Source organism: Lethenteron reissneri, chromosome 64 (genome assembly GCF_015708825.2).
Source record: "Lethenteron reissneri isolate LAM-NWPU_2019-01 chromosome 64, ASM1570882v1, whole genome shotgun sequence".
In the NCBI taxonomy this organism is placed as follows: domain Eukaryota; kingdom Metazoa; phylum Chordata; class Hyperoartia; order Petromyzontiformes; family Petromyzontidae; genus Lethenteron; species Lethenteron reissneri.
Window position 1 is genome coordinate 10,700,999 of NC_083842.1, and position 70,473 is coordinate 10,771,471.

The window sequence follows — 70,473 nt, forward strand, 5'->3', positions numbered from 1 at the left end:
AAGTCACGTAGGTAAAACATCAAAATTAAATCGCTTTAAACTATTGTCATTAAAGTGCGTATTTAATGTGGCGCTGCACTCTGATGCTGTAGGAGAAAACATTTATTACAAAGTCTATTTAATTAAGTAGAACGTGTTGTCTGTATTCATTTAAAGTTGCAGCATTTTGATGTGACGTCACATTTCTCACCCCCCCTCCCCTCGTCACACATCGTCACAGATGTCTGACCCCCCCCCTATGTGCGTGACGTCATTTATGCTGCGTTAGAGTTAGACTATGGATACGGCTGTAGAGTCAAGGTCTGTGTCAATCCATTACATGACGGAGTTCATGCAGAAACCTTCAGAAACCTTCAATCTACCCGTGCCACTCACCTTGCTGGGTTAGGGTTAGACTCTGAACACGGCTGTAGAGTGAAGGTCTGTGTCATGGCTTACACTACAGCGCTCATCTAGAAACCTTCAATCAACCCGTGCCACTCACCTGGCCGCGTTAGGGTTAGACTCTGAACACGGCTGTAGAGTGAAGGTCTGTGTCAATCTCTTACATGACGGAGCTTAACTGGAAACCGTCAATCTACCCGTGCCACTCACCCAGCCCCGTTAGGGTTAGACTCTGGACACGGCTGTAGAGTCAAGGTCTGTGTCAATCTCTTACACGATGGAGTTCGTGCAGAAACCGTCAATCAACCCGTGCCACTCACCCAGCCGTTTTAGGGTTAGACTCTGGACACGGCTGTAGAGTGAAGGTCTGCGTCAATCCCTTACACACCAGCGGTCCCCAACCTTTCGTGGAAGACAATTTTCTGACGGACCCGGGGGGGTGGGCGGAGTGGTGGATGCGAACGATGGGGAGCGGACGTCAACACAGATGATGAAGCTTCGCTCGCTCGCCCACCGCTCTCACCTCTCTTTTTTTACGATCAGTGGAAACAAGAAGATGCTCGGTGTAGTCGGCACTTTGCTTCGTTCATCATTTCGTATTTTTTTTTCTAAACTTTGCTTTATGTAAACCCCCACCTCTCGCTCACTCTCTCGGTCACTCTCTCGGTCACCCTCTCGGTCACTCTCTCACTCGCTCACTCACTCGCTCACTCTCTCGCTCACTCTCTCGCTCACTCTCTCGCTCACCCATTCGCTCGCCCTCTCGCTCGCTCACTCGCTCACTCTCTCGCTCACTCTCTCGCTCACTCACTCGCTCACTCTCTCGCTCACTCTCTCGCTCACTCTCTCGCTCACTCTCTCGCTCGCCCTCTCGCTCGCCCTCTCGCTCGCTCACTCGCTCGCTCTCTCGGTCGCTCTCTCGGTCGCTCTCTCGGTCGCTCTCTCGGTCGCTCTCTCGCTCACTCTTTCGCTCACTCTCTCGCTCACTCACTCGCTCACTCTCTCGCTCACCTTCTCAGTCACTCTCTCGCTCACTCTCTCGGTCACTCTCTCGGTCACCCTCTCGGTCACTCTCTCACTCGCTCACTCACTCGCTCACTCTCTCGCTCACTCTCTCGCTCACTCTCTCGCTCACCCATTCGCTCGCCCTCTCGCTCGCTCACTCGCTCACTCTCTCGCTCACTCTCTCGCTCACTCACTCGCTCACTCGCTCACTCTCTCGCTCACTCTCTCGCTCACTCTCTCGCTCACTCTCTCGCTCGCCCTCTCGCTCGCCCTCTCGCTCGCTCACTCGCTCGCTCTCTCGGTCGCTCTCTCGGTCGCTCTCTCGGTCGCTCTCTCGGTCGCTCTCTCGCTCACTCTTTCGCTCACTCTCTCGCTCACTCACTCGCTCACTCTCTCGCTCACCTTCTCAGTCACTCTCTCGCTCACTCTCTCGGTCACTCTCTCGGTCACCCTCTCGGTCACTCTCTCACTCACTCACTCACTCGCTCACCCTCTCGCTCACCTTCTCAGTCACTCTCTCGCTCACTTTCTCGCTCACTCTCTCGGTTACTCTCTCGCTCACTTTCTCGCTCACTCTCTCGGTCACTCTCTCGCTCACTCTCTCGCTCGCTCACTCGTTCACTCTCTCGCTCACTCTCTCGCTCTCTTTCTCGCTCGCTCTTTCGCTCGCTCACTCTCTCGCTCACCCTCTCGCTCACCCTCTCGCTCACTCACTCGCTCGCTCTCTCGCTCACCCTCTCGCTCGCCCTCTCGCTCGCCCACTCGCTCACTCTCTCGGTCACTCTCTCGCTCACTCTCTCGGTCACTCTCTCGCTCACTCTCTCGCTCACTCTCTCGCTCACCCTCTCGCTCACTCTCTCGCTCTCTCTCTCGCTCTCGCTCTCTCTCTCGCTCACTCTCTCGCTCACCCTCTCGGTCACCCTCTCGCTCACTCTCTCGGTCACTCTCTCGCTCACTCTCTCGCTCACCCTCTCGCTCACCCTCTCGCTCACTCACTCGCTCGCTCTCTCGCTCGCTCTCTCGGTCGCTCTCTCGCTCACTCTCTCGGTCACTCTCTCGGTCACTCTCTCGGTCACTCTCTCGCTCGCTCACTCACTCGCTCACTCTCTCGCTCACTCTCTCGCTCGCTCTCTCGCTCGCCCTCTCGCTCGCCCTCTCGCTCGCCCTCTCGCTCGCCCTCTCGCTCGCTCTCTCGGTCACTCTCTCGCTCGCTCTCTCGGTCGCTCTCTCGGTCACTCTCTCGCTCACTCTTTCGCTCACTCTCTCGCTCACTCACTCGCTCACTCTCTCGGTTACTCTCTCGCTCACTTTCTCGCTCACTCTCTCGCTCACTCTCTCGCTCACTCTCTCGCTCTCTCTCTCGCTCACTCTCTCGCTCTCTCTCTCGCTCTCTCTCTCGCTCACTCTCTCGCTCACCCTCTCGGTCACCCTCTCGCTCACTCTCTCGGTCGCTCTCTCGCTCGCTCTCTCGCTCGCCCTCTCGCTCGCCCTCTCGCTCGCCCTCTCGCTCACTCTCTCGCTCGCTCTCTCGCTCACTCTCTCGCTCACTCTCTCGCTCACCCTCTCGCTCGCCCTCTCGCTCGCTCTCTCGGTCGCTCTCTCGGTCGCTCTCTCGGTCGCTCTCTCGCTCGCTCTCTCGGTCACTCTCTCGGTCACTCTTTCGCTCACTCTCTCGCTCGCTCACTCGTTCACTCTCTCGCTCACTCACTCGCTCACTCTCTTGCTCACCTTCTCAGTCACTCTCTCGCTCACTCTCTCGGTCACTCTCTCGGTCACCCTCTCGGTCACTCTCTCACTCACTCACTCACTCGCTCACCCTCTCGCTCACCTTCTCAGTCACTCTCTCGCTCACTTTCTCGCTCACTCTCTCGGTTACTCTCTCGCTCACTTTCTCGCTCACTCTCTCGGTCACTCTCTCGCTCACTCTCTCGCTCGCTCACTCGTTCACTCTCTCGCTCACTCTCTCGCTCTCTTTCTCGCTCGCTCTTTCGCTCGCTCACTCTCTCGCTCACTCACTCGCTCGCTCTCTCGCTCGCTCTTTCGCTCGCTCACTCTCTCGCTCACTCTCTCGCTCACTCTCTCGCTCACTCACTCGCTCACTCTCTCGCTCACCTTCTCAGTCACTCTCTCGCTCACTCTCTCGGTCACTCTCTCGGTCACCCTCTCGGTCACTCTCTCACTCACTCACTCACTCGCTCACCCTCTCGCTCACCTTCTCAGTCACTCTCTCGCTCACTTTCTCGCTCACTCTCTCGGTTACTCTCTCGCTCACTTTCTCGCTCACTCTCTCGGTCACTCTCTCGCTCACTCTCTCGCTCGCTCACTCGTTCACTCTCTCGCTCACTCTCTTGCTCTCTTTCTCGCTCGCTCTTTCGCTCGCTCACTCTCTCGCTCACTCACTCGCTCGCTCTCTCGCTCGCTCTTTCGCTCGCTCACTCTCTCGCTCACTCTCTCGCTCACTCTCTCGCTGTCTCTCTCACTCACTCTCTCGCTGTCTTTCTCGCTCACTCTCTCGTTCTGCACGCAGCCCTTCTCGCAGTCCGACGGCCTCCGACGGGTAGCTCATATCAGCATGCAGAGCTCCTCCTCTTGCTTCTGCTGCTGCCTGGCCCGGTTCCTAACAGGCCACGGACCGGTACCGGTACCCGCTCAGCTGTGACACAGATTCACACGACGGAGCTCAAGCGGAGACCTCCAGCCGAGGCGCGCCTCTCACCTGGCTGGAAGGTGGACGCGACCTGGTGGACTCCATCCCCTGGCTCGTGACCCTTGGGCTGGAGGCGGGAGGCTTCGGGGGTCTCCTCAATCGCTGTCGGCTCCACGGATCTCGAGGCCCGACCCGCGACGCACCGGACAGAGAGGCGAGAGGCCACGGTGGAGAGATGCTCGGACGTGGAGAGACGCTCGGACGTGGGGAGACGCGGGGATGTTTAAACGCAGATGCATGTGCGCGGAGACAGATACAGACGCAGAGAGAGAGAGACACACACAGATGCAGATGCAGAGAGATAGACAGACACAGATGCAGATGCAGAGAGACAGACACAGATACAGATGCAGAGAGATTGACACAGAGACAGAGAGATTGACACAGATTCACAGACACAGATACAGATGCAGAGAGACAGACACAGACACAGAGAGATAGACACAGAGACAGACAGACACAGATACAGAGAGGCAGAGACAGAGACAGATACAGAGAGACAGACACAGATACAGATGCGGAGAGATTGACACAGAGACAGAGAGATTGACACAGATTCACAGACACAGATGCAGAGAGACAGACAGACACAGATACAGATGCAGAGAGATTGACACAGAGACAGATGCACAGAGACAGACACAGATACAGATGCAGATATATTGATACAGATGCAGAGATGTACAGACAGACACAGAGACAGATGCAGAGAGATTGACACAGAGACAGACAGACAGACGCAAACACAGATGCAGAGAGTTAGAGACAGACAGATTCACAGAGACAGACACAGATGCAGAGAGATTGACACAGATGCAGAGAGACAGACAAACAGACACAGATGCAGAGACAGACAGATTCACAGAGACAGACACAGATGCAGAGAGATTGACACAGATGCAGAGAGACAGACAAACAGACACAGATGCAGAGACAGACAGATTCACAGAGACAGACAGATTCACAGAGACAGACAGATGCAGAGAGACAGACAAACAGACACAGATGCAGAGACAGACACAGATGAGTAGTGAGACGAGTGTAGTAGCTGTAAGACGGCTGTATTAGATCCCCTGGTGAGTAGAGAGAGCCACAGAGAGTGAGAGGCTGAGTGGTGAGTAGAGAGAGAGTGAGTGAGAGCCAGAGAGAGAGTGAGAGACAGAGAGAGAGAGAGAGAGACAGACACAGATGAGTAGTGAGACAGATGAGCAGTGAGACGAGTGTAGTAGCTGTAAGACGGCTGTATTAGATCCCCTGGTGAGTAGAGAGAGAGATTGAGAGCCAGATAGAGAGCGAGAGAGTGAGCGAGAGGTGGGGGTTTATATAAAGCAAAGTTTAAAAAAAAAATTACGAAATGATGAACGAAGCAAAGTGCCGACTACACCGAGCATCTTCTTGTTTCCACTGATCGTAAAAAAAAGAGAGAGAGTAGAGAGACAGAGAGTGAGTGAGAGCCAGAGAGTGAGAGGCTGAGTGGTGAGTAGAGAGCGTGAGAGCCAGAGAGTGAGTGAGAGCCAGAGAGTGAGTGAGAGCCAGAGAGAGTGAGAGCCAGAGAGTGAGTGAGAGCCAGAGAGTGAGAGGCTGAGTGGTGAGTAGAGAGCGTGAGAGCCAGAGAGTGAGTGAGAGCCAGAGAGTGAGTGAGAGCCAGAGAGAGTGAGAGCCAGAGAGTGAGTGAGAGCCAGAGAGTGAGAGGCTGAGTGGTGAGTAGAGAGCGTGAGAGCCAGAGAGTGAGTGAGAGCCAGAGAGTGAGTGAGAGCCAGAGAGAGTGAGAGCCAGAGAGTGAGTGAGAGCCAGAGAGTGAGAGGCTGAGTGGTGAGTAGAGAGAGAGAGAGCCAGAGAGAGCGAGTGAGAGCCACAGAGAGAGAGAGAGTGAGAGCCAGAGAGTGAGTGAGAGCCAGAAAGTGAGTGAGAGCCACAGAGAGAGAGGCTGATGGTGGTGGAGTAGGTGGAGTAGGAGGAGGAGGCAATGTGTTTGTTGACGACTTTGTTTCTAGAGGAACCGGGAGCGCGTCGGAACGCAGAGTGTTGACTCTGGGGCCGGCGTAGGAAGGAAGGGGGGGTGGGGTGAGTGGGGGGGGGGGGTGAGTGGGGGGTGTGGTGAGTGGGGGTGTGAGTGTGGTGAGTGGGGGGTGGTTGTGATGAGTGGGGGTGAGTGTGTGGTGAGTGGGGGGTGAGTGTGTGGTGAGTGGGGGATGGTTGTGATGAGTGTGAGTGAGTGGTGAATGAGTGTGTGGTGAGTGTGGGGTGGTGAGTGGGGGGTGTGGTGAGTGGTGAGTGTGTGGTGAGTGGGGGGTGAGTGTGGTGAGTGGGGGGGGGTGAGTTGGATGGTGAGTGGGGGGTGAGTGTAGTGAGTGGGGGGTGGTGAGTGGGGGGGGGAGTTGGGTGGTGAGTGGTGAGTGGGGGGTGTTGTGAGTGGGGGGTGTGGTGAGTGGGGGTGAGTGAGTGGTGAGTGGGGGTGAGTGTGGGGTGAGTGGTGAGTGAGTGGTGGGTGAGTGTGTGGTGAGTGGGGGTGAGTGTGGGGTGAGTGGTGAGTGAGTGGTGAGTGAGTGGTGAGTGGGGGTGAGTGAGTGTTGAGTGGTGAGTGTGTGGTGAGTGGTGAGTGGGGGTGAGTGAGTGGTGAGTGGGGGTGAGTGAGTAGTGAGTGAGTGCTGAGTGAGTGGTGAGTGAGTAGTGAGTGGTGTGTGGTGAGTGTGTGGTGAGTGTAGTGAGTGTGTGGTGAGTGAGTGGTGAGTGAGGGTGAGTGAGTAGTGAGTGAGTGAGTGAGTGGTGAGTGTGGTCAGTGAGTGGTGAGTGTGGTTGTGGTGAGTGTGGTGTGTGGTGAGTGAGTGGTGAGTGTGGTGAGTGAGTAGTGAGTGAGTGGTGTGTGGTGAGTGTGTGGTGAGTGAGTGGTGAGTGAGGGTGAGTGAGTGGTGAGTGTGGTGAGTGAGTGGTGAGTGTGGTGAGTGGTGAGTGGGGGTGGTTGTGGTGAGTGAGGGTGAGTCAGTGGTGAGTGTGGTGAGTGAGTGTGGTGAGTGGTGAGTGAGTGGTGAGTGTGGGTGAGTGAGTGGTGAATGTGGGTGAGTGAGTGGTGAGTGAGTGTGAGTGAGTGGTGAGTGAGTAGTGAGTGAGTAGTGAGTGTGTGGTGAGTGAGTAGTGAGTGAGTGGTGTGGGGGTGAGTGAGTGGTGAGTGAGTGGTGAGTGAGTAGTGAGTGAGTGGTGAGTGTGTGGTGAGTGAGTGAGTGGTGAGTGGGGGTGAGTGTGTGGTGAGTGTGTTGTGAGTGGTGAGTGAGTGTGGTGAGTGTGTGGTGAGTGTGTGGTGAGTGTGAGTGAGTGGTGAGTGTGTGGTGAGTGGTGAGTGGGGGTGGTTGTGGTGAGTGGTGAGTGGTGAGTGGTGAGTGTGAGTGAGTGGTGAGTCAGTGGTGAGTGGTGAGTGGGGGTGGTTGTGGTGAGTGAGTGGTGAGTATGGTGAGTGAGTGGTGAGTGTGTGGTGAGTGAGTGTGTGGTGAGTGAGTGGTGAGTGGGGGTGAGTGAGTGGTGAGTGTGTGTTGAGTGGTGAGGGAGGGTGAGTGAGCGGTGAGTGTGGTGAGTGAGTGGTGAGTGTGGTGAGTGAGTGGTGAGTGGGGGTGAGTGTGTGGTGAGTGTGTTGTGAGTGGTGAGTGAGTGTGGTGAGTGAGTGGTGAGTGTGTTGTGAGTGGTGAGTAGGGGTGGTTGTGGTGAGTGAGTGGTGAGTGGGGGTGAGTGTGTGGTGAGTGAGTGGTGTGTGGTGTGTGGTGAGTGAGTGGTGTGTGGTGTGTGGTGAGTGAGTGGTGAGTGGGGGTGGTTGTGGTGAGTGTGATGTGTGGTGAGTGTGAGTAGTGAGTGAGTGGTGAGTGTGTGGTGAGTGAGTGGTGGTTGTGGTGAGTGAGTGGTGAGTGTGGTGAGTGAGTGGTGAGTGGGAGTACTGTATTGTTCAGTGCTTTCTTAACCCCGTGGGGGGGGGGGGGGGTTCGAGATTCACCTTTCTGGGGGGCCCGCGAGACGTGGCCAGCGAAGGTGAAATCATCGAGAGAAAAAACACAAATTGATCACCGGCATGTAAAGTTCAACTTCGTTTCATCGAACTCCCCCCGATGTGTTTATTAACATTATACATTTTTTTTTTTACGATTGAGAATTCAAGGAGGTTAAGAGCCACTTGTTCTTGTGTATGGGAGTCGGTGGGGGGGGGGGGGGGTACTCGTGTGCGCGTCTGTGTGTAAAAATAAGCACGTGTGTGAGAGTGCATCTGTGTGTGTGTACAGCTGTGTGTGTGTACAAGTGTGTGTGTACAGGTGTGTCTGTGTGTACAAGTGTGTGTGCGTCTGTATGTGTTAGACTACCTGTATGTGTACAGGTGTGTGTGTGTATGTGTGTGTGTTAGACTACCTGTTTGTGTGTGTGTGCGTCTGTGTGTACAGGTGTGTGTGTTAGACTACCTGTGTGTGTGTACAGGTGTGTGTGTGTACAGGTGTGTGTGTGTGTGTGTTAGACTACCTGTGTGTACAGGTGTCTCTGTGTGTAGTCTAACACACATACAGACGCACACACACACCTGTACACACAAATATCTTTATCTTTGTCTGTGTGTACAGGTGTGTGTGCGTCTGTATGTGTTAGACTACCTGTGTGTGTGTACAGGTGTGTGTACAGGTGTGTGTGCGTCTGTGTGTGTGTTAGACTACCTGTTTGTGTGTGTGCGCCTGTGTGTTAGACTACCTCTGTGTGTACAGGTGTGTGTGTATGCGTCTGTATGTGTGTTAGACTCCCTCTGTGTGTGTGGGTACAGGTGTGTGTGTGCGTCTATGTGTTAGACTCCCTCTGTCTGTGTGTACAGGTGTGTGTGTACGTCTGTATGTATGTGTTAGACTATCTCTGTGTATGTACATGTGTGTGTGTGTGCTTCTGTGTGTGTACAGGTGTGTGTGTGTGTGTGTGCGACTGTATGTGTTAGACTACCTGTGCGTGTTTGTACAGGTGTGTGTGTCTGTATGTGTGTTAGACTACCTGTGCGTGTGTGTACAGTTGCGTAGTGTAGTGGTTAGCGCTACGCTGCGCTACGAACCCGGCGACCCGAGTTCGATTACCGCTCACGGCCAACACCGGTGCCAATTATCTGAACCGGTCCAGGGCCTCCTCTAGGTCGACTCAGCCTCGTAGGAGTACCTGGTGCGTTGTGTAGTAAACATCGCCACTGGGGGAGACAAAGGCGGTCGGGCGTGGTGCTGTTCGCTAACAGCACTTGCCGGAACAGTCTGTTATGCCGATGCGGGGGAATTGTCTCCGTGTGCGCACTCGCGGCACGGGCTAGAGAAGAGACGGAGTGATGTGGTACAGGAGGACGTGGAGCTGAGTGGACTTGCCGATGACTGGTACCAGCGGTGTCAAGATCGGCCTCTGTGAAGGAGGCTCGTGAAGGACGCTACTGGGCAGTTGGAGGCAGTCGCCTTCCAGCAACAACAGAGGGCGGAGTAGCGACGCTCACAACAACGAGCGGAGTGCCGGGTGGTTAAAACGCGGCAAGTTGCCACAGTAGGGGGCACAAGTGGTCAGTCGACCCGTGGCACTTGCTGGGTCTGCCCCGTGACCTCCTGTCAGCGAGCCTTCGACACTTGACGCGGCCTCAAAGTGCACCTGGCCTGGCACAGGCTCGGTTGTGACGTCACCGCCACTTAAGTGGCGAATGGCGGCTGTTGTTGTATAGATGTGCATGTTAGGACATGTCGAAATACACACGTGTTATACTGTATGTCATTACACCTGGGTGTCACGTGACCCCTCCGTCACAACACCTGCGTGTCACGTGACCTCTACGCCACGACACCTGGGTGTCACGTGACCTCATCGACGCGCCTTGTCACACGCGAGCATCACAGGGGGTCGATTCAGCCGATCCATCGACAGCTTCCTCCGCAGCATCCGAAGTCTGTCCCAGGTTCTGAAGCGGCAACAAGAGGCTGATGGGCGTGGATGGATGTCACAGTTGCTCTTGGGGTAGGGGCAGGATTGTATCTTTTGGATATGTGCTTAGGCCGCCGTTTAAGTGCCACGATGGCTAGGAGATGTTAACTACCTCGCCTGGTATACAGGCGGTCGTGGGTTCGAACCCGACCCTGACGCCTGCTGTATATTTGGAGTTTGCGTGTCTCGCTCTTATCATCACGGTGGCTATGAGATGTTAACTACCTCGCCTGGTATACAGGAGGTTGTGGGTTCGATCCCGACCCTGACGCCTGCTGCTGTATATTTGGAGTTTGCGTGTATCTTTCTCATCATCACGGTGGCTAGATGTTAACTACCTCGCCTGGTATACAGGAGGTCGTGGGTTCGATCCCGACCCTGACGCCTGCTGCTGTATATTTGGAGTGTGCGTGTCTCTCTCTCATCATCACGGTGGTTAGGAGATGTTAACTACCTCGCCTGGTATACAGGAGGTCGTGGGTTCGATCCCGACCCTGACGCCTGCTGCTGTATATTTGGAGTGTGCGTGTCTCTCTCTCATCATCACGGTGGTTAGGAGATGTTAACTACCTCGTCTGGTATGCAGGAGGTCGTGGGTTCGATCCCGACCCTGACGCCTGCTGCTGCTGTATATGAAGTTTTCCGTGTCTCTCTCCCCGTGGTCGCGTGTATTTTTCTAGGGGTCCTCCGGTTTCCCCCCCTCCACGTTTAGAATCAACGTCACGCGTTCAGAGTATTTGGCTACTGCTATAAATTGTCCGCGTGATGATAAACAACTTCGTTGAGCTCTCGTTTGTGGTAGCAAAGTCGCTTCTGAAAAACAAGCTCATAGCTCAGTGTTGAAAGACAGACGATTGTATTTAGTCATACCCCGATTTACATTTCTCCACCCTTTTAAGTAATTTCGCAAATACGTCGCTGCTTTATCGATACCGCAACCCCGATTTGAGTCTCCTCAACCCGCGCATTTGTATCTTTGCACTCCGACCGTGTATCTGTATCGTTTGTTGTTCTAACGTTCTGACCCCGTGCCCCCCTATCGGACATCTGTGAAAAAGCGCTTCTTAACGGCTCATCGGATTCACCCAGTATAGATTATTCAGCATCGTCAGTCCTTTCTCGCTACCCGTCGCATCTCAGCATTCATCGCCTCCGCCGACCTTAAACCACTTCGATTTGACGCCGTTTCGATACATCCGTCGTCGCGTTCCATTCGGGCAAACGCCGTCCCGCCTACGCAAGCCGGCGTAATGACCGCGCGTGCGTACGAAGCCACCAAAACGAGCACAACTACAAGTACAAACGTTTTATTACTTGTTGCCGACGAAAAGAAACACGCGCGCACCTGCGTCGCTGGGACTGCCGGATTAGCGTGTCCGAGGCAGCCGCCCTTCCACAAGCCTCTACGAATACATACGAAGCACAAATCCAGTTCCGAATGTACCGCACACGCGCGCACACAGACCCCCCCCCCGCCACCACTTGCTACGAGAATGTGATCTAATCATCTGCGGCGGCGGCGGCGACTTTGCACGGGTTTCCGTAGCACTCTGATGGAACGAGGCCCAGCAGTGAAACTTAACCGATGGCCACCTGTGTCAACGACCAGGCGAGTAAATTGGACCAGCGTCAGATGCCCTTTGCATGCGCGTGGAGGGATGGGTTGGCTGGTATGGGACCGCGGAACAGGACCAACACCGAATCCTGGGTAAAGGAAAGTTCGTGGGTTATTCCCAAACCGTGATAACAAACAGAAAAAAATCTCCGCAACACGTAAAAGCGCGACTTCCCGGTCGAGGCGTCGGCACTCCGCAATTCTGAATAAGATTCCCGCCGTTCCAAACGAGCGGGTTTTGTTTGGAACAAAATGTAAATGCGATATAACGTTGTTCTTCCTGACGAAACCGATTCGGCAATCGTCGTGACCACTACGGCACCTGTTCTGACGGAACAGGTCTAAGCTGCAGGGGACCAATCTATGCTGGGGTCACCTGCGCTGCGGTCAGCTCAGCCCATCATCCCCTCCGGAGTGGATAAAACACGTAGGGGACTACATTGAGAAGTCAGTAGGCAATTGTTCTACGGATAACCTGGCCCCAGCCATAACAAATGTGGGATTCCCACAAAGCGAGCGGCCCCCCCCCCCCCCCCAAATCTAAACACGAGGACGCAGCTTTTTGAAATGCACAACATGACATTATATTTTTATCGTGTACATTTATTTGTATTTTTGTTTTTACAAAGCCGTGTCGAGTCTGGTTCGAGTGTAAAAGAGGGGGGGGGGGGAGGAGGGTGGGGTTTAATAACCCCTAGGTGAGCTCCGGTCTCGATTAAACTCTGAACCCGACTTTCAATCTGCAACTGTGACCTCCGTGGAGGGGTAAACCTGCGAAAGAGCAGGAACACAAACTGAAACTTTAAAACAATAAAGTTTTTTATTTTATTTTACCGGGTAACGCCCCACTTAGCTGCTTAGCTTTTTATTTAAATCAGAAGACCCCCGGGCTATCGCAAACGATAAGCTCGACGCGAAGCAGTTCATCGTCACGTGGAAATTTGTACGAGTTGCCAAATACAAAAAAAACCACGCGATTCCGATTCTAAACGTGGTGGGGGGGAAAAAAACGGAGGACCCGGAGAAAAATCCACGCGACCACAGGGTGAACATACAACCTCCAAATATACAGCAGCAGCAGGCGTCAGGGTCGGGATCTAACCCACGACACCTCCTGTATACCAGGCGAGGTAGTCAACATCTCGCCACCGTGGCACCCTTTAGCCGTAACTCTAAACCCGGGCACCGCACGGTAAGAGAGCCAGACTTGGTATTGCCCTTACCACGAGTCTTACCAGGTCACAACCACCATCCCCCTCCCCCCCAGCCATCCTTCAACACCCAAAACGCCACCCCAAATCCTAGTTCGCCCCTTAAATCGCAACAGTGCTATAACTCCCCCCCGAAACTCGAATCGTCAGGTCCGAGTCATCGTGCGAATGCGAGCAGGGTGTGAGAGAAGGCCCCGAAACCTTCCATAACCCTCAGCCAGATCATCCTCTGAGCCAGTGGTTCTTAACCGGGGGGGGGGGGGGGGGGGGTGCAAGATGACCTTTCTGGGGGTGTGCGAGATCTGGCCAGATTTCTGTCTCGTTAGAAGGTAAATCGTCGAAAACACGAAATAAGCACGGGTACGTAAAGTACCACTAACTTTGTTTCATCAAACCTTCGTATTTATTTGCATTATAATTTTTTGCTTCAACGGTTGAGAACCAAAGGGGCTGCAAAGGCTGCAGTGAATGTTAAGGATCACTGCTCTAAAACTTAATTTGGAGCTTTCGTGACTGCAAGAATTACTCTTTGGTTCTTTCGGTAAAGTCGCGTATAAAGAGAAAATAATAAATTAAATACTAGCACACGACGTTTCGATTGCAACACAAGCAATCGTCAGCAGGTATAAATGAAATGTGTCTGTCTATGTGTCTCTGGTTCTGTGTTTTATCTCTCTCTCAAATTTAGCATTCTCAGGAAGAACGTAATCAATCAGGTAGGATGTTGCCTGTTATGTTATCCGACTCTCTGTTGTATTACATTACATTTCTAAGCATACTAGATTTGTGTTTCTATTTCATTTATGCATACCTGATGATGATTGCTTGTGTTGCAATCGAAACGTCGTATGCTAGTATTTTATTGATTTTTTTCCCTTCATACGTCACTTTACCGAAAGAACCAAAGAGTAATCACTGCTGTAAAGACTCGAGGATTAGACCCCCTAGGGTGTTGATCGTGGCCTTGTGCGGCAGGGCTGCAAGCAACCCCTAAACCATTTTCTATGCAGCAACTGAGGCATGTCTCCTTGCTGACTCCCCCTTCCTAACCGCAGTTATACTTTGATTGAAGGTGCCATAGCCCCCCACACTCTTAAACCGAGTTGAGTCTGAACGAAGTGAAAGATGTGATCCAAATTCCGAAGATTTCAGGAGGAGCATCTTTTGGTCACTCCCTCATCTCCCTTCCGTCGCCCATCTTGATATCTTCCCGTCTCTCCCCACCTCTCCCCCTCCCTCCCTCCCTCTCCTCTTCCCTACTCCCTAGCGTCTCTCCCTCCCTCTTCCCTGCTAACCCGTACACTCTCTCTCCTCCCTACTCCAATCCTCTCCGTCTCTCCCTCCCTCCCTCCTTCCCTCCCACTCCTCTTCCCTACTCCCTAGCGTCTCTCCTCCCTCTTCCCTGCTAACCCGTACACTCTCTCTCCTCCTCCCCACTCCAATCCTCTCCGTCTCTCCCTCCCTTCCTCTCCTTTCCCCTACTCCCTAGTGTCTCTCCTCCTTTTTCCCGCTAACCCGTACACTCTCTCTCCTCCTTACTCCAATCCTCTCTCCGTCTCTCCCTCCCTCTCCTCTACTCCCTAGTGTCTCTCCTCCCTCTTCCCTGCTAACCCGTACACTCTCTCTCCTCCCCACTCCAATCCTCTCTGCGTCTCTCCCTCCCTCCTTCCCTCCCACTCCGCTCTCTCTCTCTCTGCACCCCTCCACCCGCCGCCGCCTCGTCTCTCCCCTCAGCTGTCGTAGTTGGGGTTCTTGCGCAGGATGACGAAGCCCTCCACGATGGGCGTGACGGGCAGGTACTCCTCGGTGGCGAGCTCCGCGCGCTCCCCGTGCGCCAGCAGCACGGGCGTCGTGTGCGTCTGGAAGCCCGTGATGGTCTTGGGCTTGCCCGCCTGGCCCACGACGTCCACCGCCTGGCCCACGCGCACCGCCACGGGCAGCGGGCGCAGCTCCTCGTCGAACGTCACCAGCATGCGCGGCTGCATGGCCGACACGAGCGCGTACAGCACGTAGTGCGAGCGGCCCAGGATGACCGTGCGCACGTCCAGGAAGGACACGAGCACCGCCAGCAGGCCCGCCAGCGCCACCTGCGACAGCAGCTGCCGGTCGCTGTGGTAGGGCGACAGTGACAGCGTGCCCTTGCCCAGGTGCGTGAGGCCTTGCGCCAGGCGCACCATGAACAGGTTGTTGGGGTCCTTGGCGTGGTACTGCGCCTGCTGGCGCAGCATGGCGGCGAGACGCGCGTTGTTGGTGCCGCTGCCCACGATGCCCATGGCGAAGATGGCGTTGTGCGCCACCTCGGCGTCCGAGTCGTGCGAGAACTTGCTGAGCGTGTCGAGCAGGCCCAGCCGCGGGTTGGACACCGAGAGGAGCGCCAGCGCCAGCGGGACGGCGCGCCGCACGTGCGCCTCGCCGTAGCGCAGCAGGTGGCCGAAGGTGCGCAGCGCCATCTCGCCGCCGATCTCCTCGCCCATGGAGATGAGGGCGATGCCCAGCACGGCGGCGCCCTGGTGCGCGCCGGCGTCGGCCCCCGAGCCGCCCCCCGCCGCGTCCTTCTTCTTGTCCTTCTTGTCGGCGCCCTCCTCCCCCGACGAGTCCTTCTTGCCCTCGTAGTGCTCGCTGCACACGTGCAGCAGCTGCTGCACCTTGAGCACGTTCCCCGAGCCGGCGTACGCGCACACGTCCACCAGCACGTTGGCGAAGCTGCGGAACGGCTCCGGTACCACCTCGAGCGCCGCCAGGATGGTCTCGACGGCCTCGCCGCGCCCCAGGTAGGTGAGCGCCAGCCCCAGCGCCAGCCACTTGGCGTAGGTCTCGCGCAGCTCCGCCTCCGACTTCTCCATGAGCGCCTGCAGCACGGCCGAGGTGACGTCGCCGTTGCACGAGCCCACGGCGATCATGCCGCAGGCCAGCGCCGCCACGCCCACCGCCTCCATGCTCGCCTTGCCGTCGGCGAGCGCCGGCAGGAGCAGCGCGAGCACGTCCTCGCGGTTCGAGCCGGCGTACGCCAGGCCCAGGCCGAAGACGGCGCCGACGCGCGTCGTGTTGCTCGCGTGCAGCACGTAGTCGGAGAGCAGCGCCAGCGCCGGGTCGCACTCGTTGCGCACGCCCGAGTTGACGATGCCGCACGCCAGCAGCGCGCCCGCCTTGATGTACTCCTCCGTGGAGTACAGGTACTTGTCGATCTGCGTCAGGCCCCCGTCGACGTCCCACAGCAGCACGAGGCCCAGCGAGGCCGTGGCGCTCAGCATGCCGTGCTCCTTGTTCTTGTACAGCCACTTGTTGCCCTCCTCCGTCAGCAGCTTGTCCTGGCCGAAGGCGGCGTTCACGAAGCCGTTGACGAACGACGACGCCAGGTTCATGCGCGCCGAGTCCACCTGCGAGCCGCTGGGGCCGAAGCGGTTGTTCTCCAGGTGGGTCTTGTAGATGTCCTCGGGCACCTTGGGCTCCATGATGTCGAGCTCGCGCGCCAGCGACAGGAAGTTCGAGTTGAGCTGCACGTTAGACATGATCTCGGTGAGGTCCTCGAACTCCTCCAGCTCCTCGCTGAGCTCGAGGAAGACGCCGTGGCGGCCCAGCACGAAGGCCATCTGCTTCTGCACGGTGACGTCGCGGCACGACGAGAAGACGTCGGCGATGAGGTCGGCGTCGTTGAGCTGAAGCGCGAGGCGCAGAGCCTCGGGGTGGCGCCCGAACTGGCGCAGCGTGGATAGGGCGCAGCGGAGCAGGGCGCCGCTCTCGGGCTCGGGCACGTAGCTCACGCACGACGTCAGGTAGAGGCACACCTTGGTGAACGTCGACTCGTCGACGTGCGCCGACAGCAGGTCCAGACGCTCGATCTCCATGAGGAGGTCGCACGCCTCGGGCTCCGCGTTGTGCGCCATGTCGTACGGGACGATCTCCTCCACCAGCTTCAGCAGCGCCGGGCGCCCGCCCCCGGCCGGCGCCACGCCGTCGGATTCGCCGCTGCCGCCGCCGTCCTCCTCGGTCGTGTCCTGCCAGGCCTTGGCCACCTCGCCGGCGAGGTGGCGCACGTACTCGTGCCCCCACGACGCCAGCGGCTCCTGCGAGCCGCGCAGGCGGTAGCGCAGGCAGTCGCGCTCGGCGCTCACCGTCATGGCGAGCACCGAGACGATGTCGGCGCAGAACCGGCGCTCCTCGCCGGGGGGAGTGGCCTCCCAGGCGGCGCAGAGGGCGGCGTAGTGCGGCCGCAGGAACTTGAGCGGCTTGGGCACGGACGTCATGGAGGTGGTGGAGCTGCGGATCTGACGGCGCAGCTCCTCCAAGGCGGCGCGCTGCAGGGCGGGGGTCTCCGTCTCGGAGAGGCGCTCCACCAGCAGCGACAGCTCCTCCTGCAGCTGCTTGTCTTCATCAGAAAGGTCCTGATGATGACGATGTGGGGGTAAGGGACGCAGGGGGTGAGGGCGCGGGGGGGGGGAGAGGTAATTAACAAAGGGAGCAACCGACAAAAAACGAACCGCACAGTATATAAGCAGGAGTCTGTCTCTCTGTGTGTCAAAATAAAGTAATGTTTCTACACTATGAGATCTCTTTTACCAGTGGCAAAATATAGTAGTAGGTTTTTACCCTTTTAAACTGGTACAAAATAAAGGTGTCAGTTTTGTACCAGTTTAAAAGGGTAAAAACCTACTACTACAAAGTAATGTTTCTTATTGAGTATTTATATTTTTTTGATTTAAAGCTTTCGTGACTGCAGGGATTCATATTCTTGGTTCTTTTTTTCAAATGTTCTTGCTGTGGATTTCACACCTGATGATGATTGCTTGTGTTGCAGTCGAAACGTCGTGAGAATTTTTATTGTTTTATATTTTTATTATTATTATTTCCCTTCTACGTGACTTTACCGAAAGAACCAAGAATAAGTATTTATATGTATAATTCTTCGATTATCTGTGAACGATTAATCCAGGCAGCGGTTTAATTATTGGCTGCTCCTTCGGAACTGACAAAATTAACCCGTAAAAACAAAGTTTTTCACTATAAATCCTGTATATGCGTGGCGGCTACAGTCCTCTCGTCCTCTGGCTTGAGATGGCTGCCACCTATGGGTCAGATGATTGCCTGCCACCATTAAGCAATTGGTAATTAAATATAATTTATTTTTTCCTAAAAAATGTAAAATTTTGGAAAAAAAATGTCACGAACATTAATTGTCACGCACAACGAGTCTGTGTGCAAAATGTCAGCTCGATTGGATCACAGGAAGTGGGTTAAAAAACGACCGAAAGATTTGCACGGTCCTAAGCAAGCAAGCGAACTTAATATAAAGGATTTAAAAAGGTATCCCAGACAACTGCTCGGCCCGAGCTATAAACGCCCCGATACTTGCATCGCCTCTGTACTGTTCGTCGTTCTCTGGTCTAACACTGGTGAGACAAGGCCATAAAGAAGACTGTCCCTGGTCTAAGCCAATCGTCTATATTATCAGAGGATGTTTTGTTTGCATGTTGACCGCAAGTAGTGCGCGTGGTTAATGCATCTACTTCATTCCTTGCAAAAGGTTTATATTTGGTGTTTGAACATCTTAACACCTCCTAGGCTTAGTGCGGCCTGGAAGCGTATTATCAAATAAATACAATGACAATTCCTTATAAGGGAAACAAATACCAATGAATAACAATTGAATGATTACCAATCTATATAATTACAATACCCCCCCCCCCCTCCTTGCCTCGAATCACTGCACCAGATTGAATTGAATTAAACGATGACGTCACCCTGATGCTGCTGCTCTATTTAAGACCGGAAGCAACAGGAGAGCTTCACCATTCTTGCCCGATGAAGCTGATTGTAATTATCAGCGAAACGTCGTACTACTCAAATTTAAAATGCTGTTGATCATCTCTTCAGCACACCGGTGGGCTAAAGAAGTGAATTATTTTGTCCTTTGAAAACGTGACACTTTTTTTACTGTTTGGCCGTGTCGGGTGGTGGAGGGTTATGACACATTTATAAATAACGCGATCTGACCCAAAAACCTATATTATGAATTAACACCTCCGGTTTTAATTGCCAGCAAAGGGTAAAACCAATTCATTTTTCCCATCACACGGTATACTGTTATCATGTAAATGTTCTCATTATCACCGTGAGCCACGGTCACTCCACTGCTGGATGAAGACATCCCCCCACCCCCAAGCTACCTCTCACGATCTTGTGATGTAACAACCCACCCCAGCACTTGCACGCGGTACTTTTTTCATCGTTCCATCTCCTCCGTGGAGGTACTCTCTGGGACACGTTCCATTCGTCAGCCCGCTACTCCCCATCTCCCCAGTGGCGAAGCTTTTGACACACCGCACCAGGTACTCGTTTGAGGCCGAGTCAACCTAGGGTGAGGCCCAGGCCCAGTTCAGATGATCGTCAGTGGTGTTGGCCGTGAGCGGGAATGGAACTCGGGTCGCCGGGTTTGCAGGGCGAACCGCTACGCTACCGCTCCCCACTACACACACACGACTTGCCAAATGTATTAAAAACACATTAACTGAAAAACAAGCGCAGTTGGTTATTTCGTGAATGGCGTTCCATGTATGTTAGTTACAGAGAGTGAGAGCGTGAGAGTGAGAGGGCCTAAGAGAGAGCGTGACAGTGAGCATGAGTGAGAGTGAGTGAGAATTCCTGACCACTGCAATTAATTTTTCGATTTAAAGCTTTCGTGACTGCAGGGATTCATCTTCTTGGTTCTTTCGGTAAAGTCACGTAGAAGGGAATAAAATAATAAAAATAAAACATAAAATCATTCTCACGACGTTTCGGCCACAACGCAAGCAGCCGTCCTCAGGTGAAGACCAGGTCTGAGGACGGCTGCTTGCGTTGGGGCCGAAACGTCGTGAGAATGATTTTATGTTTTATTTTTATTATTTTATTACGTCCCTTCTACGTGACTTTACCGAAAGAACCAAGAACACTGCAATTCACTTTGCAATTCACTTTTCCCAGTCCGTGTTAGCCGCCGAGGGTCGTGTTGCTCTCCATGCCCCCCGCGCCATTCCCGTTCTGCTGTAATGTGCACCGATGCCCACTTTAATGAGGGGGGCGATATTGGCGCGTAAAATAAAGATGGAACCGATCCCTTCTCACGCCGTGTCCTGCCGAAGCCCACGAACCTGTAGCAGTTTGAGCGGTGTCATTAACCTGTGTGTGTTCTCTAATCCGCGTGTTCCTCCCTATGTCTGTCAATCTACTGGACATCTGTGAAAAACTACTGGACATCTGTGAACATGTCTTTACAGCTGATCGCATTCCTCCGGCACAAATAAATATTCCGATTCTGTAATTCCAAGAAGGCATCTCTCCACGTATCTTCGCGTAGCTTTTCAGGGTTCGTTTCTAACGTCTTTCGTTAGACAATCATTGGTTTCCTCACCAGACGTTTTGGGTGGTGCATGCTGCCGTTTAACTGCGTTGAATGGCGAAATTTACTGACAACTTCGCAAATTCAACTGAGGCGCGGAAGGCAATAATTCCGCATCGCCTGAAGCTGTCGCGTCACTGAAATATCTTTACGTTATAAATAACCAATGCCAAACAGAAGACGAATATGTAAGTTGGGGCCTGGTCTCCCCGACTTGTACAAATTACGTAATGTATAAAACAATCAACGTTCGCCACCAAGTGGCGGCGATGTAACCACGGTGCTTGTGCCAGGCTAGGTGCACCTTGAGGCCACACGAAGTGCGGGTGGATCGCTGCTTAGTAGATCACGGAACAGACCCATGTTGACTTAGAGATGACTGGCAGATGCACCAGCTGTGCTCCATACTGTGCCAACTTGCTTCGTTTAAGCCACCCGGCGCTCCGCTCTTTTTTGTTGCGAGCGTCGCTCCCGTCTCTTGTATATACTGTTGTGTATATTGTGTACAGCACACACATTAATACAAGCACAGAGCGTGCGAGTCTAGAACATATTAATGTCATAATAAGTCGATTATAGATGTCACGTTAACAAAACGTGGCCAATTCGTTACTAGTTCAGCACTAACCGGTTGAGTGTTGGAGAATGAACCCACAACAATTCGAGTACAGTGACGTTTCGTCGGTAACTACAACGGGCCTCACCAGGCGAAGCGATCTAACCCACAATAAAATCTCTTATTATGGATAATCTTAGTCGCGAAAGCCTACCCATGTGTTTTAATACGAATTGCCACATTTAATATCACGAGACCAATGAGCGAATCGTGGTCAAAGCTGGGTGCGTAAGGGACCGCCACCGGCAAATAGAGGTTGTCAAAGAGTGCATGCAAAGTCACGGGCAAACAGGGTGCAAGTGGTGCATGTAACAAAGACAAAGATCTCCCCCGTATAGCCTTAACAGACTGCTGGGGCAAGTGCTGTTAGCGAGCAGCACCTATGAAGGCCGGAGCGCCTCGCGAGGGAGTGGGTGGCCAGCACCACGCCCGGCCGCCTTTGTCTCCCCAGTGGCGAAGCTTTTGACACACCGCACCAGGTACTCATTTGAGGCCGAGTCAACCTAGGGTGAGGCCCAGGCCCGGTTCAGATGATCGTCAGTGGTGTTGGCCGTGAGCGGGAATCGAACTCGGGTCGCCGGGTTTGCAGGGCGAACCGCTACGCTACCACTCCCCACTACACACACGACTTGCCAAATGTATTAAAAACACATTCACGTAACAAGCGCAGTTTGTTATTTCGTGAATGGCGTTCCATGTTTGTTAGTTATAGAGAGCGTGAGAGAGAGAGAGTGAGAGGGCGTGAGAGGATTGAGGGGGCGTGAGTGAAAGAGTGTGAGTGAGTGTGAGAGCGTGAGTGAGAGTACGTGAGAGTGAGTAAGAGTGCGTGACAGTGAGCATGAGTGAGAGACCGTGACAGTGAGCATGAGTGAGAGTGCGTGTGAGAGCGAGTGTGAGTGAGGGAGCGTGAGTGAGTGTGAGAGCGTGAGTTAGAGTGCGTGAGTGAGTGTGAGTGAGAGTAAGTGAGAGAGTGAGACAGTGAGTGACAGTGCGTGAGAGAGGGTGACAGTGAGTGTGAGTGAGAGTGTGAGAGCGTGAGTGAGTGAGAGTAAGAGTGCGAGAGCGTGACAGTGAGCATGAGTGAGAGTGCGTGAGAGTGCGTGAGTGAGAGTGCGTGACAGTGAGCATGAGTGAGAGTGAGTGAGAGCATGAGTGAGAGAGCGTGAGTGATAGTGCATGAGAGGGCATGAGCGAGAGTGCATGAGAGCGTGAGTGAGTGTGAGTGCGTGAGTGAGTGTGAGAGTAAGAGTGCATTACAGTGAGCATGAGTGAGTGAGAGAGTGAGTGAGTGAGTGAGCGTGAGTGAGAGAGTGAGTGTGAGTAAGTGCGTGAGAGTGTGAGAGTAAGAGTGTGTGACAGTGAGTGTGCATGAGAGAGCGTGAATGAGAGTGAGAGAGCGTGAGAGAGAGAGTGAGTAACAGTGCGTGAGAGAGAGCGTGAGAGTGTGTGTGAGTGAGAGAGTGTGAGAGAGAGTGAGTGAGAGCGTGAGTGAGAGAGTGCGAGTGAGAGCGTGAGTGAGAGTGTGAGAGAGAGTAAGAGTGCGTGACAGTGAACATGAGTGTGAGTGCGCGTGTGAGAGAGAGAGTGAGTGAGAGTGTGAGAGTGAGTGAGAGTGTGAGAGTGAGTGAGAGTGAGAGAGTGAGTGAGAGTGTGAGAGTGAGAGAGAGTGTGAGAGTGAGTGAGAGTGTGAGAGTGAGTGAGAGTGTGAGAGTGTGAGAGTGAGTGAGAGTGTGAGAGTGAGTGAGAGTGTGAGAGTGAGTGAGCGAGTGAGAGCGTGAGAGAGAGTGCGTGTGAGAATAAGAGTGCATGACAGTGAGCATGAGTGAGTGAGCGTGAGTGAGTGAGTGCGTGACAGTGAGAGTGAGTGAGTGTGAGAGTGAGTGCGTGACAGTGAGTGTGAGCGTGAGAGAGAGTGCGTGTGAGAGTAAGAGTGCATGACAGTGAGCATGAGTGAGTGAGCGTGAGTGAGTGAGTGCGTGAGAGAGTGAGTGAGAGAGAGTGTGAGAGTGAGTGAGAGTGTGAGAGTGAGTGAGAGTGAGAGAGAGTGAGAGAGTGAGTGAGAGAGAGTGTGAGAGTGAGTGAGCGAGTGAGAGCGTGAGAGAGAGTGCGTGTGAGAGTAAGAGTGCATGACAGTGAGCATGAGTGAGTGAGCGTGAGTGAGTGAGTGCGTGAGAGAGTGAGTGAGAGAGAGTGTGAGAGTGAGTGAGAGTGTGAGAGTGAGTGAGAGTGAGAGAGAGTGAGAGAGTGAGTGAGAGAGAGTGTGAGAGTGAGTGAGCGAGTGAGAGCGTGAGAGAGAGTGCGTGTGAGAGTAAGAGTGCATGACAGTGAGCATGAGTGAGTGAGCGTGAGTGAGTGAGTGCGTGAGAGAGTGAGTGAGAGAGAGTGTGAGAGTGAGAGAGTGAGTGAGAGTGAGAGAGTGAGTGAGAGTGAGAGAGTGAGTGAGAGAGTGAGTGAGAGTGAGTGAGCGAGTGAGAGCGTGAGAGAGAGTGCGTGTGAGAGTAAGAGTGCATGACAGTGAGCATGAGTGAGTGAGCGTGAGTGAGTGAGTGCGTGAGAGAGTGAGTGAGAGAGAGTGTGAGAGTGAGTGAGAGTGTGAGAGTGAGTGAGAGTGAGAGAGTGAGTGAGAGTGAGAGAGTGAGTGAGAGAGAGTGTGAGAGTGAGTGAGCGAGTGAGAGCGTGAGAGATAGTGCGTGTGAGAGTAAGAGTGCATGACAGTGAGCATGAGTGAGAGAGTGAGAGAGTGTGAGTGAGTGAGAGTGTGAGTGAGCGTTACAGTGAGTGTGAGTGAGTGAGAGAGTGAGTGAGCGTGAGAGAGTGAGTGAGCATGAGTGAGCGTGAGCGAGTGAGAGAGAGTGAGAGACAAAGTGAGCGAACATCCCCTCGGCCATCTCTCCCCATCATTCGCTACAGACTGTAACGTCATGGCACTGTACGCACTGTACGCGCCGATCAACAGCACGAGGCGAAGAAACTCCGCGGCCACGGACCGGACGATGTTGAGCCGATAAACCACTTATCGATTAGCTATCGACGACCGTAGCAGGGTTATCGATACGACCGAGTGAATGATTCGCGGGGCGAGGGGGAGAGAGATAGAGAGAGACAGGAGCGAATGGCGGCGTTGGGGCACGACGGCGTTCGGACCTGATTCTCATCGGACGCCTTTTCCTTGCGATTCTTCTCGTCCGCTGCCGACGACGTCGTCTTCTTTGGCGCCGGCTCCTTCTTCTTCACCTCGGACATGACGGTTACGCGGCTGTGGGTGCTTTGCGACTACGCGAAGGCTTCTGCTGATGATGATGCTTGATGCTTGAAACGTTTCGACTCCCTCGCCGCGATAATGACGAAGCGCTTTCGGCAACCTCCCACCCACCTCGCTCTGTCCGCGTCGCTGATTGGACGGGGAGTTGGCGGGAGCGCGCGCGCTCGCCCAGTAAGACGCGCGCCTATTGGTCCGTGACTTCCCGCCGTCCCGACGTCTGCCTTCAAGCTCCTCCCACTTTATAAGCTCCTCCCCCTCCCTTCACCGCCCCCCCCTGACACCACTCTCCCTCACTAAACCCCCCTCACATCTCCCCCTCATCACCCCCCTCCCTCCCACCTCACCTGCCCCCCCTCACCACCCCCCACACACCCACCAACTCACCCCCCTCCCTCCCTCCCACCTCACCTGCCCCCCCCTCACCACCCCCCACACACCCACCCACTCACCCCCCTCCCTCCCACCTCACCTGCCCCCCCCTCACCACCCCCCACACACCTCTCCATCACCCCCCTCCCTCCCACCTCACCACCCCCCACACACCCACCCACTCACCCCCCTCCTCCCTCCCACCTCACCTGCCCCCCCCTCACCACCCCCCACACACCTCTCCATCACCCCCCTCCCACCTCACTTCCCCCCCTCACACCCCCCTCACCCACCCTTCACACCCCCTCTCACATCTCCCCCTCACCTCACCCCCTCAAACCCCCCTCACCACCCCCTCCTCAACCTCCCCCAGTCATACCCCCCCCCCTCACACCCCCCTCACCCACCCCTCCCACCTTCCCCCCTAAGACCCCCTCTCGCCTCCCCCCTCACCAGCCTCCACACCCCTCTCCATCACCCCCCTCACCCACCCTCACACTCCCCACCTCACCTCTCCCCCTCAAACCCCCCTCACCACCCCCCCTCACCACCCCCTCACACTCCCCCCTCACACCCCCCTCACCCACCCTCACACTCCCCACCTCTCCCCCTCAAACCCCCCTCACCACCCCCTCACCACCCCCCTCACCACCCCCTCAAACCCCCCACACCCACCCTCACACTCCCTTCACGCCCCCCTCACACCCCCTCACCCACCCTCACACTCCCCACCTCACCCCCTCAAACCCCCCTCACCACCCCCTCACCACCCCCCTCACCACCCCCTCAAACCCCCTCACCACCCCCCCTCACTGTCCCCCTCACCACCCCCCTCACACTTTCCCCCTTACACCCCCTCCCTCCCACCTTCCCCCCTCACCCCCCCCCCTCACACCCCTCTCCATCACCCCCCTCCCTCCCACCTCACCCCCCCCTCACCCACCCTCACACTCCCCACCTCAACTCTCCCCCTCAAACCCTCCTCACCACCCCCCTCACCACCCCCTCACCACCCCCCTCATCGTCCCCCTCACCACCCCCCTCACACTCCCCCCCTTACACCCCCTCCCTCCCACCTTCCCCCCCTCACCACCCCCCTCACCGACCCCCCTCACCACCCCCCTCACCACCCCCCTCACACTCCCCCGTTACACCCCCTCCCTCCCACCTTCCCCCACTCACCACCCCCCTCACCGACCCCCCTCACCACCCCCCTCACCACCCCCCTCACACTCCCCCCTTACACCCCCTCCCTCCCACCTTCCCCCACTCACCACCCCCCTCACCGACCCCCCTCACCACCCCCCTCACCGTCCCCCTCACCACCCCCTCACACTCCCCCCCTCATCACCCCCTCCCACCTTCCCCCCTCATCCAGCTCCGCCCCCCGCAACGCCCCTTCCCCAAAGCCTTTGCACGAGGCCAGCGTCAACCCTCGTCTCTGATTGGCTAACGGTCTCTGTGTTAGTCTATTAATCTCTGTGTAAGTCTATGGGTCTCTGTGTGAGTCTATGGGTCTCTGTGTGAGTCTATGGGTCTCTGTGTGAGTCTATGGATCTCTGTGTGAGTCTATGGATCTCTGTGTGAGTCTATGGGTCTCTGTGTGAGTCTATGGGTATCTGTGTGAGTCTATGGATCTCTGTGTAAGTCTATGGATCTCTGTGTAAGTCTATGGATCTCTGTGTAAGTCTATGGATCTCTGTGTGAGTCTATGAATCTCTGTGTGAGTCTATGGGTCTCTGTGTGAGTCTATTAATCTCTGTGTGAGCCTATGGGTTTCTGTGTGAGTCTGTGGGTCTCTGTGTGAGTCTATGGGTCTCTGTGTGAGTCTATGGGTCTCTGTGTGAGTCTATGGGTCTCTGCGTGAGTCTATGGGTCTCTGTGTGAGTCTATGGGTCTCTGCGTGAGTCTATGGGTCTCTGCGTGAGTCTATGGGTCTCTGTGTGAGTCTATGGGTCTCTGTGTGAGTCTATGGATCTCTGTGTGAGTCTATGGATCTCTGTGTAAGTCTATGGATCTCTGTGTAAGTCTATGGATCTCTGTGTGAGTCTATGAATCTCTGTGTGAGTCTATGGGTCTCTGTGTGAGTCTATTAATCTCTGTGTGAGCCTATGGGTCTCTGTGTGAGCCTGTGGGTCTCTGTGTGAGTCTATGGGTCTCTGTGTGAGTCTATGGGTCTCTGTGTGAGTCTATGGGTCTCTGTGTGAGTCTTTTAATCTCTGTGTGAGTCTATGGGTCTCTGTGTGAGTCTATGGGTCTCTGTGTTAGTCTATGGGTCTCTGTGTGAGTCTATGGTTCTCTGTGTAAGTCTATGGATCTCTGTGTGAGTCTATGGGTCTCTGTATGAATCTATGGGCCTCTGTGTGAGTCTATGAATATCTGTGTGAGTCTTAATCTCTGTGTGAGTATATGGGTCTCTGTGAGTCTATGGGTCTCTGTGGGAGCCTATGGATCTCTGTGTGAGTCTATTAATTTTTGTGTGATTCTATGGGTCTCTCTTGACGATGAGGGGGGTCAAAAATCGTCCAAAATTGCGTGACGTCATTTATGGACGGCCCCAAAGACAATGCCACTATCAGGGCGTGCCTTAGTTTTGTTGTTCCAACGTTCTGACTCCCCCCACCCACGTGGCCCCCTACTGGATATCTATTAGGGGGGTTGGAGGGGGATAATGAGCTTGACAGCTCATGGGAAGGGCCTTTGCTATCGATGCCCCCAGCATTCCAGGGTCTGCAATGCTATTGCCAATAAATTGCAGTGCGGTATACAGTTGGTTGGTTAATACATAGTGTAATATTACAATGTATAGTCAATAAGCACATTAGTTGCTGCGGCGCCATATTATTAACATTCCTTCCCTTTATTAATTCTAACCTTACTCCCTCCCTTTGATGCTGCTAATCCTGCATAATGTACGGGCATAATGACTTTAAAACCCTCGCCAAACCTGCTACGCATTTCACAAGTAGTACTAATCGCATATCTGCATTTCCCATAAATATGCTAAACTCCTCTTGATATGCAAATTATTTTGTCAAGACGCTCTTCGCCCCTCCATCGCAGCTTAAATAGTCGCTCCAAGCCTGGGGCTTGTCATTCAAACTCTGTCTTCTCGACAGACCTGTTTCTCCACCTAAAGACGGCTGCTTGCGTTGTGGCCGAAACGTCGTGAGAATTATTTTATAATGTTTTATTTTTATTATTTTATTATTTTCCTTCTACGTGACTTTACCAAACGCACCAAGATGATGAATCCCTGCAGTCACGAAAGCTTTAAATCGAAAAATAAATTGCAACTTGAGTCACTACCTATGAGATATTCACTCAAAACTGCTCTAGAGGAGTCGTACACCCCTAGCTGCCACTGCTATTCAGTGGCCTAAAATAAAATGTTTCGCTTCGGATGATCGCTGCAAAGTATGATCTGTGTTTTGATTTAGTGTGCTGATCTTAAAGGTGCATTGAAAAATGTTGATACTCCGACTGATGCTCCTGCTGTTGTGGAGTGACTCATGCAGCCAGCTATGGCTGCAGGGTTTTGGTAGTACATGTTGTTTATGTCGTTTATTGTGAAAATTCGGTCACAGTTCCTATGATCACTGTTTCATTGCTTTCATGGCTTTACTTTGGTGATTTCGAAAAGTTTTTTGGTTTGGCCATGTTTGTTTGTTGTAGTACGGAGTAGAACTGATGGCCTTAATCTAAGTTGTCTTGTGGTTGTTGTTGTTGTTTGACTTGCATCCCACTGGGATTTTTGCACACAGCGTTGGTGTACGGTGCTTTTTCTGCAATATTTTGCCGTTTTTTCTTGGATTTTCTGTTTTCACTTAGTCACATAGTCACTTTAAGATGTTTTCTTGTTCATGTTTTAGTTTTTTGTTTGTTGCGGTTGAACCCGATTCAAGAGCCGAATGGCTCACAGGGCTATACCTAATAAGTGAAAACTTGAAATTCTAGATTTGAAGCTTTCGTGACTGCAAGGATTCATCCTCTAAGGTTTTTTCGGTAAAGTCACGTAGGTAAAAAATAAATAATAATAAATAATAGCACAAATAATAGAAATAAGATAAGAAATCACATTATTTTATTTCAATTATTTTTTCTAAATTTTATTATTATTTATTTTTACCTACGTGACTTTACCGAAAAAACCTTAGAGTATGAAAACTTGAAACTTGGATTTATCCTCAACTTTAAATATGCATTCATTCTAGATTTGAAGCTTTCGTGACTGCAATGATTCATATTCTTAGGTTTTTTCGGTAAAGTCACGTAGGTAAAACATCAAAATTAATAAAAAATAAAATAAAGATCACGACGTTTCGGAGGCAACACAAGTCTCCGTCATCAGGTGGGACCGTCACAGCCAGATTTGCTGCATCAAGTGAGGCAATGATTCAAGATGTAATCCCTTAAAAGCGAGTTGAGGGGGGAGGAGAGGGGGGGGAGCTCATCAGAATGTGGTAACCAACTCGCTTTTAAGGGATTACATCTTGAATCCCTGCCTCACTTGATGCAGCTAATCTGGCTGTGACGGTCCCACCTGATGACGGAGACTTGTGTTGCCTCCGAAACGTCGTGATCTTTATTTTATTTTTATTAATTTTGATGTTTTACCTACGTGACTTTACCGAAAAAACCTAAGAATATTTAAATATGAAGATTTTCTGATTCTGACCGCCAGGGTTAAAGGTCCCACCCCATCCCACACCCACCCGCCCGTGACGTCACTTCCCACGTGACGCGTGGCCCCTCCCCCTTCTCTCTCCCTCCCTCCCCGCCAACATGGCCGCGTACAGGCAACGCATGAGGCAGCAGCTGGAGTCGAACTCTGTCGGCGGCAAGAAGAGACGGCGCGCGAACATCGCCGGCGACGACGGAGGGAACGACGCGAAGAAGGCGAAGAAGGGGAAGAACGCGGAGAAGAGCCAGGCGGAGGAGGAGGATGCCCGGAAGCCCACGGAGGTCGTGGTCCCTCTGCCCGTGTCGCGGGTGAGCAGCTCCCGTTTGCCGCGGCGTGGTCAGGCGAGCCGAGGCTTTCTCCCCCCTACTCGTGTCGACTAGGCCGAAAGCGTGTTAATTTTAATCCGTCTGTGACTACTACTCGATAAGTTATAAATTGCGCGCGTTTATATCGATTAAGCTCCTTGCCGCGCGTTCGTTCGCACCCCCTTGCAGTTAACTCGTTCGCTATTTGTATTAGTGGATAATTCGTTCCTGAGTTAATTCATTCGGGGCGTGAATTCGTTCCTGAGCCAACTCATTCGGAGCGTGAATTCGTTCTTGATCCAACTCATTCGCAGCGTGAATTCGTTCCTGATCCAACTCATTCGGAGCGTGAATTCGCTCCTGAGGTAACTCATTCGGAGCGTGAATTCGTTCCTGAAGGTAACTCATTCGGAGCGTGAATTCGCTCCTGAGGTAACTCATTCGGAGCGTGAATTCGTTCTTGATCCAACTCATTCGCAGCGTGAATTCGTTCCTGATCCAACTCATTCGGAGCGTGAATTCGCTCCTGAGGTAACTCATTCGGAGCGTGAATTCGTTCCTGAAGGCAACTCATTCGGAGCGTGAATTCGCTCCTGAGGTAACTCATTCGGAGCGTGAATTCGTTCTTGATCCAACTCATTCGCAGCGTGAATTCGTTCCTGATCCAACTCATTCGGAGCGTGAATTCGCTCCTGAGGTAATTCATTCGGAGCGTGAATTCGCTCCTGAGGTAATTCATTCGGAGCGTGAATTCGCTCCTGAGGTAACTCATTCGGAGCGTGAATTCGCTCCTGAGGTAATTCATTCGGAGCGTGAATTCGCTCCTGAGGTAATTCATTCGGAGCGTGAATTCGCTCCTGAGGTAACTCATTCGGAGCGTGAATTCGCTCCTGAGGTAATTCATTCGGAGCGTGAATTCGCTCCTGAGGTAATTCATTCGGAGCGTGAATTCGCTCCTGAGGTAACTCATTCGGAGCGTGAATTCGCTCCTGAGGTAATTCATTCGGAGCGTGAATTCGTTCCTGATCCAACTCATTCGGAGCGTGAATTTGTTCCTGAGCCAACTCATTCGGAGCGTTAATTCGTTCCTGAGCCAACTCATTCGGAGTGTGAATTCGTTCATGAGTCAACTCATTCGGAGCGTGATTTCGTTCCTTAGTCAACTAATTCGGAGCGTTAAATCGCTCCTTCTGAGCTGACTCAATCGGAGCGTTAATTCGTTCCTGATCCAACTCATTCGGAGCGTTAATTCGTTCCTTAGTCAACTCATTCGGAGCGTGAATTAGCTCTTTCATCAACGTCTCCGTTAAAGAGACTATTCACAAGTTTACGTACCGCGTTTGATTTTTAAGTTATCAAGCTGCTTGTACGCACACGCACACGTATATATCTATAAGAACAAAAACCATCTTAACGATTGTTGTAACTTTGTCAATCCGCTGCTGAGGGATGATGATCTTGCCCCGATCATGGTGGGTGGAGAGGCGATGTTGTATTTATTAAGGGACCCATCTAGAATTCACCGCAGTGCTTTGTTGCGGCCCTTGATAAAATCCTGTCGAGGCTTTTTTTCCCGAATTCGGAAAGAAATAAAAAAAACTTTTGTTTAATGATAGTATATAGTATTGTCATCAGTAAGACATAAGTATACCAAGTTTGCAGTCGATACCACATTGGGAAGTGGGTTAAAATTTAGTTACAAGATTTGAGGATACAACAAGAGTGAGTTAAATAAAAGCGTGTAAAAAAATGTTTTGGTTGCCAGCCCCTGGACTCCTACCGTACCTCTTATCACCGCGTTGGCCAATGCACGTTGGTAAAGTAGTGGTGCCGCGGTGACTATGAGATGTTAACTACCTCGCCTGGTATGCAGGAGCGCGTGGGTTCGATCCCGACGCTGACGATGCCTGCTGCGGTATATTTGGAGTTTGCGGTGTCTCTCTCTCATCACCACGTTTCCATGATGTTATCTTCCTCGCCTGGTATACAGGGGACCATGGGTTCGATCCCGACACTGACTATGCCTGCTGTGGTATATTTGGGGTTTGCGATGTCTCTCATCATCATCACAGTTGCGAGATGTTAACTCCCTCGCCTGATATACAGGAGCGCGTGAGTTCGATCCCGACGCTGACTGCCTGCTGCGGTATATTTGGAGTTTGCTGTGTCTCTCACGGGGTGCGTTCCGCGTTATAACGGCGGGGGGAGGGTGCAGTAGCATGTGCCGCGCGCGGTGTACAAAAAGTTTTCTCTAACATCGCGCAAGTCAAGCAGGCGGACTTAACCCGTGCGTCTCCTCCCGCAGGGCCGCTGGACGAACAAAGAGCGAGTGCTGATCTTTTCGTCGCGCGGCATCAACTACCGCACGCGGCACCTGATGCAGGACCTGCGCAGTATCATGCCCCACTCCAAACCCGGTATGGAGAACTTGTCTGGAGAACGTGGAATTTCCTAAACTCAACTTTTTAAATGTATTTTGCCGGGTGAGGGCCACCGAGCTGTTACATAGGTCGGTTTCAGAAGGGACCTGTTCGCGAATGATAACTCAACGAAATGGCTCGTTTCCAGAAATTGATATCAGTAGCGAAATACTCATGTTGATGCAGAATCTGAATATTTCTACTGGAAGGATCAGATGGGATTTGTCCAGTAGGGGCGGGTCAGAATGTTACAACAACAAACAATTAAAAACATTTCGATGTAAAGCTTTCGTGACTGCAGGGATTCATCTTCTTGGTTCTTTCGGTAAAGTCACGTAGAAGGACGGCTGCTTGCGTTGTGGCCGAAGCGTCGTGATAATTATTTTATTATGTTTTATTTTTATTATTTTATTATTTCCCTTCTACGTGACTTTACCGAAAGAACCAAGAAGATGAATACAAAAACACGATAGGAGTATAAATTATAGGAAAGGTAAACAAATCGCTTAAAAAAAAATCCAAATAAAACTAAATAATTTGTTATATTTCAGAAGCGCGACTTGGCTATCACAAATGATAGTTCAAATTAGTGGCTTATCATGGAAATTCACAGCAGTAGCCAAATACTCTAAACGTGATTCACAATTCTGGCAAAATCGCCCGACGATGCTGCTAGATGTGATTACCCGGCGAAACGTCGCACACTACTCAACTTGTAAATGTTGTCAATTTATTCTCAAATACACAACCAGTGGGCTGAAGTGAATAACTAATTGGTACGGTTTTTTTATTTACGTGTGTCAAAACCGTAACGACACATTTATACTTGCCGCCATCTAACCCAACAAATACCTTTATACTGGTAGGAACCCACTGGTTCCACCAGCCCACAGGGGATTATTGTGTCCGTCCGTCGTGCATAAAAAAATAGGAGGGGTTTGGCTGGGTGAAGAGGGGAGGGTGGGGAGGGGCTGGGTGGGGAGGGTGGGGCTGGGTGGGGGGGTTGGTGGGGAAGGGCTGGTCACCCCGTGGTGCCCTTATAAAACTGAACGTTTAACCTACTCACGCCGGCTTGTGCCCGCCCTCAGTCGGGCATATTTGCGGAATACACCACGCCGCCGTTGACCCTGGCCATTGACCGAGCAACCCAACGTTCCTACCAGCTCCCTCCGCAGGAGGAATGTGTCTATCTACGCTGACAAGTCTAACAGTGGTCTGATGAATAAAACCAAAAATGCACGCGCTGATGACGTTGCCTTGCTTGTGTGTCCCACCCCCCCCTTTTATTTTTTTACAGACACAAAAATGGACAGGAAGGACAAACTGTTTGTGGTCAACGAGGTAGAGAAAAGTGATTTGCGTTCGCATTCCTCCGTGCAATAAAATATAAACACCACATGCACGGCCGGCCATGCGGCTTCGCACGCCACGGGGTTGTGCCGAGCTACCCCCAAACACGCACCTCAATCGCACACGCTCACACACGCACACATGCTCACGCACGTACGTAAACGTACCACACGCATACGTACGGTGCAAACGTGCCATACGTGGGAGTACATGTGCAAACGTATGGCACGTTTGCACATGTACTCCCACGCGCGATGCGTGTAGTTCACACGCGCACGGCCAGCGCAATAGGCTGACGATGCTTCGGTCGTAGGTTCAAATCCAAGAAGCCATCCCCTCACTTGCATGGATCTCAAAAGTAGTTCTGTGGTAACCTCTTCCGTGGCCCTTCTGTAACACGGGCGGGGGGAGAGGTTGCGCTGTACCCTTCCCCCGCACCTCCTATGAGCACGGTTGGCTACGTACGGCTAGAAAGAAGTTGAACATACAGTAAAACCTCGTTATTTCGGTAATTTGATCATTCGTAATTGGGGATAATTAGGTTCGGCCGCGCTTTCGTCATATGTACGGTTTTATTAATTTGCCACGAGTCGAATTGCCGTACCGAACGGTCCAATTTCCCAAAACGACTCGGTCTGGTGGCGGTGAGCGTGGCGAGCGTGGTGAGCGTGGGTGCAGACCCGTCGCTTTGGACTTTACCTTGTTTTGTGCGCTCTGTGCAAGCCAACCCTCTGAGACATGTCGTCTGCACCTACATCAAGAAGTGATAGAAATTGATCAAAGTATAAATCCCTTAAGTCTGCGAGACAAATCCAAAGTTCTGGATAGAATTGATGCGGGGGGGTGTGTGTCAATGGTGTGTGAAGAGTTTGGGAAAACAAATTTGGATATTTTTTTTTTAATTGGGGCGGGAGGCACTGGGGGGGTACTGTTGTACATAATTCGGAATATTGGATAATTCGGCAAGGCCAGAGCACCATGTGTGTCGAATTAACAAGGGTGTACTGTACATACATAACATGTTTGGCGGGGGAAAATACGTTTTATTCAAAACGCTAAACGCGTGATGTGTGCACCTTCAGATCTGTGAGATGAAGAACTGCAATAAGTGCATCTACTTTGAAGCAAAGAAGAAAATGGATTTGTACATGTGGTGAGTGAACTCCCCAGACCCTCCCCTCCCCACCCAGTCCCTCCCTGCACGACGGACAGACGGACACAATAATCCCCTGTGGGCTGGTGTAACCAGGAGGTTCCTACCAGTATCATCTATGCATTGTCTTTGAAACGTATTGGTCTACACAAGCTAGTCTCACCACCAGTGTCAGACCAGATAACAAAGGCAATGCCATGATCGGAGCATTTCTAGCTCGGGGGGTGAGCAGCTACAAAATGTGACACTTTTTTGTTAGTATAAAATAATACTAATAGGCTTTTTCCCCTTTTTTCTGGCAACAAAACTGACACCTTTTGCAAGGAATCATGCTTACATTAACCACAATACTTGCAGTCAAATGCAAACAAAAAACAATACTCTGATCATTTATGCATTGCCTTTGAAACTGATTGGTCCACACCACAGACAGCTTTCTTTAGAGCCTCGTCTCATATGGTGTTCGACCAGATGATTTGCATTTGACTGCAAGTATTGTGGTTAATGTAAGCATGACTCCTTGCAAAAGGTGTCCGTTTTGTTGCCAGAAAAAAAGGGGGAAAAACCCTAATAATATATTTTGGTACTGGCAAAGGAGAGGTCCCATGATATAAAATAATAATTTTTTACTGGAATAAAAGTCTAGCGTGATGAATTATGGTCACAACGACTGTGACCGGACACAGCGTGGTGGTGGTGGTGGGGGGGGGGGGGGGGGGGCAGGACGCCTTGTCTAGCAATGTTCAATACATTTGCACGACACTGAGAAGTTCAACCGTAGTCTGATACAAGTAAACCCGTAAAAACAAAGTTTTTCACTATAAATCCTTTATATGCGTGGCATCGGGGTGGCTAGAGTCCTCTCGTCCTCTGGCTTGAGATGGCTGCCACCTATTGGTCAGATGATTGTCAGGCAGCATTAAACAATTGGTAATTAAATTAAAAAAAAATTTCCCTAAACAGTGTAAAATTTAGGAATTTTTTTTTTCAAAAAAATGCATTGTCACGCACAACGAGTCTGTATGCAAAATGTCAGCTCGATTGGATCACGGGAATTGGGTTAAAAAACGACCGAAAGATTTGCACGGTCCTAAGCAAGCAAGCAAACTTAATATAAAGGATTTAAAAAATAAGTAATATTTAAAAATACTTTTAAAAAAAAACACACTTTAATTAAATGTACCGTACGAGTAATGGCAGAACTAACACGTAGGCTTTCGCGACCAATATTCATAATCAACGTTTTTGGGTTAGATCGCGATCTAACCCAAAAAAGTTGATTAAATTAGTAATGGCAGAACTCCACGACTCCAGGAAGTGGCCCCGAAGCTTGCCACAACGTGAGGGGCCGTGGTGATTTACAGCAAACTTCAGTTGAGCGTGGACAATTAGACCCAAGCCGAAACTTAACATGTAAAAAATATTGTTGAAAAATATATATTTTTGATTTTTGTATGATAGAATATAGTATTGTCATCAGTAAGACATAAGTATACCAAGTTTGCAGTCGATACCACATTGGGAAGTGGGTAAAAATGTAGTTACAAGATTTTTTGAGGATACGACAACAACAGAGCGAGTGAGTTAAATGAAAGCGTGTAAGAAGATCTCTTAAAAATATATATTTTTAATTTTTTATGATAGAATATAGTATTGTCATCATTAAAATTGAGTTACAAGATTTGAGGATACTACAACAACAACAACAGACAGTGAGTTAAATGAAAGCGTGTAAGAAGGAACGCGCTGACGGTGTCGCTCTGCGTGTTGTGCCCCTCGTGCAGGATTTCCAACGTCCCACATGGGCCCTCGGCAAAGTTCCTCGTTCAGAACGGTGAGTATTGACACGCTCGCGTTTTTTGCGCGTTCACGTTTGTGAATTTGGGGGGGGGGGTGAGCGTTTGGCTGTGTGTGCGTTTGGGGCTGTGTGTGCATCTGGGGCTGTGTGCGCGTTTGGGGCTGTGTGTGTTTGCGTGTTGGTGTGCGTGGCCACGGAGTGCACCTGGCCTGGCACAAGCGCCGTGGGCGACGTCACCGCCACTGGGAGGCGAATGGCGGCTGTTGTTGGGGGGAGCGGTAGTGTAGCGGTTAGCGTGCCGCGGTATGAACCGGTGTCCTGAGTTCGATTCCCGCTCACGGCTGGTGACGATGATCTGCACCGGTACTGGGCCTCCCCTACGTCATTTCAGCCTCAAATGAGTACCTGGTGCGGTGTGTAAACATACCCGGCCGGGTAACGGGTAGGGTACGGGTACGAGTACCCGATTGCGACCTCTGGGATGAAGCCATGTTGCAGGCGCGGGTGGATTGATTCTAGGAATTTGAATTGTGAGAAGAGACAAGACGTTGGGAAATGAGTGACAAACGGTGACTCACCAGTGACTCACGGCCTACCCGTACCCGGCCGCACCAGGGTCGCAAACGGGTACCCGTACCCGGCCGGGTAGCCGGGTATCAGGTAGGGTACGGGTATCGGGTACCCGATTGCGACCTCTGTCGTTAAGGCTCCACGGTGGATCCTTGTCTTGTTGCGTGCGCGTCATCGCGGCTCCAAAGGAAGGAGGGTGACGCAGGGTGGTGTGGCCCTGGCGGCGTTGGTGGACTGCGTCTGGACGAGGCGGACGTGACGTTTGTTTTTCCGTGCGGTTTTTCAGTTCACACGATGGCGGAGCTCAAGCTGACGGGGAACTGCCTCAAGGGGTCACGTCCACTGCTGTCGTTTGACCCGGTCGGTGCCCGCTCGCTCGCTCGCTCACCCGTGCGCTTGCCTACTCGCCCGATCACTCGCTCGCCCACCCACTCGATCGGCTCCCCGCTCGCTCCTTCGCTCACTTTCTCATTCGTACCTTTGCCCGCTTCGTCACTCACTCGCTTAGCCGTCAGTTAATCATTCACTCGCTTATTTTCAATATTTATACTGGCGGAATCCGATGAGCTATGAAGCTCTTTCACCGATGTCCAGTAGGGGCACGGGGCCCGAATGTTACAAGAACAAACGGTACAAAAACTCGATAGTAGTGCAAAGTATAGGAAAGTTAAAGAAATCGCTTGAAACAATGTTTCGTTTTTGTATATTTTTTAATCTTACCAGGTAAGGCCCACTGAGCTATTAGCTTCTTTTTCAGACGCGACCTGGACATCACAAATGATAGCTCAACGAAGCGTCGGAATTTACAGCAGCCAAATCCTGGCCTACCTTTAACACACATGCTTGCCCGACCACTCAACCTGCCCACTCAACTCAAAAACTCACCTACCCACTCGCCTCACTTCACCAGCGCACCCCACTCAATCGCCTTCCTCAATCGCTCGCTCACTTGCTCATATGCCCGCTCACTCGGCTGTTGCTCGAACGACTCGCGGCGATGTTGCCGACGTTAACACATTCCCCACGGCGGCGGTGACGTTGGTTCACTTTCTTTGCGGCGGTAATGGACGTGTTGAATCGTCGGTTGGTTCCGCGGCCTTGCGTGATTATCGCGACTTAATGTCCCGCGTGCGTTCTCCCCCTCTGCGGCGCGTAGACGTTTGACACCCTTCCCCACTACGCCATCCTCAAGGAGCTCTTCACACAGGTGCGTGCGGCTCCCCTCCACGCGCGTCGCCACGCGTGTGTCCCCCACACCCTGTGCGTGCGTGCCTCGACACACGCGTGTTTCACTGCACGTGTGTCCCTCAGCGCGTGCCTCTTCCCCCCCCACCACCACCCCGCGCGTCTCCCTGGACCCCTCTGTGCAGGCATCGCATGTAGGCCTCGGCAAGGCAAGGTAAAAGTGTTAAAAGCAACGAGCCTACCTTTTACCCTACCCTTTACCTTACCCCTTGGCATGTCGACACCTTCACCCTTTTACCCGGTAAAAAGGGTACAATTACCTTACCTTGCCGAGGCCTAGTCGCATGTGCCCTGTGTGAGCCACGTGTGGCCGTGTGTCAGAGGTCGCAAACGGGTTTTGATTCCTTACCCGTACCCGGCCGGGTACGGGTACGGGTATCGGGTACCTGATTGCGACCTCTGGGATGAAGCCACGTTGCAGGCGCGGGTGGGTCGATTCTAGGAACTTGAATTGTGAGAAGAGACAAGACGTTGGGAAATGAGTGACAAACGGTGACTCACCAGTGACTCACGGCCCACCCGTACCCATACCCGGCCGCACCAGGGTACGGGTAGCCGGGTATCGGGTAGGGTACGGGTATCGGGTACCCGGTTGCGACCTCTGCCGTGTGTTTCTACAGACGTTTGCGACGCCGCACTACCACCCGAAGAGCCAGCCCTTTGTTGACCACGTGCTCTCCTTCTCCATCACCGACCACCGCATTTGGATTCGCAACTTCCAGGTGAACGATCGACGCCACTGTGGCCCGACACCACCACCACCACGGCCTCGCAGGTCTACTGTGACTCACCCACCACGGCGCTCTCCTCACCCACGGCTCCGTCCTCACCCACACAACCTCACCGCTCCTCACCCACCACGGCACCCTCCTCACCCACACAACCTCACCACTCCTCACCCACCACGGCACGCACCCTCCTCACCCACACAACCTCACCGCTCCTCACCCACCACGGCACCCTCCTCACCCTCACAACCTCACCGCTCCTCACCCACCACGGCACCCTCCTCACCCTCACAACCTCACCGCTCCTCACCCACCACGGCACCCTCCTCACCCTCACAACCTCACCGCTCCTCACCCACCATGGCACCCTCCTCACCCACACAACCTCACCACTCCTCACCCACACAACCTCACCGCTCCTCACCCACCACGGCGCTCTCCTCACCCTCACAACCTCACCGCTCCTCACCCACACAACCTCACCGCTCCTCACCCACCACGGCGCTCTCCTCACCCACACAACCTCACCGCTCCTCACCCACCACGGCACCCTCCTCACCCTCACAACCTCACCACTCCTCACCCACCACGGCACGCACCCTCCTCACCCACACAACCTCACCGCTCCTCACCCACCACGGCACCCTCCTCACCCACCACGGCACCCTCCTCACCCACACAACCTCACCACTCCTCACCCACCACGGCTCCCTCCTCACCCACACAACCTCACCACTCCTCACCCACCACGGCACCCTCCTCACCCACACAACCTCACCGCTCCTCACCCACCACGGCACCCTCCTCACCCACACAACCTCACCACTCCTCACCCACCACGGCACCCTCCTCACCCACACAACCTCACCACTCCTCATCCACCACGGCACCCTCCTCACCCACACAACCTCACCACTCCTCACCCACCACGGCACCCTCCTCACCCACACAACCTCACCACTCCTCACCCACCACGGCACCCTCCTCACCCTCACAACCTCACCACTCCTCACCCACCACGGCACCCTCCTCACCCACACAACCTCACCACTCCTCATCCACCACGGCACCCTCCTCACCCACACAACCTCACCACTCCTCACCCACCACGGCACCCTCCTCACCCACACAACCTCACCACTCCTCATCCACCACGGCACCCTCCTCACCCTCACAACCTCACCACTCCTCACCCACCACGGCACCCTCCTCACCCACACAACCTCACCACTCCTCATCCACCACGGCACCCTCCTCACCCACACAACCTCACCACTCCTCACCCACCACGGCACCCTCCTCACCCACACAACCTCACCGCTCCTCATCCACCACGGCACCCTCCTCACCCACACAACCTCACCACTCCTCATCCACCACGGCACCCTCCTCACCCACACAACCTCACCACTCCTCACCCACCACGGCACCCTCCTCACCCACACAACCTCACCACTCCTCACCCACCACGGCACCCTCCTCACCCACACAACCTCACCACTCCTCACCCACCATGGCACCCTCCTCACCCACACAACCTCACCACTCCTCACCCACCACGGCACCCTCCTCACCCACACAACCTCACCGCTCCTCACCCACACAACCTCACCACTCCTCACCCACCACGGCTTTCTCCTCACCCTCACAACCTCACCACTCCTCACCCACCACGGCACCCTCCTCACCCACACAACCTCACCACTCCTCACCCACACAACCTCACCACTCCTCACCCACACAACCTCACCGCTCCTCACCCACCACGGCGCCTTCCTCACCCACACAACCTCACCATTCCTCACCCACACAACCTCACCACTCCTCACCCACCATGGCACCCTCCTCACCCTCACAACCTCACCGCTCCTCATCCACCACAGCACCCTCCTCACCCACACAACCTCACCGCTCCTCACCCACCACGGCACCCTCCTCACCCACACAACCTCACCGCTCCTCACCCACACAACCTCACCACTCCTCACCCACCACGGCACCCTCCTCACCCACACAACCTCACCGCTCCTCACCCACACAACCTCACCACTCCTCACCCACCACGGCACCCTCCTCACCCACACAACCTCACCACTCCTCACCCACCACGGCACCCTCCTCACCCACACAACCTCACCACTCCTCATCCACCACGGCACCCTCCTCACCCACACAACCTCACCCCTCCTCACCCACCACGGCACCCTCCTCACCCACACAACCTCACCACTCCTCACCCACCACGGCACCCTCCTCACCCTCACAACCTCACCACTCCTCACCCACCACGGCACCCTCCTCACCCACACAACCTCACCACTCCTCATCCACCACGGCACCCTCCTCACCCACACAACCTCACCACTCCTCACCCACCACGGCACCCTCCTCACCCACACAACCTCACCACTCCTCATCCACCACGGCACCCTCCTCACCCTCACAACCTCACCACTCCTCACCCACCACGGCACCCTCCTCACCCACACAACCTCACCACTCCTCATCCACCACGGCACCCTCCTCACCCACACAACCTCACCACTCCTCACCCACCACGGCACCCTCCTCACCCACACAACCTCACCGCTCCTCATCCACCACGGCACCCTCCTCACCCACACAACCTCACCACTCCTCATCCACCACGGCACCCTCCTCACCCACACAACCTCACCACTCCTCACCCACCACGGCACCCTCCTCACCCACACAACCTCACCACTCCTCACCCACCACGGCACCCTCCTCACCCACACAACCTCACCACTCCTCACCCACCACGGCACCCTCCTCACCCACACAACCTCACCACTCCTCACCCACACAACCTCACCACTCCTCACGCACACAACCTCACCACTCCTCACCCACCACAGCACCCTCCTCACCCACACAACCTCACCGCTCCTCACCCACCACGGCACCCTCCTCACCCACACAACCTCACCACTCCTCACCCACCACGGCACCCTCCTCACCCACACAACCTCACCACTCCTCACCCACCACGGCACCCTCCTCACCCACACAACCTCACCACTCCTCACCCACCACGGTGCCCTCCTCACCCACACAACCTCACCACTCCTCACCCACACAACCTCACCACTCCTCACCCACCACGGCACCCTCCTCACCCACACAACCTCACCGCTCCTCACCCACACAACCTCACCACTCCTCACCCACACAACCTCACCACTCCTCACCCACCACGGCTTTCTCCTCACCCTCACAACCTCACCACTCCTCACCCACCACGGCACCCTCCTCACCCACACAACCTCACCACTCCTCACCCACACAACCTCACCACTCCTCACCCACACAACCTCACCGCTCCTCACCCACCACGGCGCCTTCCTCACCCACACAACCTCACCATTCCTCACCCACACAACCTCACCACTCCTCACCCACCACGGCACCCTCCTCACCCTCACAACCTCACCGCTCCTCACCCACCACAGCACCCTCCTCACCCACACAACCTCACCGCTCCTCACCCACCACGGCACCCTCCTCACCCACACAACCTCACCGCTCCTCACCCACACAACCTCACCACTCCTCACCCACCACGGCACCCTCCTCACCCACACAACCTCACCGCTCCTCACCCACACAACCTCACCACTCCTCACCCACCACGGCACCCTCCTCACCCACACAACCTCACCGCTCCTCACCCTCACAACCTCACCACTCCTCACCCACCACGGCACCCTCCTCACCCACACAACCTCACCACTCCTCACGCACACAACCTCACCGCTCCTCACCCACACAACCTCACCGCTCCTCACCCACACAACCTCACCACTCCTCACCCTCACAACCTCACCGCTCCTCACCCACCACGGCACCCTCCTCACCCACACAACCTCACCACTCCTCACGCACACAACCTCACCGCTCCTCACCCACACAACCTCACCGCTCCTCACCCACACAACCTCACCACTCCTCACCCACCACGGCACCCTCCTCACCCACACAACCTCACCACTCCTCACGCACACAACCTCACCGCTCCTCACCCACACAACCTCACCCCTCCTCACCCACACAACCTCACCGCTCCTCACCCACACAACCTCACCACTCCTCACCCACACAACCTCACCGCTCCTCACCCACCACGGCACCCTCCTCACCCACACAACCTCACCGCTCCTCACCCACACAACCTCACCACTCCTCACCCACACAACCTCACCGCTCCTCACCCACACAACCTCACCGCTCCTCACCCACACAACCTCACCGCTCCTCACCCACACAACCTCACCACTCCTCACCCACCACGGCACCCTCCTCACCCACACAACCTCACCACTCATCACCCACACAACCTCACCACTCCTCACCCACACAACCTCACCACTCCTCACCCACACAACCTCACCGCTCCTCACCCACCACGGCTCCCTCCTCACCCACACAACCTCACCGCTCCTCACCCACACAACCTCACCACTCACCCACCACGGCACCCTCCTCACCCACACAACCTCACCACTCCTCACCCACACAACCTCACCACTCACCCACCACGGCACCCTCCTCACCCACACAACCTCACCGCTCCTCACCCACCACGGCACCCTCCTCACCCACACAACCTCACCACTCCTCACCCACCACGGCACCCTCCTCACCCTCACAACCTCACCGCTCCTCACCCACCACGGCACCCTCCTCACCCACACAACCTCACCACTCCTCACCCACCACGGCACCCTCCTCACCCACACAACCTCACCACTCCTCACCCACACAACCTCACCGCTCCTCACCCACCACGGCACCCTCCTCACCCACACAACCTCACCACTCCTCACCCACACAACCTCACCGCTCCTCACCCACCACGGCACCCTCCTCACCCACACAACCTCACCACTCCTCACGCACACAACCTCACCGCTCCTCACCCACACAACCTCACCGCTCCTCACCCACACAACCTCACCACTCCTCACCCTCACAACCTCACCGCTCCTCACCCACCACGGCACCCTCCTCACCCACAAAACCTCACCACTCCTCACGCACACAACCTCACCGCTCCTCACCCACCACGGCACCCTCCTCACCCACACAACCTCACCACTCATCACCCACACACCTCACCACTCCTCACCCACACAACCTCACCACTCCTCACCCACACAACCTCACCGCTCCTCACCCACCACGGCTCCCTCCTCACCCACACAACCTCACCGCTCCTCACCCACACAACCTCACCACTCACCCACCACGGCACCCTCCTCACCCACACAACCTCACCACTCCTCACCCACACAACCTCACCACTCACCCACCACGGCACCCCCCTCCCCCACACAACCTCACCACTCCTCACCCACCACGGCACCCTCCTCACCCTCACAACCTCACCGCTCCTCACCCACCACGGCACCCTCCTCACCCACACAACCTCACCACTCCTCACCCACCACGGCACCCTCCTCACCCACACAACCTCACCACTCCTCACCCACACAACCTCACCGCTCCTCACCCACCACGGCACCCTCCTCACCCACACAACCTCACCACTCCTCACGCACACAACCTCACCGCTCCTCACCCACACAACCTCACCGCTCCTCACCCACACAACCTCACCACTCCTCACCCTCACAACCTCACCGCTCCTCACCCACCACGGCACCCTCCTCACCCACACAACCTCACCACTCCTCACGCACACAACCTCACCGCTCCTCACCCACCACGGCACCCTCCTCACCCACACAACCTCACCACTCCTCACGCACACAACCTCACCGCTCCTCACCCACACAACCTCACCCCTCCTCACCCACACAACCTCACCGCTCCTCACCCACACAACCTCACCACTCCTCACCCACACAACCTCACCGCTCCTCACCCACCACGGCACCCTCCTCACCCACACAACCTCACCGCTCCTCACCCACACAACCTCACCACTCCTCACGCACACAACCTCACCGCTCCTCACCCACACAACCTCACCGCTCCTCACCCACACAACCTCACCGCTCCTCACCCACACAACCTCACCACTCCTCACCCACCACGGCACCCTCCTCACCCACACAACCTCACCACTCCTCACCCACACAACCTCACCACTCCTCACCCACACAACCTCACCACTCCTCACCCACACAACCTCACCACTCCTCACCCACACAACCTCACCACTCCTCACCCACACAACCTCACCGCTCCTCACCCACACAACCTCACCACTCACCCACCACGGCACCCTCCTCACCCACACAACCTCACCGCTCCTCACCCACACAACCTCACCACTCACCCACCACGGCACCCTCCTCACCCACACAACCTCACCACTCCTCACCCACACAACCTCACCACTCACCCACCACGGCACCCTCCTCACCCACACAACCTCACCGCTCCTCACCCACCACGGCACCCTCCTCACCCACACAACCTCACCGCTCCTCACCCACCACGGCACCCTCCTCACCCTCACAACCTCACCGCTCCTCACCCACCACGGCACCCTCCTCACCCACACAACCTCACCACTCCTCACCCACCACGGCACCCTCCTCACCCACACAACCTCACCACTCCTCACCCACACAACCTCACCGCTCCTCACCCACCACGGCACCCTCCTCACCCACACAACCTCACCACTCCTCACCCACACAACCTCACCGCTCCTCACCCACCACGGCACCCTCCTCACCCACACAACCTCACCACTCCTCACCCACACAACCTCACCACTCCTCACCCACCACGGCACCCTCCTCACCCACACAACCTCACCACTCCTCACCCACCACGGCACCCTCCTCACCCACACAACCTCACCACTCCTCACCCACACAGCCTCACCGCTCCTCACCCACCACGGCACCCTCCTCACCCTCACAACCTCACCACTCCTCACCCACACAACCTCACCACTCCTCACCCACACAACCTCACCGCTCCTCACCCACCACGGCACCCTCCTCACCCACACAACCTCACCACTCCTCACCCACACAACCTCACCACTCCTCACCCACCACGGCACCCTCCTCACCCACACAACCTCACCACTCCTCACCCACCACGGCACCCTCCTCACCCACACAACCTCACCACTCCTCACCCACACAACCTCACCACTCCTCACCCACCACGGCACCCTCCTCACCCACACAACCTCACCACTCCTCACCCACACAACCTCACCACTCCTCACCCACACAACCTCACCGCTCCTCACCCACCACGGCACCCTCCTCACCCTCACAACCTCACCACTCCTCACCCACACAACCTCACCACTCCTCACCCACACAACCTCACCACTCCTCACCCACACAACCTCACCGCTCCTCACCCACCACGGCACCCTCCTCACCCTCACAACCTCACCACTCCTCACCCACACAACCTCACCACCACTCACCCACACAACCTCACCGCTCCTCACCCACACAACCTCACCACTCCTCACCCACCACGGCACCCTCCTCACCCACACAACCTCACCACTCCTCACCCACACCTCACCGCTCCTCACCCACCACGGCACCCTCCTCACCCACACAACCTCACCGCTCCTCACCCACCACGGCACCCTCCTCACCCACAAATCTACCAGATTCATCGCGTAGGCACGCGCGTGCGGGCACGACGCTGGCCACCAACCAACCACCCCGTCGCGTGCCGCCGTGCCGGCCTTCGTAGGGCGGTGGCGCTGCTCGCGACTTCGCCTGACGGCACTCGCCCCCGACGGACCGTTAGAGGTTGTACTAAGATGGCGAGGGGGGCATCTTTGTCTTTGTAGATTGTGGAGGAGGACGGACAGCTCGTGGAGATGGGACCCCGCTTCGTCCTGCAACTCATCCGTCTCTTCCAGGGCAGCTTCGGGGGCCCCACGCTGTACGAGAACAGCCAATACCTCTCCCCCAACACGGTACGACCGGCACCGGGTGGTGGTGGGGGGGGGGGCGGTGGGGGGTGTGGTGGTGGGGGGGGGTGGAGGGGCGTGGTGATGCGGTGGGGTAAAACGCAGATCGTCAACTCTTCTCTTTGGCACAGAGCGATCCCCCCCCCTGGCATTACGAGCGCAGGGCACGAGCGCAGGGCGCGCGCACACAGACGTTACGAAAAAACGCAGATCGCCACGCTTTCATATCCCAAAGCGCGCAGAGGGTTGGTACAAGTTGCAGAGCGGACGGTGGGTGGGGGGGGGGGTGTCTGCGTAACGGACAAACAACCCCCCCGGGCAGCCCGTGCCAGGCTTTGCGCGGTGGGAGAAAAAAAACTAATGTAGCTGTCGTTGTCCGTTCGGAAACGGGGGGTGGGGCCCCCCTTTGTGTGCGCGCGAGCAGCACCGTCGCCAGCTGCGCCAGCAGCAGACGGCGGCGCTGCGGGAGAAGCTGCAGCAGAAGCAGCAGGAGCAGCAGGAGGGCGGACCCCGCGACGACCTCCGCGCCTTCCCCGAAGACCCCACCGAGGGCGTCTTCGTAGGCCCGCCTGCGCCCGCGCGACCCGCGGCAACGGCGGCTGCCGACGGCGACGACGACGGTCGTCCCCGCAGGCCGCCGGCGCACGACACATCCCGCCCGGGGCACAAGAAGAAGGGAGCGAAGCCGCTCAAGAGGAGCCGCTGGGCGATGGAGAAACGCAGCAGGATGGGGGCGGCCGGCACGCTGCGATCTTAAACTTATTGAGCGGCGGTTGGGTCGGTGGGGGGGGGGGTAGGGGGGGATGTGGGGGGGGGGTAGGGGGGGATGTGGGGGGGGGGCAGACTGCGGGGGGCGGGGGGGAGGTTTCATAATGGCTGTGGCTTAGCTCCTGAGCTGGCGTGGATGAGATCATGTCTCGTCTTACTCTATTAAGCTCTACGACAATTTGTAGCAGGTCAGGCCCTGGCTGAACTACACGGCTCTCCTCTTTTTCAAGTTGCCGAGTGGGGGGGGGGGGGAGAGAATGAGGCCATCGATTCGGTGTCACGGGCGAACGGCAAAGTGTCATCCACAATCGAGGTTCGTTTTTTTTAGTTTGGTTGGATCGCGTAAACGTAAATATGCCGTTAAACTCGCGGCCACCACCCGACACGGCCAGTTAGCAAGGAGTATAGTCGCGTGAACAAAGCGTGCCGATTGGCTACGACAAGTTCAGCACACAGCAGTCGTGTTGGGAGAGTAAACCCGCAGCAAATGTGAATGTTTAAGTGACGAAACCTTCCTAATCGGCTGCGTTTATATCTACGCGATCTAACCCGAAAGAGAAAAAAATAAACTTTATCGTGGATAATATTGGTCGCGAACAGCCAAGTATAAAATATCTTCTTGGTTCTTTTGGTAAAGTCACGTTGAAGGGAAGTAATAAAATTTAAGAAATAAAACATAATAAAGTAATACAAATAAAACACAATAAAATAATTCTCACGACGTTTCGGCCACAACGCAAGCAGCCGTCCTCAGGTGAAGAACAGGTCTTCACCTGTCGGGGAGACGGCGTCTGAATGACTGTCTCCCCGACAGACCTGGTCTTCACCTGAGGACGGCTGCTTGCGTTGGGGCCGAAACGTCGCGAGAATTATTTTATTATTTTTATTATTTTATTATTTCCCTTCTACGTGACTTTACCGAAAGAACCAAGAAGATGAATCCCTGCAGTCATGAAAGCTTTAAATCGAAAAAGTGTAAAATAGTCGACGTCTTCTTGCCACGTCACTGTTCATCGTCCTGCGGATTGCTGAAAAAGCGAACCAATCGGTGCATTTGCCCCTCTCCCTTCTCCCACGTGGCCACTCGATTCGATTGGATCTGGTCTGGTGGCAGACAGGGAGCGGGGGGATTATGGTTGTTGAATAATAAAATCTGCACCCGCCCCCAAAAAACCCCGATTTATCATTTCTGTTCCATGTGGGTTATCAAGTTATTTAGTTTTTGCTGGACCACCACCACGACCCCGCGCGCTCCCATTACGTTAGGGCGTTTGCGAGCTGTTTCAATAGTCAATGCGTACATTTCTATAACTGCCATTTCAATAAAATCTGTATACGTGTAGCGTTGTCATTGTGATTTAAAAGGGATTGTTTTTATCACGGAAAGTCTTGACCACGTTCCCAGTGCGCTTTCAGGAGGGTCCTGCCGAAAGATATTTGATCGGGAACTGTTCGGATAATCGTCGCTTGTTGTTTGCCGTGAGCGGGGAATCGAACTCGACTCGCCGGGGTTGGTAGCGTAGCGCTAGCCGCCACTACGCTACCGCTCGAATTAGTTTTTTACCCTTCTATCTGGCAACAAAACTGACACATTTTTTTACAAGGAGTCATGTTTACATAGACCGCAATACCTGCAGTCATAATGCAAACAAAAAACACAACTCTGATAATGTATGCACTGTCCTTGAAGTTGATTGGTCCACACCCGAGACAGATTTCCTTAGAGCCTAGTCTCACATGGGTTGGACCAGATGACGCCAAAAGGCGCACAACTCAAAGGAAAGCTGTCTCGGGTGTGGACCAGGGTAGGGTTACGGGTATCGGGTACCCGATTGCGACCTCTGGGATGAAGCCATGTTGCAGGCGCGGGTGGGTTGATTCTAGGAACTTGAATTGCGAGAAGAGACAAGACGTTGGGAAATGAGTGACAAACGGTGACTCACCAGTGACTCACGGCCTACCCGTACCCGGCCACACCAGGGTCGCAAGCGGATACCCGTACCCAGGTATGGGTAGCCGGGTATCGGGTAGGGTACGGGTATCGGGTACCCGGTTGCGACCTCTGCCACCCGCCGTTTCCCGCTCAAGCAGAGACGTCGCAAGCGCCGCGTGAAAGTAGAAATCTTTTAATCGCCTTCGCGTGCAGCAGCAGCCCCCCCCCCAATCCAAAATAAACAAGCCGATAGTTATCTTTACACTCTGTCCGTGTGCAATACACAAGCCATAAATAAAACCACTATGTACACATTGTAGAGAGACGTTCTCTCGCTCTCTCCCTCCACACACACATATACAGAGCATACGGTAGACGCACGCTCGCTTTCTATAAAATACCGGCGGCGGGTTTTACCCGTGGCTGCGCGACCCGTTGCATCGTCGCCCCGCGTCTCTCTCCCAGGGCGGGCGACAGAACAAAGTTTAGCGACGAATCCGGTTGCGTTAAACGCGCCGCAGTCGGGAGGGGCTTTCGCGGCCAATGTTCGCCACGGTTACTTGCGAGAGCCGGTGGGAGGGGTGGGTGGGGGGGTCACGTGCTCCCCCCCCCCCCCCAATGATCCGATCGAAATTCGGGATTTCGATCGGATCATTGGGGTTTATTTGTAATAAAGCGGGATTTTGCGACCCCCACTGCCACTGTGTAGCATATTGTGCCAGGGACTGTATGAGATGATAGAACAATAGTCTGAGTCCATAATTGGCAATAAGTAACGGCAAAGCAGTTATAAGCGACTCACAATTGTGCGCAGTTTCGTATACACAGTCCACGACTTCCCTGAAGGCATCGACACCTTCAGCGAGCGCGATGCCGATCACACGACGCGGTTCGAAATCGAACCCTCGATCGACGGCCGCGCCATCGCCGCACACGCGTCGAATACAAAGCAAGGGACAATTCCTCACTTGCTAAAAACTCCTCTATCATTTTTCATCGCTGGAGGGGTTGCCCCCCCCCCTGCCCCCCCCTGCCCCCCCCACACCTCGACCTGAAAATCCTGGCTCCGACATTGGCCACAGTCGAGGTTGTCCGTTCGGGTGGTCCGATCGCGTCAAGATGAACGCGTGCCGCAAGACACGGCCAATTCGTGAGGTTTGGTCACGTAAACGAAACGTGGCCAGAGGTCGCAAACGGGTTTTGATTCCTTACCCTGTACCCGTACCCGGCCACACCAGGGTCGCAAACGGGTACCCGTACCCAGCCGTACCCGTACCCGTACCCTACCCGTACCCGGCCGGGTACGGGTAGGGTACGGGTATCGGGTACCTGATTGCGACCTCTGGGATGAAGCCACGTTGCAGGCGCGAGTGGGTTGATTCTAGGAACTTGAATTGTGAGAAGAGACAAGACGTTGGGAAATGAGTGACAAACGGTGACTCACCAGTGACTCACGGCCTACCCGTACCCGGCCGCACCAGGGTCGCAAACGGGTACCCGTACCCGCCGGGTAGCCGGGTATCGGGTAGGGTACGGGTATCGGGTACCCGATTGCGACCTCTGAACGTGGCCAATTCGTTGCTTGGTTAGGCACCGACGAATTCCAGTGGCCCGCGGCGTTACGCCAGCGATCAGTGCGCCCGATGATGACGACGACGACGATGCTGGCGGTTGTCAATTAGCGGCGAAACTCGAATTGTGAACATTGCAGTGGGTTCAGTCTCCAACGCGCAACCGGCGCGGGTGCTGAACCAGTGACGAATTGGCCACGTTTTGTTCGCGTGCAAAACAATTACCGACTGGCTGTGTCAGGTGGTGGTGGCGGCGGGTTTGACGACACATTTACGTGCTCGATACCCCAACAGCAACAAAAACAACCTCTGCTTTGCAAGAGAAAACGGTTCTACTAAGGGCCGTAAGCGACGAGCGCGTGCTGCAAAGAGCTTCGCGGATTGTCGACTTTGCAGCGGCGGCGGCGACGCAGATGACTTTTGGTGGCGGGGGTTGGCGCCGCTGGGTGAACTGCCGTCCCAAGGACTTAGCAATCACTTTGCCCCCCCCCCCACTCTCTTTTTTTTTTAAGCTAATATTTTAATAAAAGTGTCAATTAGAAAAAAAAATACTCTAAACAAATCAAAAGTCGTGTCTCTGTCATTTGCTAAATAAATGTGCGCGTGCAACAAATACAAAGTGAAGATTAATAAAAACTACGAGTATTTAAAAACCCGACGGCGCCGCCCCCCTAGCGCCGCCGGTGGCGGCCCACGTGACGCAGCAGCAGCAGCAGGCCGCCCGTGCCCACGTGACGCGTGGGCACCGGGCCGCCCGTGTGTCCACGCGAGTGGGCACCGGGCCGCCCGTGTGTCCGCGCGAGTGGGCACGGGGCCGCCCGTGTGTCCGCGCGAGTGGGCACCGGGCCGCCCGTGTGTCCGCGCGAGTGGGCACCGGGCCTACCGTGTGTCCACGCGAGTGGGCACCGGGCCGCCCGTGTGTCCACGCGAGTGGGCACCGGGCCGCCCGTGTGTCCGCGCGAGTGGGCACCGGGCCGCCCGTGTGTCCGCGCGAGTGGGCACCAGGCCTACCGTGTGTCCGCGCGAGTGGGCACCGGGCCTACCGTGTGTCCGCGCGAGTGGGCACCGGGCCGCCCGTGTGTCCGCGCGAGTGGGCACCAGGCCGCCCGTGTGTCCGCGCGAGTGGGCACCAGGCCGCCCGTGTGTCCGCGCGAGTGGGCACCAGGCCTACCGTGTGTCCGCGCGAGTGGGCACCGGGCCGCCCGTGTGTCCACGCGAGTGGGCACCAGGCCGCCCGTGTGTCCACGCGAGTGGGCACCAGGCCGCCCGTGTGTCCACGCGAGTGGGCACCAGGCCTACCGTGTGTTCGCGCGAGTGGGCACCGGGCCGCCCGTGTGTCCACGCGAGTGGGCACCAGGCCTACCGTGTGTCCACGCGAGTGGGCACCAGGCCGCCCGTGTGTCCACGCGAGTGGGCACCAGGCCGCCCGTGTGTCCACGCGAGTGGGAACCAGGCCGCCCGTGTGTCCACGCGAGTGGGCACCAGGCCGCCCGTGTGTCCACGCGAGTGGGCACCAGGCCTACCGTGTGTCCACGCGAGTGGGCACCGGGCCTACCGTGTGTCCACGCGAGTGGGCACCAGGCCTACCGTGTGTCCGCGCGAGTGGGCACCGGGCCGCCCGTGTGTCCGTGCGAGTGGGCACCAGGCCTACCGTGTGTCCACGCGAGTGGGCACCGGGCCTACCGTGTGTCCACGCGAGTGGGCACCAGGCCTACCGTGTGTCCACGCGAGTGGGCACCAGGCCTACCGTGTGTCCGCGCGAGTGGGCACCGGGCCGCCCGTGTGTCCGTGCGAGTGGGCACCAGGCCGCCCGTGTGTCCGTGCGAGTGGGCACCAGGCCTACCGTGTGTCCACGCGAGTGGGCACCGGGCCTACCGTGTGTCCACGCGAGTGGGCACCAGGCCTACCGTGTGTCCACGCGAGTGGGCACCAGGCCTACCGTGTGTCCGCGCGAGTGGGCACCGGGCCGCCCGTGTGTCCGTGCGAGTGGGCACCAGGCCGCCCGCCACAAGCGCCAATTGTTGTCTCCGTGCCAGACGCAGCAGCGCCCTGCTCAGTCTCGCCGAGTGCTCGAGACGACGGCGCAGGTCCCCCTCCTCCTCCCGCTCGACGCCAGCGCCCACCGCCACCGCCGCCACCACCGCCACCGGTTGCTGCTGTTGCTGCTGCTGTTGTTGTTCTTGTTGCTGTTGTTGTTGCTGCTGTTGTTGCTGTTGCTGCTGTTGTTGTTGCTGCTGCTGTTGCTGCTGCTGTTGCTGCTGCTGTTGTTGCTGCTGTTGTTGTTGCTGCTGTTGCTGCTGCTGTTGTTGCTGATGTTGCTGCTGCTGTTGTTGCTGCTGCTGTTGCTGCTGATGTTGCTGCTGCTGTTGCTCCCGCCGCCGCTGCCAGGAGCTCAGGCCGATTCATGGTCATGCAGCAGCGGCGGCGGCGGTGACGACGGCGCTGAGCGGCGCAGTCTGGGTCGGCCGCAACCGCCGCTGCCGCCGCCGGCACCAGCGCCAGGAGCGGCTCCTCCGGGGCCTGCTGGCGGCGCGGCTGCGGCACCGCAATGCAGCGGTGCACCACCAGGCAGCGGTGCACCACCAGGCAGCGGTGCACCACCAGGCAGCGGTGCACCACCAGGCAGCGGTGCACCACCAGGCAGCGCCGCCGGAGATGGCGCTGTGCCTGGTGGTGGGAACGCCGAGGTGGCGGCGGCGCCCAGGGTAGCGGGCGCCCTCCTGATCGGCCTCCTCAGCACTCGAGTTCGTTGTCGGGTAATACTTGGAAACAATAAGATGCTCGGTGTATTCGGCACTTTGCTTCGTTCATCATTTCGTAAATGTTTTTTTTTAACTGGGCTTTATGTAACCCTCCCCCCCCCTCTAGCGCACTCTCTCGCTCACTCTCTCCCCCTCTCTTGTCTCTCGTTCCCTCTCTCTCTCGCTCTGTCTCTCGCTCTCTCTCTCTCTCGGAAAGGCCCTTTGCACCAGCGTGGACGGCACCCTCGTGTTCACTTTCTGAAACGCTCGCTCGTCACCGTGGCGTGCGCGATGACACCACAACCACGTGACTTTTTTCTTTTGTGTTGTGTGCGGTGCTTTCAGCACCACAACACGTAGATTTGTAACGATATGTAACATTTGTTTTCTTTCGTTTGCTGGTGACTGGTTTTCATATTGGAATCGCCTCCGGTGCTTTTGCTGCTGGAGGCAATAAGAGTTGTTTAAAAGTCAAAAAGTCTCTCTGCTCGTTACTCACAAACTTGCTATCCGCAAATCGCATCTGGAACGCTACGCGGATACCGCATCGAGAGAGAGAGAGAGCAAGCGATGAGATTAAATTATGCGTTAAAGTGGTGAGAGATAAAAGTGATGACATTATTTTTCATGTTATTCAATAGCTTATTTCCGTATATATATTTTTCGTCTAAGGTTAAAATTCATTTAAAAAGACAAGCTATTCGTAGCATACCCCCTCACCCCCGCATGGTTTGCCCGCGGGGAATTTGCCAATTGGCGAGCACCTCCGGCACGTGACCCTCGCCGCGGACGACGCGGTGGGGTCACGAACGACGCGGTGGGGTCACGAACGACGCGGTGGGGTCACGAACGACGCGGTGGGGTCACGAACGACGCGGTGGGGTCACGAACCGCGCGGTGGGGTCACGAACGACGCGGTGGGGTCACGAACGACGCGGTGGGGTCACGGACGATGCGGTGGGGTCACGGACGATGCGGTGGGGTCACGAACCGCGCGGTGGGGTCACGAACGACGCGGTGGGGTCACGAACCGCGCGGTGGGGTCACGAACCGCGCGGTGGGGTCACGAACGACGCGGTGGGGTCACGAACGACGAGGTGGGGTCACGAACGACGCGGTGGGGTCACGAACGACGAGATGGGGTCACGAACTGCGAGGTGGGGTCACGAACCGCGCGGTGGGGTCGCGAACGACGCGGTGGGGTCACGAACTGCGAGGTGGGGTCACGAACGACGCGGTGGGGTCACGAACGACGAGGTGGGGTCACGAACTGCGAGGTGGGGTCGCGAACGACGCGGTGGGGTCGCGAACCGCGCTCGACGAAAGTCGCGGGGGGGGGGGGGGGGGCAGCAAGCGGTGGTCGTCGGCAATCGTCGCGTCGGCTACATTTTAGCGTCGCACGGTTTTTTTTGGGGGGGGCAAAATCACAACTTGTGGCGGGTGGCACACCCAATCCCAGTAATAATTACATTATTACGTAAGAATGCAATTATCGGGTGCAAATCTGAATCACGTAATAACGTAAATGCCGTTATTGAGCATTAATGAGCCAATACGCAGCGTCGCATATAGTACCGACAGGGACGTGCGGTCAGGGGAGGCAGGGGGAGTCAGAGCCTCACCCGTCATGCTCCAATGAAAATCGCCTTTACGAAAAGTATAAAGAAAAATTAAATAAATATTAAGATTTCTCCACTGATCTGCGTTATTAATGTCATTTCTGTACGATTCCAATAATTTTTATCGTCAAAATCGCCAAATTTGTGGAGCTCCGCTGCAAATACAGGAATAGACGAGAGGTGAGGCAGCGACGAGCTCAGCCTCCCCTCTGATTGCGCAACCCCTCAGTAACTGGATGGAGCGCGGGCAATCAGCGCGTGCCTGTTACCATCTCAGTATGTCACCAATGTAATGTTTGTAGACCCCTTCATTTCATGTCCTCGCCTTCCATACTGCAGGTAACTTATTTCACGTACGTGTATAAAATATATTTAGGCTCGCTGGTCTCGTCGTGAAACTGCAATGAAAGTGCACCAGGGGAGGCAGCTATCACATCTGCCTCACTGAGTCTAGGATTCATATTCTTAGGTTTTTTCGGTAAAGTCACGTAGGTGAAAAATTAAAATTAATAAAAGTAAAATAAAAATATTTATTTCTTTTTATGAAGACGGAAGCTTGTGTTGCCTCCGAAACGTCGTGATTTTTATTTTATTTTTATTTTACTTTTATTAATTTTAATTTTTTACCTACGTAGTGACTTTACCGAAAAAACCTAACAATATGCCTCCCTGAGGTTGACGTGTCTAACACGCTCCCCTCAGTGAGGCCACGCCCCCCTCAGTGAGGCCACGCCCCCCTCAGTGAGGCCACGCCTCCCTCAGTGAGGACACGCCCCCCTCCACGAGGCCACGCCCCCCTCGGCGTGTGAATCTGGCTCTGACACTCGCCAATGCCTCCCCAGTAGCCATTGACCTCACCGCACGCCACCGATCACCGATGTGTTTGTATCCGGTGCCGATGTCCGCGTGAAGGCAGGAGGACGGCACGCTGGGCTTCTCTGGAAAGCCGCGATACCGTCGGGGCAATTTTTCGAGCGTCTGCCGCTACACCGGCGTCGAGAGCTGCGGTTTTTAGAACCGTAGGGGAGTTGGGGGGGCGAGAAAAAAACATGATGTGGGGGCGGTGGCGGCGGTGGTGGCGGTGGCGGCGGTGGTGGCGGTGGTGATGCCGCAAGACTTGGCAGTGGTGCGTGAACGCGGGTTGCCAAAGACATTTCTCGGCACATCCGTCGATAACGATCGATCCAAAAAGAGGAAAAAAAAATATATTATCTGCTATATGTAAATAAAGACCTTAGTCTGTACGTCTCCTCAGCTAAAAGCTCTGGGGTGTTTCACCGACAAGGCAGAAAGCCGACATTTGGTGCGCAGGTCGATTTTTAGGACACCAACAGGAAACCGAATCTGAAAATCTGAGATTTTTCGACTAAAGGCCCCAAAATCTCGATTTTAAGCGCCCCATGGACATGTTTGTGCGTGGTGTCATTCGGGAACCGGTCAAGATATGACTGCATTTTTTTTCGATTGATGGAGCGTTAAACAGCGAATCAAGTTAAAGCGAGAACCATTGGTTCTTTCCATTGCTTTTGAAATCATTTACCAATGAAAAAATCCGCATTTCATGATCTTCAAATCTGATTAATTCGAAAATGGTCAAAGGAGAGCTTCCCCTCCGAGACTATTAAGTTAACTAAGTTTAGTTCTTTCTCATAAAAAAATAACGGAATCTTTAAATGGAGCGGTTTCCGATGGGGGCGCGTCTTTAAATATAAGAAGTAGAATCAAGCCGACTATTTTGCGCGTTGTTTTTGCGGAAAAATATAAACGTTACGAGCATTTGTTCGCGTCTGATCGTAGATACAAATTGTAACAGAAACACGTCACCGTCATTGACACTTATTGACAATTTTTAGAATCTTGGGTAAATGGCCGTACTTCACAGCGACACCAAGAAACGGGGGAGGAGGGAGGGGGGGGGCGTGCCGTTTAACCCCGAGATCGTCACCGGTCGGACAAACGTATCGGGGGATGTGGCCTTTCGTACTTTTCGTTACAAATCCGGAGGGTGAATCTTCCTCTCGCCGCTCCCCGATTGCCAACTGGCGCAAAGGGCGACGTCCGATCGGATCGCAGGCGGAGTTCGCGTGACCACCCCGGCTTTTACCGGGGGAAATCTCCCGCCGTCATCGACGCCGGAAACTGCCACGCGCCGAGTTAGCCACGGCCGTTGGCGGCGGCTAACTTCTTCTTGGTTCTTTCGGTAAAGTCACGTAGAAGGGAAATAATAAAATAATAATAATAAAACATAATAAAATACAATTCTCACGACGTTTCGGCCACAACGCAAGCAGCCGTCCTCAGGTGAAGAACAGGTCTGTCGGAAAGACAGCGTCCGAATGAACACCGCCAAGCTTGGCAGCGTATATTTAAGCTGGGTTGGAGGAGGAAGGGCGCCTTGACGAAGGAATTTGCATATCAACAGAGGAATTTAGAATATTCAGACGCTGTCTTTCCGACAGACCTGTTCTTCACCTGACGACGGCTGCTTGCGTTGTGGCCGAAACGTCGTGAGAATTATTTTATTATGTTTTATTATTTTATTATTTCCCTTTTATGTGACTTTACCGAAAGAACCAAGAAGATGAATCCCTGCAGTCACGAAAGCTTTACATCGAAATTTGACCTTAGAAGTGTACTGGAGGCGCCTTGACCGCGTGCTAAACCAACACTATTTTTAGTTGACCAGGTAAGGCCCCAACCGAGCTCTGTAGCTCTTTCTTGAGAAGCGACGAGGCTAATCACAAGCGTGGAGAGACTGATAGCAGGAGCCAAATCATCTAAACGCGTCACGTCGATTCTAAACGCGGAAGGAAAACAAGTGGAGGACCCGGAGAAAAATCCACGCGACCACGAGGAGAGAGAGAGAGAGACACCGCAAACTCCAAATACAGCAGCAGCAGCAGGCGTCGTCAGGGTTGAGATCGAACCCACGACCTCCTGTAGACCAGGCGAGGTGGTTAACATCTCCTAGCCACCGTGATGATGATGATGATGAGAGAGAGACACGCAAACTCCAAATATACAGCAGCAGCAGGCATCGCCATTGTCGGGATCGAACCCACGACCTCGTGCATACCGGCCGAGGGAGTTAACATCTCGCAACTGCCCAGCAAATTCGCTTGGCGCTGTCGATTGTAGTCACATTTTGTCCTCGACTTTCGTGGGCCCCTAGGGAGTGGATAAACCACAACGGGTGCCTAGTGAACGTCTCGGAGGCTACGTGGTAGGCTCACGGCCTAGGTTCTGGGAATCTCAGGCAATCGGGGTGCGAGGGTCGATGTCCCACACCAGCTCGCTGTGACCTCGCGCCACGGACAATCCGGCTTCGTGCTCCGGGAGTCTTGTTATCAGCGGCGGCGGTGGCGGCGGCGGCATCAGCTCCTCTCAAAGTTCTGGGTTCGAGCCCCGGCTCTGGGAATCTCTCATCCTGCAGCGTGTCCACCGACGGGTAACGTGACAAACTCAGGGTCTCCGTGTGAGTCGATGGGTCTCTGTGTGAGTCTATGAGTCTCTGTGTGAGTCTATGAGTCTCTGTGTGAGTCTATGGGTCTCTGTGTGAGTCTATGAGTCTCTGTGTGAGTATGAGACTCTGTGTGAGTCTATGGGTCTGTGTGTGAGTCTACGGGTCTCTGTGTGAGTCGATGGGTCTCTGTGTGAGTCTATGAGACTCTGTGTGAGTCTATGGGTCTGTGTGTGAGTCTACGGGTCTCTGTGTGAGTCTACGGGTCTCTGTGTGAGTCTACGGGTCTCTGTGTGAGTCTACGAATCTCTGTGTGAGTCTATGAGTCTCTGTGTGAGTCTATGGGTCTCTTTGTGAGTCTATGGGTCTCTTTGTGAGTCTATTGGTCTCCGTGTGAGTCTATGAGTCTCTGTGTGAGTCTATGGGTCTCTGTGTGAGTCTATGGGTCTCTGTGTGAGTCTATGGGTCTCTTTGTGAGTCTACGGGTCTCTGTGCGAGTAGTCTGTGGGTCTCTGCGTGAATAGTCCATGGATCTCTGTGCGAGTAGTCGATGGATCTCTGTGCGAGTCTACGGGTCTCTGTGCGAGTAGTCGATGGGTCTCTGTGCGAGTCTACGGGTCTCTGTGCGAGTAGTTGATGGGTCTCTGTGCGAGTCTACGGGTCTCTGTGCGAGTAGTCGATGGGTCTCTGTGCGAGTCTACGGGTCTCTGTGCGAGTAGTCGATGGGTCTCTGCGCAAGCCTACGCATGGAGAACCTCTTTCGCACCGCCGTACGTAGCCAACCTCGCCGAATCGCTAACGTCAGTAGCGTAGCATTCCTCCGATGATGCCGCCACCGCCGATGATACCGCCGTCGTCGCCGATTCCGCCGATGATGCCGCCGCCGATGCCGCCGATGATACCGTCGTCGTCGCCGCCGTTGTTGTTGCGCCGCCTGCACACGCGCTGGTGCCGGATGAGGCTGCTGGAGCGAGCGCAGCGGAAGGCGCAGCCCCCGCAGGCGTACGGCTTCTCTCCGGTGTGCGTGCGCCGGTGGTAGCCGAGGCTGGAGGCCTGCGCGAACGCGCGCCCGCACTGCGTGCACACGTACGGCCGCTCGCCCGTGTGGGTGCGCGTGTGCAGCGTCAGCACCGCCAGCTTGCTGAACGCCTTGCCGCAGCTCGTGCACACGAAGGGCCGCCGCTGCTGCTGCTGCTGCTGCTGCGGGGCCCCAAGCGCCATTGCCGCGGCGCCCCCCGCGCCGTCTCCGCCGCAGTCTTCTTCTTCTCCGTCGTCGTCGTCGTCGACGCCGGCGCTTCCGTCGTGGTCGACGTCGATGTCGTGGTCGTGATCCTGGCTGGGGCGCCGCGCGCCGTTGCCTCGCCACCGGACGAACGTTCTCCTGGCGCCCCCTCGCGCCGGCCCCGCGGCGCCGTCCGGAGCAGCGGTGCGGTGCGAGGGCGCCGGCGTGGTGGCGGTGGCGACGACGGCGGCGGCGGCGGCCGAGGAGGAGGAAGACGAGGAAGAGGGAACGGCACCGTACGCGTCGCCGTCATGACCGCCGCCGCCGTGGTGGTGGTGCTGCTGGTGCTGCTGGTGCTGCTGGTGCTGCTGGGGGTGGTGGTGGTGGCGCCACCGTGAGTCCCAGGCCCCCGCGGCGACGCCGCTGTCGTCGTCTGCACAGCGCGGGGCGGGAGGAGGAGGGGGCGGCGTTTGATCGCGAGGCGAGCGATGGGCCCGGGGCGCCCGTTGGTCGCTGCGGTTCTGGCATTCGGCAACGCTTTTGGCACGACGTGGAACGGCACGCGGTTATAACGCGGGAGAAGCGTGCGCCGTTATAGCGTCATCTGGTCCAACACCATGTGAGACTAGGCTCTAAGGAAAGCTGTCTCGGGTGTGGACCAATCAACTTCAAGGACAGTGCATACATTATCAGAGTTGTGTTTTTTGTTTGCATTACGACTGCAGGTATTGTGGTCTATGCAAACATGACTCCTTGTAAAAAAGGTGTCAGTTTTGTTGCCAGATAGAAGGGTAAAAAAACAATTATCAACGTGGAACAACGTTGGTGAGCTGCTGCGGCTGAGTGGTACAGAGTGACGGGGTAACGGCGGCGGTGGCGGCCGTTACCCTCGGTTATACGTCTCCCGTACATCTCAGCGCGCGCGTGCGTACGACGGTAGTAGCAGCAGTCAAAGTCGCGCACCGTATGATCGCCCAAACATTAAACCATAACACAGGTTTTGTTTTGGGTTAGGTCGCGCGAAATATATAAATGTGTCGTTCAACCCGCCACCACCACCATCCCGTGTTATTGGTGATATTAGTCAACTTTTTGGTTCTTTCGGTCCTCAGGACAGCTGCTTGCGTTGTGGCCGAAACGTCGTGAGAATTATTTTATTATGTTTTATTTTTATTATTTTATTATTTTATTACTTCCCTTCTACGTGACTTTACCGAAAAAACCAAGAAGATGAATCCCTGCAGTCACGAAAGCTTTAAATCGAAATTTTATAACGTTTTATTTTTATTATTTTATTATTTCCCTTCTACGTGACTTTACCGAAAGAACCAAGAAGATGAATCTCTGCAGTCACGAAAGCTTCAAATCGAAAGATCAAATACTTGTTTCCCTCACTGTGCAGCCTGGCCCCCCACCTCACCCCACACACCGTGCCTCTCGTCGGAGCCGTTTCACCATACTTCACCGGCTTCGGTGAAAGTGGTGAAGGCGGTGGAGGGGGGGGGGTGAGGTTTGGATGTCGCCCGTATACCGACGTTGAGTCAGCCCTGACGAGGAGTCAAACCCGGGCCGCTGGGTTCACGGCGCGTCACGCGATGAACCAATTGATGAACGAATCGACCCGCCGCTCTACCTCTCCCAACAGGACGGGACGTGCAGATCACGGCACAACAGTCTGAGCGAGGGACTAGAGACAAAGATCCCCCGTGTAGCCTGTGACAGGCTGTTGGGGCAAGTGCTGTTAGCGAGTAGCAGCACCTATGAAGGCTGCCGGCACTGTGGCACACAAGGGGGGCGGGTGGCCAGCACCACCACACCCGACCGCCTTTGTCTCCCTAGTGGCGATGTTTACTACACACCGCACCAGGTACTCATTCGAGGCCGAGTCGACCCAGGGGAGGCCCAGGACCGGTTCAAACAACCGTCACCGGCGTTGGCCGTGAGCGGGAATCGAACCGGAGGTCGCCGGGTTCGTGGCGCTAACCACCCCCCCCCCCCCCCACCCACCGTGACACCAGCGCTGCCTTCCGCTGACGTCACCGCCGCCATCGCCGTCATGGCCGCCGTCACCGTCATGGCCGCCGTGACCGTCGTCGTGAACGGAGCCGCCCTGGCCCCACTCGGCGGGCCGCCTGGCGCCGCCGCCCCCCACGTCCTCGTCCTTGACGTCGACTGCGAGCCGAGGGGGTGTGGGGGGGGGGGGGCAGGGGGGGGGGGCAGGGGGTCGGTGAGAGGCGGTGTGGGGGGACGGGGGGGAGGGGGGGGGGTGAGAGGCGGGTCGTGAACTCGCGACGCCGACGCGACTGGTGGCGACACCTCGACCGGTCGGTCCCCCCCCTCCTCCTCCTCCCCCTCGAGGGGTCACGGCAGAGGTCGCAATCAGGTACCTGATACCCGTACCCTACCCGATACCTGGCTACCCGTACCCAGCTGGGTACGGGTTCCCGTTTGCGACCCTGGTGCGGCCGGGTACGGGGAGGCCGTGAGTCACTGGCGAGTCACCGTTTGTCACTCATTTCACAACGTCTTGTCTCTTCTCACAATTCAAATTCCTAGAATCAACCCACCCATGCCTGCAACGTGGCTTCATCCCAGAGGTCGCAATCGGGTACCCGATATCCGTACCCTACCAGAAATATTGTGCGTGTGTTTTTTTTTAACTGCGCAACGAATTCTCACGAAATGGCCCCTCTTGGTATTTCAGGTTGCCGAGCCCCTGGCGTCAGGAGCAGCACAGCGGCGAATCACCGCCCCGGTGGCGATGCCAGTCGGTGGGCCTCTGTGTGAGTCTATGGGCTGCTGTGTGAGTCTATGGGTCTCTGTGTGAGTCTATGGGCTGCTGTGTGAGTCTATGGGTCTCTGTGTGAGTCTATGGGCTGCTGTGTGAGTCTATGGGCCTCTGTGTGAGTCTATGGGTCTCTGTGTGAGTCTATGGGTCTCTGTGTGAGTCTGTGGGCCTCTGTGTGAGTCTATGGGTCTCTGTGTGAGTCTATGGGCTGCTGTGTGAGTCTATGGGTCTCTGTGTGAGTCTATGGGCTGCTGTGTGAGTCTATGGGCCTCTGTGTGAGTCTATGGGTCTCTGTGTGAGTCTATGGGCTGCTGTGTGAGTCTATGGGCCTCTGTGTGAGTCTATGGGTCTCTGTGTGAGTCTATGGGTCTCTGTGTGAGTCTATGGGCCTCTGTGTGAGTCTATGGGTCTCTGTGTGAGTCTATGGGTCTCTGTGTGAGTCTATGGGTCTCTGTGTGAGTCTATGGGCTGCTGTGTGAGTCTATGGGCCTCTGTGTGAGTCTATGGGTCTCTGTGTGAGTCTATGGGCTGCTGTGTGAGTCTATGGGCCTCTGTGTGAGTCTATGGGTCTCTGTGTGAGTCTATGGGCCTCTGTGTGAGTCTATGGGTCTCTGTGTGAGTCTATGGGTCTCTGTGTGAGTCTGTGGGTCTCGATGAAATGACATACGCGTGTGGTTGCATTTTCCAGGGGTATCCCCCCCCCTCCCCCCCCCCCCCGGGGGGCCAGTAACCTGCGCGGGGGTCGTCCATCATCTCCACCTTGACCGGGCGCGACGCCGCCGCCGCCGCCGCCGCCGCCCCCAGCGCCTCGCCGTCTCCCTCGAAGGGGGACGAGGCGGGGAGCCCCACGCAGCCCGGACGGTGACGACTCACGCCGTCGCAGTCACGGCCTGCGCGGAGACACGGAGAGACACGCGCACGCGGAGACACGCACACGCGGAGACACGCGCAACGCGGAGACACGCGCAACGCGTTAGAATGGTGCGCAATTCCGTGTTATAATGGGCGCGTTCCAACGGTGCGTCATTCCGCGTTTATAAATGTCAAAAAATGAACGCGATTTCCACGACGGCAGCTCGGGATCCGCGTGATGCGCGTCACGCGGATTTCCAGCAACTTCCGCGCGGAAGACGACAAAGACACACACACACACCGCACACACACGCACACACACACGCACACACACAGGCGCACACACGCACACACACGCACACACACACACACGAACCAGCTCACACACGCACACACACACAGCCACACCACACAGCACGCACACACCACGCACACAACACGCACACACGCACACACACACGCACACACACAGGCGCACACACGCACGCACACACACACACACCCACCCGGGTAGAATCCGCCGGTGATTCCGTCGCCGCAGCCGTGGCTCTCGGCGGTGATGCCGGGGAACTCGGCCTGGTCGTCGGCAAGCGGCAGCTCCTCCTGCTCCTCGTCCATGCCCTCTGCGCAGAGCGCAGCCGCACAAAGACAAAGATTCCCCCACCGCCCCTCCCCCCATGTAGCCTCAGCGGACTGTCGGGGCAAGTGCTGCGAGAGCGAGGGGTGGTCAACGCCACGCCCGGCCGCCTTTGTCTCCCCAGCGGCGATGTTTACTACACGTCAGAGGTCGCAAACGGGTTTTGATTCCTTACCCGTACCCGTACCCGGCCGCACCAGGGTCGCAAACGGGTACCCGTACCCGGCCGTACCCGTACCCTACCCGTACCTGGCCGGGTACGGGTAGGGTACGGGTATCGGGTACCCGATTGCGACCTCTGGGATGAAGCCATGTTGCAGGCGCGGGTGGGTTGATTCTAGGAACTTGAATTGTGAGAAGAGACAAGACGTTGGGAAATGAGTGACAAACAGTTACCAGTGACTCACGGCCTACCCGTACCCGGCCGCACCAGGGTTACAAACTGGGAACCCGTACCCGGCTGGGTACGGGTAGCCGGGTATCGGGTAGGGTACGGGTATCGGGTACCCGGTTGCGACCTCTGCTACACATCGAAGCGGGAACTCATTTGAGGCCGAGTCGACCTGGGGGGAGGCCCAGGACCGGTTCGCAAAATCGTCACCGGTGTTTTTCCGTCCGTGAGTGGGAATCAAACTTGTGTCTCGGCCGAGTTGGTAATCACCGCACTACCGCTCCCCGTTTAGCCTTAGCAGACTGTTGGGTCAAATAGCAGAGCCTGTGAATGCCGGCACGGCACACGAGGGGGTGTGGGTGGCCAGCACCACGACCGGGCTGCCTTTGTCTCCAGGGTGGCGATGTTAACGTACACTCTGCACCGGGTACTCGTTTGAGGCTGAGCCGACCTAGGGGAGGCCCAGGACCGGCTCAGATAAGCGGTGTTGGCCTGGTCTACAGGAGGTCGTGGGTTCCATTCCGACCCTGACGACGCCAGTTGCTGTACATTTGGAGTTTGCGGTGTCTCTCTCTCATCATCACAATTGTGAGATATTAACTACCTCGCCTGGTATACAGGAGGTCGTGGGTTCGATCCCGACCCTGACGATGCCTGCTGCTGTATATTTGGAGTTTGTGGTGTCTTTCTCTCATCATCATCATCACAGTTGTGAGATGTTGACTACCTCGCCTGATATACAGGAAATGGTGGGTTCGATCCCGACCCTGACGACGCCAGTTGCTGTATATTTGTAGTTTGCGGTGTCTCTCTCTCTCTCTCCCCGTGGTGTTCACGTGGATTTCTTCTCCGGTTTTCCCCCTCCACGTTCAGAATCGAGGTCACCCGTTTGGAGCGTTTGACTGCCGCTGTAAATCCCCACGTGGTCAGGAGAAGCCAATTGGCTGAGCTATTATTTCCGACAGCCAGCTCGCTTCTGAAAAATGGACCACGTCAGCCTCGGTGGGTGCCTTACGCCTGGAAACATTAAAATAGGAGCGGCGGCAGCGCTGGAACGTGACGTGGCAATAATCGTGACGGCAACATCAGCGAGATTGCCGGCAATTTCCAGTGGCGCGGCTCACCCGGCGGTCCTGTACCAAGGGTGGCACAGGCGGTTTTGTTTTACAACCGGGTTGAATCGTGACTGCAGGGATTCATCTTCTTGGTTCTTTCGGTAAAGTCACGTAGAAGGGAAATAATAAAATAAAAAATAAAAAAACATAATAAAATTATTCTCAATTATAAAATAATTCTCAATTATTTTTTTATTTTTTATTTTATTTTATTATTTCCCTTCTACGTGACTTTACCTCGGATAAGAGCTTCGTATTCATCAAACCAGGTTCTAATTCCCTGGGTTTAATTGTGTTCAAGAAAAAACCCGATGCCTGCCGCTGGAAAAATCGGGTTTTTCCCACCTATGATTCTGTACGGAACGGAGGGGGGTGGTGGTGGGGCAGTGGGGGGGTCGTGCTCACCACCGTGGCCTCGGATCAGAGTTTCGTATTCATCAAACCAGGTTTTCATTCCCCGGGTTTAATTGTGTTCAAGAAAAAACCCGATACCTGCCGCTGGAAAAATCGGTTTTTTTCCACCCATGATTCTGTACGGAACGGAGGGGGAGGGAGCAGTGGGGGGGGGTCGTGCTCACCACCGTGGCCTCGGATCAGAGCTTCGTATTCATCAAACCAGGTTCTAATTGCCCGTGTTTAATTGTATTCAAGAAAAACCCGATACCTGCCGCTGGAAAAGTCGGGTTTTTTCCCACCCATGATCCTGTACGGAACGGAGCGGGGGCAGTGAGGGTGTGGTGCTCACCACCGTGGTCGCTGAGGTAGGAGCCGTCCACCGCCTGGATGACGGCGCCGGCACGCGGCTCCGCCGAGACGCGCCCGTCACAGGGAGAGGCGGCGCCGGCGGGAGAGGCGCCGGTACCGGCGGTGGTACCGGCGGTGGCGTCGAGGGCGCTGAGCCGCATGGCGGAGCGCGACAGCTCCCCGCTCAGCGCCGTCAGCAGCACCACCAGGATGTCGAGCAGCGACGAGTTCCTGTCGCCGGCGCTGGCGGCGCTGGACCGTCCGGCGCACGGCAGCTCAAAGCTGTGGCGGGTGTGGGGGGGGTAACGACGATGACACCACCGAGGAGAGGGAGGAAGGCGGGGGGGGGGGGCAAGGCAATGAATCCACGCGGCAATGTTTTGAAACGGCGAGTGGAATTAACGGGCGGCGTTGAGGCGTGGCGACGGGTTTTCTTCTCCCGTTCGGAAACGCTTGCGGCGCGACGCGGAACACCACCGCACCGTTATCACATTCCGTTTTACCCCGCGGCACGGTGGCTCGGAGATGTTGACTACCTCGCCTGGTGTGCAGGAGGTCGTGGGTTCGATCCCAACCCTGGCGCCTGCTGCTGTATATTCGGAGTTTGCGGTGTCTCTCATCATCATCACGGTGGCTAGATGTTAACTACCTCGCCTGGGGTACAGGAGGTCGTGGGTTCGATCCCGACACTGACGCCTGCTGTATATTCGGAGTTTGCGTGTCTCTCTCTCATCATCATCACGGTGGCTAGGAGATGTTAACTATCTCGCCTGGTAGGCAGGAGGTCGTGGGTTCGATCCCAACTCTGGCGCCTGCTGCTGTATATTCGGAGTTTGCGGTGTCTCTCATCATCATCACGGTGGCTAGATGTTAACTACCTCGCCTGGGGTACAGGAGGTCGTGGGTTCGATCCCGACACTGACGCCTGCTGTATATTCGGAGTTTGCGTGTCTCTCTCTCATCATCATCACGGTGGCTAGGAGATGTTAACTATCTCGCCTGGTATACAGGAGGTCGTGGGTTCGATCCCAACTCTGGCACCCACTGTACATTTGGAGTTTGCGTGTCTCTCTCTCATCATCATCACGGTGGCTAGGAGATGTTAACTACCTCGCCTGGTGTGCAGGAGGTCGTGGGTTCGATCGCGACCCTGACGATGCCTGATGCTGTATATTTGGAGTTTGCGTGTCTCTCTCTCTCCGTGGTCGCGTGGAATTTTTCTCCGGGCCCTCCGGTTTTTCCCTCTGCATTTAGAATCGACGTGAATTGAGATCCTTTAGTTTCATTTGGTGCTGTAACTGTCCGATCGATGGGCCACTTCGTTGAGCCGCAATCATTCGCGGCAGCCAGGTAGCTTCTGACAAATAAGTTCACACCTCAGTGGGCGCTGCCTGGTAAGATGGGCGATGGTTTAGTTGCATTTGTGCGTTGTTTGGGTGATCGTTTAACCTTTCTTGTAACCTTGCACTGACTACCGTGCTTGTGCGTATCGTTGTTGTCGTAACGCAACGTTCCTACCCCATGCCCCGAGTGGACATCTCTGCAAAAAAAAAAAACGCTTTACAGCTCATCTTCGTGGTACTTTCGGTAAAGTCACGTAGAAGGGAAGTAATAAAATAATTAAAATAAAACATCATAAAAAATACAATTCTCACTGTTGTGAGAATTGGATTATTTTATTATGTTTTATTTTTATTATTTTTACTGAAAGAACCAAGAAGATAAACTAATCACTTTTAAAATATATCCAATATAAAAGTAAACTAATCTAAGCTCCGATTTAAAGCTTTCGTGACTGCAGGGATTCATCTTCTTGGTTCTTTCGGTAAAGTCACGTAGAAGGGAAGTAATAAAATAATAAAAATAAAACATAATAAAATACAATTCTCACGACGTTTCGGCCACAACGCAAGCAGCCGTCCTCAGGTGAAGACCAGGTCTGTCGGGGAGACAGCGTCTGAATGAAACACGACAGACCTGGTCTTCACCTGAGGACGGCTGCTTGCGTTGTGGCCGAAACATCGTGAGAATTGTATTTTATTATGTTTTATTTATATTATTTTATTATTTCCCTTCTACGTGACTTTACCGAAAGAACCAAGAAGATGAATCCCTGCAGTCACGAAAGCTCTAAATCGGAGCTTTACAGCTCATCGGATACCTCCCGCAACCACGAACAAACATCCTGAATCCATCATCAATTTCGTCGTCGGCGTCGGTGCCGGTGACAAACCTCTCGACGAGCCTCCGCAGCACGGCGTAGCAGCCGAAGGGCAGGCGGTCGCGCGCCGCCGCGATCAGCTCGGCGCGCAGGGCGCCGTGCTCGGCGCAGGCTCGCAGCGCCGCGTAGTCGCCGATGCCCAGCGCCGATTCCAGTGCCAGGGCGGCACGAGGGCCCACGCCGCGGGCCGCCAGCCACGCCGGGAAGTCGCTCCAGGCCTCGCCGACGCCGTCGCCGGTACCGACGCCGTCGCCGCCGGTACCGCCGCCGTAGCCCGCGTGGTACGGCGACGGAGCCGTCACCTCTGCCGCTGCCATGGCTGTCTGTGCGCGCGCGAAAAGTCAAGTTCAAGTTTCAAGTTCATGTATTAGGTGTAGCCCTGTGAGCCATTCGGCTCTTGAATCGGGTGCAACCGCAACAAACAAAAAAACTAGAACATGAAACATCTTAAAGTGAATATGTGACTTAGTGCAAAGAGAAAATCCAAGAAAAGACAGCAAAATATTGCAAAAAAAAATCACCGTACACCAACGCTGTGTGCACAAATCCCAGTGGGATGCAAGTCAAACAACAACAACAAGTCAGCGAGGTTTGCGGGGTCATGGCGGAGTGCGGGGTCACGGCGTGTTGCGAACCCGCCGGGCCCGGTTCCGATTTCCTGCTCGCGGACGCACAACGCCGGCGGCGGCGGCGGAGAACCCGAGCCGGTCCTCGGCCTCCCCTAGGTCGACTCGGCCTCAAATGAGTACCTGGCGCGGTGTGTAGGAAACATGGCCACTCGGGGAGACAAAGGCGGCCACTGACCCCCCTCGTGTGCCACAGTGCCGGCCTTCACCCCAGAGGTCGCAAACGGGTTTTGATTCCTTACCCGTACCCGTACCCGGCCGCACCAGGGTCGCAAATGGGTACCCGTACCCGGCCATACCCGTACCCTACCCGTACCTGGGCGGGTACGGGTAGGGTACGGGTACGGGTACCCGATTGCGACCTCTGGGATGAAGCCATGTTGCAGGCGCGGGTGGGTTGATTCTAGGAACTTGAATTGTGAGAAGAGACAAGACGTTGGGAAATGAGTGACAAACGGTGACTCACCAGTGACTCACGGCCTACCCGTACCCGGCCGCACCAGGGTCGCAAACGGCTACCCGGCCGGGTTAAGACAGGGTTATGGGTTATGGTTCAAGGCCTAGGGTTAAGATGGGCTCATGGGTTAAGGTTTAAGGACCAAGACAGATGAATAAATTAAGGTTTAAGAACTAGGATTAAGACAGGGTTATGGTTTAAGGACTAAGGTTAATGAGTTAAGGTTTAAGTCCTAGGGTTAAGACAGGGTTATGGTTGAAGGATTAGGGTTAAGATAGGCACATGGTTTAGGGTGTAAGGATGAGGGTTGAGGCAGAGGTTTAGGGTTTAAGACTGAGAGCCTTGGGTTTAGACAGTTTTAGGGGTTAAGGTTTAAGGAGTAAGATATATTCATGAGTTAGGGTTTAATGAGTATGGTTTAGACAGTTTTAGGGGTTAAGGTTTAAGGAGTAAGATATATTCATGAGTTAGGGTTTAATGAGTATGGTTTAGACAGTTTTAGGGGTTAAGGTTTAAGGACTAAGATAGATTCATGAGTTAGGGTTTAAGGAGTGGGGTTTAGACAGGTTTAGGGGTTAAGGTTTAAGGACTAAGATAGATTCATGAGTTAGGGTTTAAGGAGTGG

General features: G+C 55.1%; 4 protein-coding genes across 5 annotated transcripts in view; 1 reads left to right on the forward strand and 3 right to left on the reverse strand.

Annotated features, from left to right (window-relative positions):
- Positions 1-6,033, reverse strand: part of LOC133359166 (homeobox protein GBX-1-like) — a 35,759-nt gene extending 29,726 nt beyond the window's left edge. Inside the window, exon 1 of one of the 2 annotated variants that reach the window (XM_061577571.1) lies at positions 4,106-6,033. In XM_061577571.1, the coding sequence (XP_061433555.1) occupies positions 4,106-4,141 (36 nt within the window). In that variant the 5' untranslated portion in view covers positions 4,142-6,033. The remainder of the gene's footprint in view (positions 1-4,105) is intronic. The other variant, XM_061577572.1, reaches the window with a different exon arrangement.
- Positions 6,034-14,525: 8,492 nt separating this feature from the next.
- Positions 14,526-24,251, reverse strand: PSMD2 (proteasome 26S subunit ubiquitin receptor, non-ATPase 2). Its single transcript, XM_061577334.1, has 2 exons — positions 24,013-24,251; positions 14,526-17,259 (listed from the first exon to the last, which is right to left on the reverse strand). Exons 1-2 carry the CDS (start codon positions 24,109-24,111, stop codon positions 14,608-14,610), a joined length of 2,751 nt encoding a protein of 916 aa, XP_061433318.1. The 5' UTR covers positions 24,112-24,251; the 3' UTR covers positions 14,526-14,607.
- A 5,001-nt stretch (positions 24,252-29,252) lies between these two features.
- On the forward strand, positions 29,253-47,491 carry LOC133358975 (ribosome biogenesis protein BRX1 homolog). Its single transcript, XM_061577357.1, has 10 exons — positions 29,253-29,491; positions 31,794-31,905; positions 33,206-33,249; positions 34,341-34,411; positions 36,196-36,245; positions 37,066-37,139; positions 37,936-37,986; positions 38,645-38,746; positions 46,581-46,709; positions 47,128-47,491. Exons 1-10 carry the CDS (start codon positions 29,285-29,287, stop codon positions 47,458-47,460), a joined length of 1,173 nt encoding a protein of 390 aa, XP_061433341.1. The 5' UTR covers positions 29,253-29,284; the 3' UTR covers positions 47,461-47,491.
- A 10,396-nt stretch (positions 47,492-57,887) lies between these two features.
- The window catches only part of LOC133359168 (transcription factor Sp8-like), a 16,669-nt gene continuing 4,083 nt past the window's right edge, over positions 57,888-70,473 (reverse strand). The window contains exons 2-7 of the mRNA XM_061577573.1: positions 68,778-69,088; positions 66,546-66,826; positions 64,164-64,280; positions 63,537-63,695; positions 62,025-62,189; positions 57,888-60,450 (exon numbers count right to left, since the gene is read on the reverse strand). Of these exons, the coding sequence (XP_061433557.1) occupies positions 59,597-60,450; positions 62,025-62,189; positions 63,537-63,695; positions 64,164-64,280; positions 66,546-66,826; positions 68,778-69,082 (1,881 nt within the window). The 5' untranslated portion in view covers positions 69,083-69,088 and the 3' untranslated portion in view covers positions 57,888-59,596. The remainder of the gene's footprint in view (positions 60,451-62,024; positions 62,190-63,536; positions 63,696-64,163; positions 64,281-66,545; positions 66,827-68,777; positions 69,089-70,473) is intronic.

Excerpts from the sequence above, each read along its gene's own strand:
- PSMD2 (XM_061577334.1), bottom strand. The coding sequence starts at position 24,111 with ATGTCCGAGGTGAAGAAGAAGGAGCCGGCGCCAAAGAAGACGACGTCG. Across the intron at positions 17,260-24,012 it reads AGGCGTCCGATGAGAATCAG|GACCTTTCTGATGAAGACAA; the intron begins GTCCGAACGCCG and ends CGTCATCATCAG.
- LOC133358975 (XM_061577357.1), top strand. The coding sequence starts at position 29,285 with ATGGCCGCGTACAGGCAACGCATGAGGCAGCAGCTGGAGTCGAACTCT. Across the intron at positions 29,492-31,793 it reads TCCCTCTGCCCGTGTCGCGG|GGCCGCTGGACGAACAAAGA; the intron begins GTGAGCAGCTCC and ends CTCCTCCCGCAG. Across the intron at positions 33,250-34,340 it reads AACTGTTTGTGGTCAACGAG|ATCTGTGAGATGAAGAACTG; the intron begins GTAGAGAAAAGT and ends GTGCACCTTCAG.